The 72,089-nt window shown below is 44.7% G+C and overlaps 3 protein-coding genes across 12 annotated transcripts in view; 1 reads left to right on the top strand and 2 right to left on the bottom strand.

The window, feature by feature from the left end:
- The window catches only part of MTFP1 (mitochondrial fission process 1), a 15,244-nt gene extending 14,766 nt beyond the window's left edge, over positions 1-478 (bottom strand). The window contains exon 1 of one of the 2 annotated variants that reach the window (XM_085879329.1): positions 306-478. In XM_085879329.1, coding sequence (XP_085735455.1) covers positions 306-459 — 154 coding nt within the window. In that variant the 5' untranslated portion in view covers positions 460-478. The remainder of the gene's footprint in view (positions 1-305) is intronic. The other variant, XM_085879327.1, reaches the window with a different exon arrangement.
- Positions 479-27,958: 27,480 nt separating this feature from the next.
- QPRT (quinolinate phosphoribosyltransferase) lies at positions 27,959-43,324 on the top strand. 2 transcript variants are annotated; one of them, XM_085879303.1, is made up of 6 exons: positions 27,959-28,117; positions 28,483-28,554; positions 37,981-38,259; positions 41,904-42,213; positions 42,396-42,527; positions 42,681-43,324. In XM_085879303.1, the coding sequence occupies exons 3-6, from the start codon at positions 37,994-37,996 to the stop codon at positions 42,963-42,965; spliced, it is 993 nt and encodes a 330-aa protein (XP_085735429.1). In that variant the 5' UTR covers positions 27,959-28,117; positions 28,483-28,554; positions 37,981-37,993; the 3' UTR covers positions 42,966-43,324. The 2 variants fall into 2 exon arrangements, with proteins under 2 accessions (XP_085735429.1, XP_085735430.1); XM_085879304.1 differs by having other exon boundaries at positions 27,961-28,117; positions 28,483-28,605.
- Positions 43,325-60,281: 16,957 nt separating this feature from the next.
- Positions 60,282-72,089, bottom strand: part of LOC147028666 (calcium/calmodulin-dependent protein kinase kinase 2-like) — a 200,879-nt gene continuing 189,071 nt past the window's right edge. For 7 of the 8 annotated variants that reach the window (XM_085879310.1, XM_085879312.1, XM_085879309.1 and 4 more), the window contains 2 exons: positions 63,549-63,846; positions 60,282-62,050 (listed from right to left, as the gene is read on the bottom strand). In XM_085879310.1, the coding sequence (XP_085735436.1) occupies positions 61,452-62,050; positions 63,549-63,846 (897 nt within the window). In that variant the 3' untranslated portion in view covers positions 60,282-61,451. Of the gene's footprint in view, positions 62,051-62,078; positions 63,328-63,548; positions 63,847-72,089 lie in introns of those variants that run through there. The other variant, XM_085879321.1, reaches the window with a different exon arrangement.

Genomic DNA, 72,089 nt, shown 5'->3' with positions numbered 1-72,089 from the left:
GGAAGAAAAAACAACACACACACACACACACACACACACACACACACACACACACACACACACACACACACACACACACACACACACACACACACACACACACACACACACACACCCACACACACACACACACACACACACACACACACACACACACACTGGGTGAATAACCTGTAGGGAGCAGTTGTCCAATTCCCATTTCCCCCACAAGAACTACAAAGTTGTGAGAAGGATCAGCACCAAGTTTGACCTTCAGAGAATAACACACTTGTCGAGGCAAGACTCTTGGGTTCAAGGGGTCTTACCGAGGTATCGTACCCACGTATCGCGATAGGGGTCTTTTTCAGAGACGACAACACTCTCAGAGGACACACCTTCCACCATTCTCTCGGCTACGTGGGTTCGACCAGGTAGCGATTCGTGCCGCCATCCAATGACGGGTAATACAAATGACGTCATATCATCACAGGACACGCTCTTTACATTCATTGCATATTCTCACTTCTAAAGTTTAAAGACATTTCACAAATCGATCTGAATTCATTGGGATCACACGGTTCAACGTTAAATTTGAAATAAACTTTTTGTCCCACAAAACGAGCTTTGCACTTAAAAGGTGGAAACTAGCTTCGCTGGGAAAAATACAAATATACATCCTGTGAGGCGCGCGCTCAAACGTATGCAGCATTACCCAATATATATGTAGCTCTTTTCAACATTGACACTCATAAATGTGTAATACTTTCTTGGTGGGCTCTGAAGTTGAAATTTTGCATGCTGGTGTGGAGTAACTCGAAACCAAGATTACAGGGGTAAAAAATAAAAATAAAAAAATCACAAAAGTGTTCCTAAATATCAAAACTGGCTTCGTCAACCTTCCTTCTACCCTCCTTCCTACTACAGTACCCCTATTCGGCTACCACCCTCCTCCTATCCGCCTTTCCTTCGACCTCCCCCCCCCACTTCAAACCTCTCCTCTTTCTCTCCTTCGCTCACGCCCCCCCCCCCCCTCAAACACACACACACACACACACACACACACACACACACACACACACACACACACACACACACACACACCTCATCCCCCTGCTGAACCGCTTGAGGGAATGAGTTGAAAATTGCTGGTTATATACAGAATGCAGGGGGGAGGGGAGAGGGGGGAGAGATATTAGGCAATATTAATTTAAAAAAAAAATACTCTCAGAGCTCGAAGAAGGCCGGGAGAAAGGGGCAGTCTTAAGCATGGGCAACCTGGAAAATTACAGGGGCCCCACCCAAAGTGGGGGGGGGCGATGGCCAGCCCTGAAGATTGCCTTAACATATGTAATGGAATTACTGAAAAATGTCCAAACACACATAATGGAATTCATGCAATGACCAAAAAGGGTCAAAACACGAATAATGGAATTCATGAAATTACTGAAAAATGTCCAAACATACATAATGGGATTCATGAAATTACTGAAAAATGTCCAAACATACATAATGGGATTCATGAAATTACTGAAAAATGTCCAAACATACATAATGGGATTCATGAAATTACTGAAAAATGTCCGAACATGCATAATGGGATTCATGGAATGATTTTAAAATGTCCGAACATGCATAATGAAATTCATTAAACGACTGAAAAATGTCCAAACATGTGTAATGAAACTCATTAAATTACCTTAAAATGTCCAAACATGCATAATGGGATTCATGTAATTCCTGAAAAATGTCCAAACATACACAAGGGCATTCATTAAATTACTCAAAATATCCAAACATGCATAATGGGATTCAGGGATTGATTTAAAAATGTCAAAACATGCGTAATGAAATTCATGGAATGATTGAAAAATGTCTAAACACGCATTATGGTTTTCATTAAATTACTGAAAATGTCCAAACATGCTTAATGAAATTCATGAAATTACTCAAAAATGTCCAAAGATACATAATGGGATTCATGCAATGATTTAAAAATGTCAAAACATGCATAATTAAATTCATGGAATTACTGAAAAATGTCCAAACATGCATAATGGAATTCATGGAATCACTGAAATATGTCCAAGCATTTGTAATGGAACTGAAAAATGTCCAAACATGCATAATGAAATTCATTAAATTACGGAAAAATGTCCAAACATGTGTAATGGAATTCATTAAATTACTGAAAAATGTCCAAACATGCGTAATGGAATTCATTAACTTAATGAAAAATGTCCAAACATGCATAATGGGATTCATGGAATAATTTTAAAATGTCCAAACATGCATAATGGAATTCATGGAATTGCTGAAAAATGTCCAAACATGCATAATGGGATTCATGGAATCACTGAAAAGTGTCCAAACATACATAATGGAATTCATGGAATTGCTGAAAAATGTCCAAACATGCATCATGGGATTCATGGAATCACTGAAAAATGTCCAAACACGCATTATGGAATTCATGTAATGACTGATAAACATCCAAATGTGTATAAAATCTATCCAAATTTCCTCTGATCGTAAAATCGACAGAAAATTCACAACAATAAAGATCATGATGCACCTACCTACCTGACAATCATAATGAGCTATCCCACAAGCACTTCATTAGCTCACCTGGAATGTAGTTCCGGGGAGATTATGGGATGGCACATCGTCCGTCCGTCGGTCCGTCAGTCTGTAAACACTTGCAACTTCTTCTCCGAAAGTGCCGATGGGATAGTGACCACAATTGATTAAATTTTTCGTATGTTGCAACTCAAGTTTGTTCACTGCATTAAAAAAAAAACTGGGTCAAAGGGAGTCAAAGTGGGTCCAGGTTTGACCCCCTAAAATAGGTATTTGCTTTTTTCCTCTGAAAAACACAATCGGACCCTAAGAGATCTACGGGGAGTAGGGGGGGTGCCCAAAATAGGTATTTGCTTTCTTCTCAGAAACGTGATATACCAAAGTTTGTCAGTCAGTCAGTCCATCCAACCGTCCGTAAACACTTGCAACTTCTTTGAAACGACACACACGATTTCGATGAAACTTGACCACAACCTTCATCACCCAGTATATACCAATTTTTAATTTTTTTTGGCATACAATATCGAGGCTAGTGTGAGAGCTAACACACTGAACATACAAGGGGAGCAGGAGATAATTGAGGTGGGAGAGGGAAGGAAAAAACAGTGGGGAGCAGAGACATGAGGAGATCTGTGGAAGGGAGAGGGATGGGGCAGGGTACACAGGGTAAACAAGATGGACACTACAGGGACTTTCTGGAAGGAAAGCGAGGAAATTGGAGGAGGTAGGTTTGGGGTGGATTAACAGGGGGTAGAAAAGATCATGGTTTTGGATGGGGGAAGATAAGAGATGATTGTGAATAGCTATTTTGAAGACCTGGAGGGAAAAATGGGATTGAAGTGAGTGTGGAAGTTTGTTCCAAAGGTGGGGAAGAAAGAGGAATGAAAGAGTGAAGGTGAGCAGGGATTCTTGATTTTGATCGTTTTACCAGAAGGGGCTTGCTGGTGGACCTTGAGTGGCCTGCAGAAATAATGGGGGGGGGGGGTGAGGTGTCTATTGCAGACAGAGCAGGGGGGGTGAGGTGGGAGAGGAGTTTGTAGAAGACAGAAAGACCACCAACTTGCCTGCAGTGAGAGACCCAAACACTCAGACACATCGTGGGAGATACCAATTATCCTAAATGCCTTGGTTTCCACAGCGTGAAGCTGATAGTCTGTGGGCTTATGTAACATTTTCTGGATTTGTCATTTTTGGGGGTAGATTCATGTTACCCATGTATGCATGGTGTTGGCGCAGTGGTTAGGGCAGCGGCTTGGGATCCAAGAGGTCCTGCGTTCAAGCCCCGTTGGGCCACTGAATTAATACACCAGGGGGTTGACTCAGTCTGTCATCCTTCCGAGGTCGGCAAAATGAGTACCAGTATACTGGGCCGGTGTATACCCCGGTTAAAATAGGTGTACCATATCCCTGTGTCGTAAGAGACGACCAGGGTTGCGTCAGGAAGGGCATCCGGCGTAAAACATGTGCCAAATCACGATGCGGATCATACGGATGATCCACTGTGGTGACCCCTAACGGGAGCAGCCGAAAGAGGAAGAAGAGAAGATTCATGTTACCCATGTCTAAACACATCTAGAAACTTCACTGGTTTAGAAAAAAAAGGGTGCCAGTTTTTCCATTAACATTTAGGGCCTCCATTTTGAATTTCAAAATGGCCACCACCGAAAATAATATTGCAAATTAACCATAACTATTCATTCAAATGTCATACAATATTTATTTTATTTTATCTAAACTCATATAAAGGGGACAAAGATTCATGAGAAGCAAACTAAGAGCACTAGAAATACTCTAAATATTGGAAAAAAATTCAAGATGGCCACCTGATTTTGGGGGTTTTCTATGTAAAATGCCATTACTTTTGAACCAAAAGATATAAGAAGATGTTTTTGGTGTCTAATCATATATTTTGGCACAGGAGGATTCCAATAATAACAACATATTTATGATTGGAACACTCTTTGCCAATCCTCCAAAACATTTAACAGAAATAATATAGAGCATGTAATTCAATATAAATTTATTTGGGCGGTTATACAATTAGAAGATGGATAAGTTTTTTTTCAAAGGTATGAAAATGCTACATGTATGAATCAGGAGTGTCAATGTTACTGATTAAACATTTATAATTGTCATTGCTTCAATCATCTTCTCGATCTTCGCCAATCCTTGGTGGTGTTATGTTCGTACAGCTGTCGCCTTCCCCACCACATTTGCAAAGTTCGGAACAGACCACACTGTTTCCTCTGCATGAGCACCTTCTTGAACACTTTGATTTCTCACAGTTACACCTGACGAGCTGCAGCACTGAGACTGGAGCTGGTGCAACCTGAGAAAGAACAACCAGTAGCTTTTTGTCTTGGTTTTGCCACCCCAAGGTCAAAGGGTCAAGAAAAGTTGGGTTCAATACCATATCCTGGTGCCAGATATTACACTGGACATGGGCACGGCGTATATGTTCAATTCATGCTCCCTGAGTCGGTGGCAGTTTGTCAACTCCTTGTTCATCTGCGAGTTGCTTGAAAAAAAACCATCTCAGCATCTTTGCTTGCCCAAAGTGGACTCTAACTGGAGAGAAAAGAGAGCAAAGAAACTCTTCACAACCACGAAGAACTTCTTCAGATGGCTCATCCCCTTCACCAAGGTCAGCTCCTGCTTTCAGAATAGTGGGGCTTGCCTTCAGGAAAGTTGTAAAGCACCCCTTCTTTCCCTTCCCTTGGATATGCCCTGTCGTATCGCAGCCTGCACCAGAAATCAGGTGTATTTTATTTTGGTGTCAGAGACATTTGCCTCTTTGTTTTGCATGCTTGCACTATGGAATGTGAAAAAGTGCGACATGTGTTGCTGAGCTCTTTGGCACGTGTGTCTGTTGTTGCAGCTTGAGTTCCTTGTATTATCCACCTCATCATAGCAACTAGTTCTGCAGGTACACACTGTTCTTCACAATTTGTCAATGAGCCATTAAAGGTCCATGGGTTAGATTCACGGGCTTGCAAGATAAATTTCCTGATAAGTTTTGAGCAATGAAAGATGGTCTTCATGTCTCGTCTGATAGCTAAAACATCACTTTCCTCCACAACAGTATCTATTGCTGACCGAACAGTTTCCTTAGAATGAATGACTGCAGGTTTTCTTCCTTTTGCTTCAGTAATTGTGAAATTTGATATTTGTTGTTCTATTTTGGTGAGTAGCACTGCACGTGTAATCTGTGGGTTTGGAATGCCATGATTGTGCATAATTTGGTTGTATCCTGTTGCTACCTCACTCACCAACTTTGCTGTATGATAATACACTTAAGGATGCTTCCTTGATCTATAGATTCCTGAAATTCAGCACTGAACTCGATCTCTGCAGAAATAAATTCCACTGTATTTTCTGCCTGATGTTCTCTGTTGCTGACTCTTTCTTTGGCTTGTATGTACTTGCACCAGTTAATGGTATGGCAATTTTTGTGATATTTAATGTCCCTTGAAAGAAAGTCGCCATCAGTTATGATGTTTGCCAGGTTTACTTTAATGAACACCTTTAATGTCAGTGAACTAGTCTCCTTGACACAACAAGCATATTCGAAAGTCAATGGAAGGTTCAGTTGCACGCTTCTTACATGATGGTTCTCCACAGGACGCCATGGTTAATCTGGAATCATAACCATAAGTGAAATTAACAAGTTGGCATAAATTTCAATGCCTTAAGTATTTTATAGGATGGGATGTCCACTGTGCATTTTTGGTCTTCTGAACTAAAGCAGTAAGTTATTTGGTTCACAGTGGATATGCATCATAATGCAAGCAGAAAATATTCATCAGATACCAGTAATAAGTGTCACATTCATACCAATATTTCTTGACATTAACATCAAACCTGTTGATATCCATGCAAACTGCGTTCAGATGAACAGTTGTCTCAACTACAATGCATTTGGTACCCAAACTCTATTTGTACACACTTTGAATTATATGTTCAAAATAACGTTAAATACTGAAAAATCATACATATAGGGTAAAAACGGCAGCCATTTTGAAATTCAAAATGGAGGCCCTAAAAGCTAATTGAAAAACTGGCACCCTTTTTTCTGAATTAGTGAAGTTTATAGATGTGTTCAAAGACGGTTGCCAAGAATCTCCTCAAAATTTTGCTTTTTTTTTTTACATAAGCCCACAGACTATGAGAAAGGTGAGAGGTGGAGAACCAGCTTGAGGGGAGAGCAAAACTCTACCAGGCTGTGGACGAAAGTTTTATATGTGGTCAGGAGCTCAGGTGTGCCAAGGAAGGACTTTGCACAACGGAGGATGCCGAGTCGATGACTGGTTTTGGAAGCCAGCTTGGAAATGTGGTTTTCCTAGGAAAGATCATGGCAGATAGTGAGACCCAGAAGCTTGAATGAAAGGACTTCGTCAAGAGGATTGTTGAGAAAGTAGATGGGGGGGGGGGGGTTCCAGATGGTCCTTTCCGAGAGACATACTGAGAGCGTGAGTTTTGTCAGGATTGAAAGACATGTTCTACGTGTTTGACCAGCTTGTGATTTTATCCAGATCTGCAAAGAGTGAAGGTGATTTTATCCAGATCTGCAAAGAGTGAAGGAGCTGCTGCTTGCCGATCTGAGGGATGACAGATGGTACGACAGAGGGTGGAGTCAACAGCAAAGAGATAAAGAGGATTTCACAGAAAGTCAGAGAGAACATTGATGAATACCAGAAAAAGAACAGGGCCCAGAAAAGCTGCCTTGAGGAACCCCAGCCTGGATAGGAAGAGGGTATGAGAGAACTCCATTAAGGACCACACATTGGCTGCGACAGGAGAGTAAGTCTGCGAGCCATGAGTGGAGATTGTCTTGGATACCATAGGAATAGAGTTTGGTGAGCAGGGCAGGGTGCCAAACCGTATCGAAAGCATGTGGTATGTCTAGGGATAGGGCTCTGATTTCATGTCTTTCATTGAGGACCTCCATCCATTGTTGCGAAAGCAGAAGCAGCATGTCCAGGGTAGAGTGACCTGGTTTGAATCCAAATTGATGATCGGAAATCAAGCCATTGGAGAAGAGGAAGGCTTTAATGTCTGAAGCGATGATGGATTCCATAACCTTGCTGATGATTGGGAGCAGGCTGACTGGTCATTAGTTGCAGGGATCTGTTTTTTGCCCCTTTTTATGCAGGGTGGTAATGTTTGCTGATTTCCAAGCAGATGGCAGATGACCTTGAGCAAATGAGAGGGTCAATAGAACAGAGAGAGGGTGAGCAAGAGCAGAAGAGCAAGTTTTTAGGACACTTGGGCTGATGCCGTCTGGACCGGTTGTAGAATCTGAGTCGAGGTTTGACAGCAAGCTCTCCACCTTGTCAGACGAAAAGGACACAGAGTCCAGGGACAGCTGGGTGCGACTAGGTAAGGTGGGTACAGAAAGTGACGGGTTTGGGAAACAAGATTTAGAAGCAAACACGGAGTTTAGGCATTCAGCCTTTTTACGTGCGCTATCAGCTGTGCGGCCATTTGAGGCAAGGGAGGGGATGGAGGGGGGACATACTTGAGAAACAGGCTTAATTAAATTTGTTCACAGCATGAGAAAAAAAATATTGGGCCTGAAGGGGGTCTCCAGGGAGTTGCCCCAAAATAGGTATTTGCTCTCTTCTCCAAAACTACAGTGCATTCACAATTTCGATGAAACTTAACCACAGCCTTCATCACTCGTGATGTCCCAAAGTTTGTTCACCACATTAAAAAACAAATCAGGGTCTAGTGGGGTTTGCACTGAGTTTGAGTGACTTGCTCCTGATCCAGGTGAGCTTCAGGACTCGCAGTTCTTTTTTTTATTACGTACCAGTGATCAAATAGAACCAACTTATTATGTACGGTGTGCCCAAACCTTTGGCAGAATGAGCAGCCGAGAGAATGGATGGTACATGTCTGCTACAGGCAGGGTGATTAATCAACGTGTTGCAGAATCTGAGTCAGAATCTGAGCCATCCCTCGGGTGGATGATAAACTGGACATCCCATCGCACACTCGCCTCTAAGCTGCCTATCCTGGGTTCGAATCCTGAACCATCTATAAACTGTCATCCCGGTATTTCACAAGCAGGGTTATTGATCAATGTGTGTACCGTCCCTCGGTTGGACGTTAAAGTGGTATCCCGTCGCACACTCTCCTGTATCGTCGGTACCATGGTATCCATTAACATAAATACACTCGTTAATCCTTCCTCCATTAAAAAAAAATAAAAACTGTAATAAACCAATTTTCGACCTACAAACAAATCGACTTACCTAGCGCAGCTATAACCTGTCATCTCAGTGTTTCACAGGCTGGGTGATTCATCAATGCATCATCATACCATCAAGTGTGTGCCATTCCTCGTCTCTCGGACGGATGGGCGTTAACTAGTTGGCCCATCTGCCAGAATTAGTTGTGGACGTTAAAGATCCCACAGTGTCTTTCGCTAAGAGTAAGTGAGCTATCGCCGGCACCCTGAACAAATTTCAAATTCCCGCTCCAACCTCCATGGGAGGGTACATACGTACTGTGAATGCAGCCGCATCCTCAACCAGTGATGATACTCTGCAGCCTTCTGATGCACACCAAATTAGAATATGAAAAGAAGAAGCTTCGAGGCGAGTGTGCATCCCCTGTCAGCCCTCCAAAAAAGTCATCTTCATGGTCTCTTCGTTCCTGCGTGTCCACATTTTCCTGTTTTAACTGTTTTTGTACATTGCTTCGACCCAATTCTGTTTCCAGGCGATGCATGACGTTTTCTTGTTTGGTACTTGACAAAAAAAAACCCCCCAAAAAATTGACAATTATGTTGATCGCCTCCGTTTGTTTGTTTGTGTGTTTATCTGTCTGCTCGCCTCCAGCCCAAACATAGCCCCAAAAGTCAACATTAGACCATAAGGTCAACATCAGCCAAATTTCTAAAATCGTCAATTTTAATCCAATTAACTTGAAATTTGAAGAGTATTTGCATATCAGGTCACTGAATTCAACCACCTAATAACTTTGAGGTAAACATAGGCCAAAAGGTCTACATCGGCCAATATGTCAACAGGGACCAAATTTTATTAAATCCTCAGTTTTCATCCAATTGACTTGAAATTTGAAGAGAATTTTCATATCAGGTCACTGAATTCAACCACCTACTAATTTTAAGGTCAAAATGTCAACACAGGTGTAATTTCTAAAATTGATAGATCGGGCCAAAAACTAAATATATCACTATATCTCAACAAGTTGTGGACGAGTTATGACAAAACAAGGTGGATGAATTGAATATGTGACAAGAACAAGCGGATTGGATTTTTGTTTGGATCCAGCTCATCAGTGGGATACAAAATGTGAACTGTTCCATCTGGCAGAGGCAATTGCTCTCCCAACTGCCAATCTACCTTGTGCTGTTTTGCCAAGTTGTCACTCCATGAGTGATTTTTCATGTTTGTTTGTTTGTCGTCTGTCTGTCTGTCTGTCTGTCTGTCTGTCCGCTCACTTCCAGTTAAAACCACTCAACCGATCCTTCTGAAATTTTCGGAGAATAATGTGAACGACCCTGTGATGGTCATGCATTGAAGTTTCATCAAATTAGGTCGACCAAAAATGTCTACATAGGCCAATTTGAGCCAAATTTTCTAAAATCTTCAAATTTCGTCCGATTGACTTGAAATTTGAAAAGGATTTGCGTACCCGGTCACTGAATTAAACCACCTATTACTTTTGAGGTTAATAGGTCAAACGGTCAACATCAGCCATAAGGTCAAAAATTTTAAATTCCTTCCAAAATTGTCAATTTACATCCAATTAACTGGAAATTTGAAGAACATTTGCACATCAGGTTGGTGAATTTAACGACCTATTAATTTTGAGATCAGCATGGACCAAAAAGCCAATTTGGGCCAAATTTTCTGAAATCCTCGATTTTCATCCGATTGACTTGAAGATTTACATATCAGGTCATTGAATTTAACTACCTATTATTTTTGAGGTCAACATAGACCAACAGGCAAATTTTCTAAAATCCTCAATTTTAATCCAATTAACTTGAAATTTGAAGAGCATTTGCTTATCAGGTCCCTGAACTCAACCACCTATTAATTTCAACAAAGGCCAAAAGATGCCTGGTGTTGGCATAATGCTTAGGGTGGTGGGCTTGGGATCCTATGATCCTGAGTTCAATCCCCCTTGGCTGTTGAATTAATACTGGGTGGGGTTGACTTTGCCTGTCCTCCTTCCAAGGTTGGCACAATGAGTGCCAGCATGCTGGCTGGTATCCTGTGTCGGAGTGGCAACCCATCCAGGATTGTACACAATAGCCAAGGAGACTGCTTCGACAGCACCAATGCTCTGCACAGAGTATGGTCCCATTGGATGGATAGGCCAAAAGGCCAATTTGACCTAAATTCAGCCAAATTTGCTAAAATCCTAAATTTTCATCTAATTGACTTGAAATTTAATCAGGATTTTCAGAACAACTCGCTGAATACAACCACCAATTATTTTTGAGGTCAGCACATGCCAAAAGATCAACACATGTCAAATGGTCAACAACTTAGGGGCACTTTCTAAAATCATCAATTTTTATATGATTGACTTCAAATTTGAACAGCATTTGCATATCAGGTCAATGAATTCAACCACCAATTAATTTTCAGGACAAAAGGTCAACATATAGTCAGGTAAATCTACAACAAAAAATAGCCTTACCCCCAAAAAATTGATACAAAAGGTTTTTTTAACGGTTTTGGGTAGGGTTTGACCTCCAAAATAACATACTAAAAATCTACTCAAATCCACCTACCGGAAAGGGCCTATTTTCAAGATGGCGTCCAAAATGGCCGCCGTGGGCTTAAATTGCCATAGAATGGGCACTAGTTGGCCTATATTTGCGATTTTTGTGTCAATTTCTATGTTTCGGAGGTCAACAAATCTATTGAAATCATTTTCAAAGTTGATCAGTGATGGGAAAGCCTTAAATCCAAAGATGGCGTCCAAAATGGATGGCGTAATAAGTTCTGGGCGGGTCTAAGCCCTGATCTTGTCATCGAACAGACCTTGATGAAATCCCTGAAGAGCACTGGTGGCCTAACACGCGGAAGTGGGATGGGTGAAGAACAACAGTCTCTATGGATAATGTCAATGCCGGTCACGTCGGAATACAACAGTGTGATGCAGGAATTCACTGATCTTTTGTACACGACTAGTGAACAACACAAGGAATCTAGTGGCGCAAGGATGGAGAGAGATACTTCTGACCTAGCCAAAATCAGGCATCATCAGACCAAAATCAGGCATCATCCCAACTGACTGGAAGAGGGGCCTTGTTGTCCCTCTCTGGAAAGGGAAGGGTGATCGCCAAGACTGCAACAACTACCGAGGGGTGACGCTGCTCTCAGTGCTGGGCAAGGTCTTTGCTCGGATAATTCTTGATAGGGTTCGCCACCATCTGCTTGAGCACCAGCATCCAGAGCAGTCAGGCTTTACACCAAAGAGGTCAACGATTGACCGTATCCTTGCACTTCGTGTCCTCACTGAACGCAGACGAGAGTTTCGGCAGGGGCTGCTTGCAGCCTATGTTGATCTCTGTAAAGCGTTCGATTCAGTGAATCGGGATGTCCTCTGGAGGATTCTTGGTCTTCGTGGGGTGCCACCGAAACTGATCGATCTGATGTCTGAACTCTACTCTGGTACTGAGAGTGCTGTGAAGTGTGGTGGTACCATCTCTGACTTATTTCCAGTTGTTATTGGAGTTCGTCAGGGATGTGTACTTGCCCCCACACTTTTCAGCACTTGTATGGACTGGATTTTTGGGAGGATGTCGGAGAGATAAAGTTGCGGTGCATCGTTTGGCAATGTCAAGATCTCGGACCTTGATTTTGCAGATGATGCAGTCATCTTTGCGGAGATTTAGACATCCTCTTGGGGGCCCTCGAGGTGCTGAATGAGGAGTCGGAGCCGTTGGGATTACGGATTTCTTGGGTCAAAACTAAGATCCAGGCTTTCGGTGACATCTTGGATGCTGCTGTCCTGTCTGTGTCTGTTTGTGGTGAGGATGTTGAGGTCGTGGATAGATTCACTTACCTTGGCAGTGATATTCATGTCTCCGCAGGTTGTGAGCCGGAGGTCAATAGACGTCTGGGTCGGGCCTGGGGAGTCATGGATTCACTGGATCATGGGGTGTGGCGCTGCCGGTACCTGTGTGGGAGGACGAAAGTCCGAGTCTTCAGGTCCTTGGTACTTCCAGTCTTGCTCTATGGGTGCGAGACTTGGACTTTGACCAAGGATCTGAGACAGAGACTTAATTCCTTTGGTACCAGGTCTCTTCAGAGAATCCTTGGCTATCGCTGGTCGGATTTTGTGTCCAACGAGCGGTTGCTGAGAGAGACTCGGATGAGATTTGTTACCTGCATAGTCCGTGAGCGTCAGCTGCGGCTGTATGGACATGTGGCTCGTTTTCCTGATGCTGATCCTGCTCACCAGATTCTCTCAGCGAGGGAGTCTCATGAGTGGAGGAGGCCAGTGGGCCGACCACGTGCCTCATGGTTGCAGCAGGTTGACCATCATCTCAAGGAGATGGGGATGGGCCTGGCATCTGCCTGGGGGATGGCCAGGAGGCCCCTGGAGTACCGGCGGAAAGTGGACGCAGCGACGCGCTGTTCTGGCACATGCTCCCATACCTGACCTGACCTAGCCAAAATCAGTTCAAAACTCAGTGAATGCTCTCCGTTTTCTCCAGATCCCTCACTAAGAAATGTTGTGACTGGAGTGGTGGCCGCATCAGATGTGAATGTCCACGAGCATAAGTCTGTTGGAGAGAAGATTATGGAAAGTATGGTCAATAAACCCACTTTCACATCTTCCTTCAAACGAAAAGACAGAGCCAAAACACTTGGAGATGTATCTTCAGTCAAACTTGGTCCAGACAGAGCAATTGACCCTGCTCTACTCTTTAAAAGATTTCTTGCTGTGTCAAAAACAGGAGACATTTCGTTGGAAGATGTCATGGGCTATGAGCTGAGCCCATTTCCCCCTGCCCTGTTTGAGGGTACAGGTATTTTCAGAAAGGCTGACAAACCTCAATTAGTTCAAGCTATCAGAGATCATTCTGCCAAAGTGTCAAATGATACCGTGTCTGACTCTGTTCCCCAAACTAAGCACTATGTTATTGATGGTGGCTCCTTGCTGCATCGTTTGTCATGGACAGCCGGGGACAGTTTCAATGTGATAGCCAAGTCGTATGCTGACTTCACTATGGAAAAGCAACAGTCGTTTTTGATGGTTATGATGATGGACCATCTATTAAGGACAATACACACAAGCGCCGTGGCCATATTGTTCATCTCGAAGTCAGCTTCACACCTGGAACAGAATTCTCTGGCAAAAAGGATGAGTTCCTGCCCAGGAGCTCCAACAAGCAACAGCTCATCAACCTCATCAGTGAGGAAATGAAGAAAATTGGCTTGAACGTAATTCATGCACCAGGGGATGCCGATGTAGACATAGTAAAAGTGGCAGTGACATCGTCATACCAACAATCAACTACCCTGATTGGAGAAGATACAGATCTGTTGGTGCTATTATTGCATTACGCTAGCGTCGACAGCAAAGAACTGTATTTTCGTTCTGACAATTCATCCAGGAACTGGAAGGTGCACAATATCAACCAGCTGAAAGTATCATTGGGTGAAGAGCTATGCCCACATCTTCTCTTCCTTCATGCCTTCACTGGGTGTGACTCGACATCTCGAGTATTTGGAATTGGAAAAAAGTCAGCATTTCAGAAACCGGCAAAGGGGGATTCAGCAATCAAGACTTGTGCAAACACCTTCCTTGTCCCCAACCAAACAAGAGACATGGTCGTGGAAAATGGCAACAATGCCATGAAAGTATTATTTGGAGGACATCCCTGTGATTCCCTCGCCAAGTTGCGATATAATATCTTTGTGAAGAAACTGGCTTCAGCCAAGTCGTTTGTCACCCCAGAATGTCTGCCACCAACAGCGTCTTCAACAAGGTTTCACTCTCTGAGAGTATACTATCAGATTATGGTCTGGATGGGGAGGAACGGAAACTTGAAGGCAACAGACTGGGGTTGGAAACTGGAGGACAATAAACTAGTTCCAGTCATGTCAGACAAGGACGCTGCTCCAGAAAAGTTGTTGAAGATGATCCGATGCAACTGCACAACTGGCTGTAGAACAAGTCGCTGTAGCTGTAGGGGATACGGTCTGCCATGCCACAGGGTCTGCGGACCCTGTCAACTTGATACCTGCGAAAATCCTTTCAACAAGACAGTATCGGAGGACGAAGAGGAAGCATAGTTTATCTATGGTAAATACTACTTCAATGAACGAACTTTCGTTGATGTTTTCGATTTACCCTAACTTGAAGGCATTTTAATTGAAAGTACGTTCTAGAGGAAATGGTGATCATTGTGAGAGCCGATTAATTTATTACTTTCTAAATGACCAAAGCATATTTTTATTTATGTTATGCACAAGATGGTCAATTAATTCTGATCACTACATACGGGACAACTTTTCAGGTAGACACTATTTGAAGGATTGGGCATGACCTCCAAAACATAGGAATAAACACAAACACTACAAATGTAGTCCATTTATTGCCTGTTTTAAAACAAGTACACGCCCATGGTGGCCATTTGGGGGGGGGGGGGCATTTTGGACACCATCTTGGATTTAAGGCCTTACCATCACTAGTCAACTCTGAAAATGATATCAGGTGATTTGTTGACCTCCAAAATATAGAAATCGACACATACATCACAAGCATGCACGGTATTTATTGACAATTTAGTAGCAATTTTATGCCCATGGCGGCCATTTTGGGGGCCATTTTGGACGCCATCTTGGATTTAAGGTTTTTCCCATCACTGATCAGCTTTGAAAATGGTTTCATTGGATTTGTTGACCTCCAAAACATAGAGATTGACACAAAAATCACAAATGTAGGCCAGCTATTGCACATTCTATGGAAATTTAAGCCCACGGCGGCCATTTTGGACGCCATCTTGAAAATAGGCCCTTTCCGGAAGGTGGATTTGAGTAGATTTTTAGTATGTTATTTTGGAGGTCAAAATCAACCCAAAACCGTTGAAAAACCTTTTGTATCAATTTTTTTGGGGTCAAACCACAAATTTACTCTACTAATAGGCTTAATTTCTAAAATTTATAGATAAGGGCCAAAACACGCACATATATATATATAAAAGGTCAACCTCAGCCAAAAGGTCATCCTTGGCCAAAGGTCAACAACTTAGGTGAGGTTTCTAAAATCCTCAATTTTCATCCATTTGACTTGAAATTTGAAGAGGATTTATATTTCAGGTCAATTAATTCAACCAGCCAATTATTTTTAGGTCAACATGGACCAAAAGGTCAACATAGGCCAAAGGTCAATGACTTAGGTGAGAGTTCTAAAATCCTCAATGTTCATCCGGTTGACTTGAAATTTGAAGAGGATTTATATTTCAAGTCACTGAATTCAAACAGCCAATTATTTTGAGGTTAACATTAACCAAAATGTCAGCATAGGCCAAAGGTCAACAACTAAGCAAAGGTCAACAACTTAGGTGAGAAAATCACTATGGATGATTTTTCATTAATCTGTTGGTCTGTCTGTTTATCGCCTCCAGGTCACGATTCTAAACCGATCATCATGAAACTATACCAAGTTTTAGAGGTAGTCTCAACTGAGGAGCCGATTGATTTTGAGGTCAAAGGTTAAAGGTCATCTGTCGGTCAAATTTCTAAAAGTCATTTTTCATCTGATTGAATTGAAATTTGAACAAGATTTGCATATTGCTACATCACTGAATTTGGAAACCAACTATTTTTGAGATCAAAAGGTCAAAGGTCAACTCAAGGTCAAACTTTAAAATCATCAATTTCAACCTGAAAAAATATCAATTTTCATCCGATTGACCTGAACTTTGATCAAGATTGTCAATTTTAATCCAAACGAAATGGACAATTTGATGTATCCATGGCAACCTTTGTGGAAGGGGGGAGGGTGGATTTTGCAAGTATCGTGCTCTGAATGACGCCTTTTTCTTCTTTGTCTGTTTATCACCAAAAGGTCACAATTCTAAACCGATTTTCACGAAAATTCACCACATGGTAGAGCTTGTCATAAGCAAGAAGTCTCTTGTTTTTGAAGTCAAAAGGTCAACAACATAGGCTAAAGGTCAACAAATTTATCAAATTTTATAAATCCTCAATTTTCATCCCATTGACTTGAAATTTGAAGAGGATTTGCACATCAGATCACTGAATTCAACCACCAATTATTTTTGAAGTGAACATTGGCCAAAAGGTCAACAGAGGCTAAGTTTCTAAAATTCCAAAATTTCATCCAATTGACTTGAAATTTGAGGAGGAGTTGCAAATTTGGTCATTTAATTCAACCAAAAATTTTGTTTGAGGTCATATTTGTTTCATGGATTTTGCGAGTATCATTTTCTCCTCAACCACCATTCCTCCCATCAATTTATCGCTCTATTGCTCATTGATTGTATGTAATAAATTGATGAAAGTGTTGATTTGTGTCTTAACTTATCCTGTTCAGGTTTGACCTGGGATAGTGCTCCTAGGACGATTGATCCGAGTTACAATTGCAATGCTATCCCATTGAGAGCAGCATGGGGCATTGGTTTGCTCGGCCAATTAAGCGGCCGCACATAGTCACCGGCACAGTCCCTCATCCACTCCATTCATCTCACGGTAAACCAACCTTGGGTGTGAATATCCGAGCAGAGGAGAGTGTTATCCATGGCATCCGTGATTTTTTTTTTATGGACATGCTGGGTTCGGCGTTATCCTCCCACGTGGCCCATCAGATCACTGATGACATCTGATATCTCTCTCTCTCTCTCTCTCTCTCTCTCTCTCTCTCTCTCTCTCTCTCTCTCTCTCTCTCTCTCTCTCTCTCTCTCTCTCTCTCTCTCTCTCTCTCTCTCTCTCTCTCTCTCTCTCTCTCTCTCTCTCTCTCTCTCTCTCTCTCTCTCTCTCTCTCTCTCTCTCTCTCTCTCTCATGTGTCATACTCTTTACAGAGCATCAGTGCCACCAAAGCAGTTTCCTGAGTAATGATCATAGTAGGTGGTTTGTCATTGCCTTCCCAGCAGTAATTAGGGAAGGAATTTGGAATTTGGGCCTTTCTTGCCTACTCTTCATGAAGGACACCATGAGGTCTTCAGCATCCATCAAGTAATGCCAGCAGATGGGAATCCATTTAACACCCATCTGAGGGATGACACACATTGATGAATCACCCTGCCTATGAAACACTGGGATGACAGTTTATAGCTGGGTCAGGATTTGAATCCATCCTAGATAGGTTGAAAGCGAGTATGCATACCTCTAGGCCATCCTGCCAGCCCACTAATCACATCAGGAAATCTCAAAACAACCTTGAGACACTATTTGGAGTATTTCTTAATATCCATAAAGCCTATGGCAGTATGGAAAGAAGACAAGGTCTCCTTTATCAGATACATCAACTGGGAATCAATTGCAGAATGGTCTTGTGGATCCAGGACTTTTTGTCCAACAGATCCTTCCATGTGAGAGTATGTCAAGTCTTATCCCCCATTTTCCACATGGATAAAGGCATTCCTCAGGGTCACATGAGTCTAAGTCCTTCTCTTTTTAATATTATGATCAATAATGCAGTTTTTACTCAGGGTCTCATCATCAGTTATCTCTATTTGCGGATGACATTGCTACCTGGATCCAGAGCAGAAACATCTTTTGTGGCCAAAAAACTTCAGGCATATATGTGCAGGATTGAGCAGTGGGCCCCAAAATCGGTATTTATGATTTCTGGATCAAAGTCCAAGTTCATCATTTCCACTTGTAAAAAAAAGGCTAAGGACATATCAATATACTGTACATCAATGGCACTTTCCTCAAAAGCTTCCTCTGATGTCATTTTTAGGAATTATTTTCGATAAGGGCCTCTCACTTGGAACTCCAGTTTAAAAAATTATTTGCGGTCAAATGTGAAAAAAAGACCTTAATCTTATATGAAGTCTATCTGGTACAATTTCGGGAGCTCATCAGGAAAGTCTCATACTTCTATATGAAGCCCTTATCCACTCTCAATTTGACTATGGTAGCCAGGCCTTTTGGGACATGTCCATAACTCACCACAAATAAACCTGAAACCACTCCAAAGCACTTCGTATATGTCTGGGGGCCTTTAAAAGCACTTCTGTTCCTGCCCTTCTTATGAAAGCTGGTGAGATGCTTTTGCCTCTCTGCTGGAAAGTATCCAGTTTGAAATATTGGGTTAAGATAATCTCTTCTGGGGATAACCGTCCAGTCATTGCTTTTTTTTTTCAGACTGTTGGGAATATCAAACACTCAGCAGTAACTGATTCACCCTTTTGGACTTGCTTATCAGAGGGCAGTTAAAGAAATGGGTTTGGATTCTTTACCAGTAAATCCCTTGAATAAAGTGGCAATTTGGCCCCTTGGACTCAAGACCCCTTGTATCCACCTGGATCTATGGGGTAAAACTGATAGGGCAACCCAGTTGTGACATGTCACCAAGTGGTGGAAAATATCCACACAGTTTGGAGTCAATCCTTACACATCTACACAGAGAGTTCTAAAGAATCTTCACTTGAGAGAACACTTGCTGCAGGAGGGGGGAGAGAGGAGGGGGAGAGAGGAGAGGAGAGAGAGGAGGGGGGAAGAGAGAGGGCGGGAGAGTGAGGGGGAGAGAGAGGGGGAAGAGAAAGGGGGAAGAGAGAGGGGGAGAAGAGAGAGGGGGAGAAGAGAGAGGGGGGAAGAGAAAGGGGGGAAGAGAGAGGGGGAGAAGAGAGAGGGGGGAAGAGAGAGGGGGAAGAGAGAGGGGGAAGAGAGAGGGGGAAGAGAGAGGGGGGAAGAGAGAGGGGGGAAGAGAGAGGGGGGAAGAGAGAGGGGGGAAGAGAGAGGGGGAAGAGAGAGGGGGGAAGAGAGAGGGGGAAGAGAGAGGGGGAAGAGAGAGGGGGGAAGAGAGAGGGGGGAAGAGAGAGGGGGAAGAGAGAGGGGGAAGAGAGAGGGGGAAGAGAGAGGGGGGAAGAGAGAGGGGGAAGAGAGAGGGGGGAAGAGAGAGGGGGGAAGAGAGAGGGGGGAAGAGAGAGGGGGAAGAGAGAGGGGGAAAGAGAGAGGGGGGAAAGAGAGAGGGGGGAAGAGAGGGGGGAAGAGAGGGGGAAGAGAGAGGGGGAAGAGAGAGGGGGGGAGAGAGAGGGGGAGAGAGAGAGGGGGAGAGAGAGGGGGAGAGAGAGGGGGGAGAGAGGGGGAGAGAGAGGGGGGAGAGAGAGGGGGAGAGAGAGGGGGAGAGAGAGGGGGAGAGAGAGGGGGAGAGAGAGGGGAGAGAGAGGGGAGAGAGAGGGGAGAGAGAGGGGAGAGAGGGGGGAGAGAGGGGGAGAGAGGGGGAGAGAGAGAGGGGGAGAGAGAGGGGGGAGAGAGAGGGGGTGAGAGAGAGGGGGTGAGAGAGAGGGGGTGAAGAGAGGGGGGGAAGAGAGAGGGGGGAAGAGAGAGGGGGGAAGAGAGAGGGGGGAAGAGAGAGGGGGGAAGAGAGAGGGGGGAAGAGAGAGGGGGGAAGAGAGAGGGGGGAAGAGAGAGGGGGAAGAGAGAGGAGGGGAAGAGAGAGGGGGAGAGAGAGGGGGAGAGAGAGGGGGAGAGAGAGGGGGAGAGAGAGAGAGAGAGAGAGGGGGAGGAGAGAGGGGGAGGAGAGAGAGGGGGAGGGGAGAGAGAGGGGAGGGGAGAGAGGGGGGAGGGGAAGAGAGGGGGGAGAGAGAGGGGGTGTCACAATTCTTCTTCTTCTTCGTTTCATATGTCACAATTGACGCTGGGGACCTGAGTTTGTTTCCCAGGTGCTTCCCAAGTTATGGCCATTCATGATACGGTTGGTCCGATCTAATTGAAACAATGCCCCAATCCAGTCGTCGTTTACGAGAGCAAAGGAACGAAGCTGCACATAATGGCACGCACCTATGGGCCCGCACTAGTAAATATAATTAGGAGTCAGATTGACAAAAATTGCAGTTTCAGTGGGATACCTCAGCTGTACCGTTTGGTTGAATCCTCTGCTTTCCCGAAGAAAACAGTCCCCAGTTGCTCAAAAACGAAGAAAATTTAACCATTAGATAAGGGGTATCCTGTGGTAAAAATTATCTGATGGTGAACAAACAGACTATTGATCAAGTAAGGAAGCAGTTCCATTTTTAAAGTATTTCATATGGCTTTTTCACTTGTAAAGCTGTTTCCCAAGGGTTTGAAAGCTGTTTTTCCCAAGGTTTGATTTAATTGTTGTGCTTGGTAGACATTTGTGAATACATTTACAGAGAGAGGGGCGAGAGAGGAGGGGACGAGAGGAGGGGGACGAGAGGGGGGGACGAGAGGGGGAGACGAGAGGGGGAGACGAGAGGGGGGACGAGAGGGGGGACGAGAGGGGGGACGAGAGGGGGGACGGGAGGGGGGACGGGAGGGGGGACGGGAGGGGGGACGGGAGGGGGGACGGGAGGGGGACGGGAGGGGGACGGGAGGGGGACGGGAGGGGGACGGGAAGGGGGACGGGAAGGGGGACGGGAAGGGGGGACGGGAAGGGGGACGGGAGGGGGGACGAGAGGGGGGACGAGAGGGGGGACGAGAGGGGGGACGAGAGAGGGGGACGAGAGGGGGGACGAGAGGGGGGACGGGAAGGGGGACGGGAAGGGGGGACGGGAAGGGGGACGGGAAGGGGGGACGGGAAGGGGGGACGGGAAGGGGGGACGGGAAGGGGGGACGGGAGGGGGACGGGAGGGGGGACGGGAGGGGGACGGGAGGGGGACGGGAGGGGGGACAGGAGGGGGACGAGAGGGGGGACGAGAGGGGGACGAGAGGGGGACGAGAGGGGGGACGAGAGGGGGACGAGAGGGGGGACGAGAGGGGGACGAGAGGGGGGACGAGAGGGGGGACGAGAGGGGGGACGAGAGGGGGGACGAGAGGGGGGACGAGAGGGGGACGAGAGGGGGGACGAGAGGGGGACGAGAGGGGGTGTCACAATTCAAGAGAGGGGGAGAGAGGAGGGGGCGAGAGGGGACGGGAGAGGGGGTGAGAGTGGGGGCGAGAGAGAGGAGGGGTGAGAGAGGAGGGGGAGAGAGGAGGGGGAGAGAGAGGAGTGTGAGAATAGGGGGAGGGGCGCAAGAGAGGGGGGAGCGAGAGAGAGGAGAGCGAGAGAGAGGGGAGAAAGAGAGGGGTGAGAGAGAGAGAGGGGGAGAGAGGGGGGGCAAGAGAGGGGGGCGTCACAATTCTTCTTCTTCTTCGTTTCATATGACGTCACAATTGACGCTGGGGACCTGAGTATGTTTCCCAGGTGTTTCCCAAGTTATGGCCATTTATGATACGGTTGGTCCGATCTAATTGAAATAATTCCCTAATCCAGTCGTCGTTTACGAGAGTGAAGGAACGAAGCTGCACGTACGGGCACGCACTAGTATACAAAAACAATATAAAGCATATACAAAAACAATCTATAGCATATACAAAAACAATATAAGCATATACAAAAACAATATATAGCATATACAAAAACAATGTATATAGCATATACAAAAACAATATGTAGCATATACAAAAACAATATATAGCAAATACAAAAATAATATATAGCAAATACAAAAACAATATATAGCATGACATCTCAAAATGTTATGGCGCATGCCTGGGCAGGGTGTGTGGAGATCATGGGTTGCCCAAGCATCAGAATCCCCCTCTCGACCTTGCTGGCGGAATCCAAGGGAGTGCAGGACATGACGTTTGGCACCAGTTTGATTGCTGGAGTTGCCTGAGATGTGTAAAAAAACTACCACGTAACCACCTTTGGGGGTCCACTCCAGGTTTTCTGTCAGGGTTTTCTCCCTTAGTCTTGGTCTATCTCTATCCCAAGACCCCCACAAGGAAATGGGGATACTTACCTATAGCTCGAGATCTGGTTCATGGGCACCAGGGCACGTCCTCACGCCGGAGGGCTTCCATGCCACATGTCTCGGAGCCAGATCTCTTCCGTGTCCCTTGTAATTTAGCCTGAGCCCGCAAGGTGCTCAGTTTGCGTGTGTCACCTCGAGGAGGGACTACATGAGGCTTGCTGATGGAGAGGCTATGTACTGACAGGGAAAGGCTTACACACTCTGCTCTCCTTTTCACATTACTACTAGTCAGCGGTGGAAGCTACACTGAACTACCACACTAGACGCATCACACCAACCATTTTGACACCCTCAGTAATACTAGTACCACATGGTAAAATCCCTTATGTAGAGCTAGTTAAGGTATAGTACCACATGGTAAAATCCCTTATGTACAGCTAGTTAAGGTAGAGTACCACACAGTAAAATCCCTCATTTGGAGCTAGTTGAGGTGTTCAAGTCAGGATTGCCGGGTAATCCCGTTTGGTTGTTTGTTTTCTAGAGTAAAAGACGACGTCGTTGGAAACACGCGTTTCGGGATCCCACTCGCTGTGTTTCTTCTCACTCGAAAACATTCACATTCCAACCGTTTCTCATCCCGTCGAGCAGAAATGAGGTCACAATTCATTGGAGGATTTGTTGAGCGTTTCCACGACGGGAAATCTTGTAAAAACGTCATTGTTTAAATTCCCTTAAAACATCCTCAAGAGTTTGTAAAAGGAGGATTGTCGAACACAAATAATCATTTTAATATCTCGAACCTCCTCGAACTGCGTTCTCTCCCCGCAAATCAAATAACCACATGTTCCTAATTTAATTTTGGTCTAATTAGAAGACGGCACACGTCACGTTTTCAGGGTGTCGACATTTACATGAACGAGTCATCGTTTAACGGTTAATTAAATAACACACACAATGGGAGAGGAGGCGTGGCTTCACAATATCCCGGCATGCTTCGCGCCTCCAACGTTTGGTGGTTGTTATTTTTGAATCATCGTTTACCAGTTGTTTATTACAATTAATCCTTGATTCTGGTTGTGTTCTTGATAGCACTGCGTATGCCTGACCAGATCACCTCACCACACAGATCACGTCGACGTTTCCCTCCAAAATAACGACATGTTACCCAGTAGACTCTCACTTGCTCGTTAAAAACTTGGACACAAGTGTTCGTTTGGGGTTTTTATCTGGAGTTATTTCACTGTGGAGTCGTGATGAATCACGTGTTGCATTACCTCCAAAACCAACACGAAAATCTCAGGATTCCACCCCCAGGATGGCTGACAACACAGCCCGGAACAGGCTTCCAAATGTCCGTCACAATCCTGACTGATCTCCTTCCTCAGTTCCGCTCACAATTGTGTGTGGTCAACTCTCTTAAAGGGACACTGTTAAAATGATGCGCTGCTTTCCATTTTGTGGTCAAGCTGGCCTCCAAAGCCAGTCGGCGAGTGGTCATCCTCCGTCGTACAAAGAACTTCCTCGGCACATCCGATCTTCTCACCACGTACAAAGCTTTCATCCATAGCCTGATGGAGTACTGCTCTCCCCTCTGGGCTGGTGCTCCTGCCTCTCACCTTTCTTGGCTTCACGTTGTGGAAACCAAGGCATTTCGTATCATTGGTACCTCCCACGATGAAGCTGAGTCTTTGAACCTCTCACTCTCTCACCACAGACAGGTCGGTGGTCTTTCTGTCTTATACAGTCTCCTCTCTGGCATCACGCCCCCCCCCCCAATATTTCCGCAAAGCGCTCAAGGTCCACCAACAACCCCTTCCGGTAAAACTACCAAAATCATGAATCACTGCTCACCTTCACTTTTTCATTCCTCTTTTTTCCTGCCTCTGGAGCAAACTCCCTCACTCTCTTCAATCTCACTCATCCCTCCAGGTCTGCTCACCACCATCTCTTGTCTTCCCCCATCCAAAATCCATGATCTTTTCTGCCCCCGATAATCCACCCCAAACCCACCTCCTTAAAATTTCCTTCCTTCCTGAAAGTCCCTGTGGTGTCCATCTTGTATACCCCATGTTCCCCACCCCATCCCTCTCCCTTCCACAGATCTCTAAATGTCTCTATTCCCCACTGTTTTGTCCTTCCCTCTCCAGTCCCTCTTATCTCCTGCTCCCCTTGTTGTTAGCTATTATACGAGCCTCGACATTGTATACAAAAAATAAATAAATAAAGTGGTGACGTTATTTTTTGTCCAAAACAGTGACGTGAAAGACATCCTCGTTGTTTTCTTTAATAAATCAACAAAACCTCTGAATTTGGCTCAAGTCACTTGTCGAACCTGCAGTTTACCAGTAAAGACAGTCCATGCTCAACTTTCTCTGACGTGTATTTCATCAGATGAACAATTAATCAAACTTCAAAGAGCGACTTGGATACTTTGACTGTGACGTCATCAATTTGAAATAAACATTTGATGATTCACATTTGGTGTTCCAAATTGATTATTGAGGTTAAACATTCCAGTCTATGATGAGAGGAATCATAATAATAAATCAACATAATCGGAAAACTTTTTCAAATTAAGTCTTGAAACCTTTTCTGATTCGATTGTTCCCACGACTGTCAGAACTTATATTCACATCGGAGAAACTACAGACAGTTCTTGTTAACTTGTTCCCTTTCTGTGGGTATTCTATTTTGTCCTTTAAAGTACCTGAAACCGATCAAGGAGCTTGAGCTCATGGAGGAGACACCCACATGGAAACAGTGGAGTGACCGACTCGCTCACTCCGGTCGAGTCCTTTCTCAATGTACAGGATCTTATAATCGGTAAAAAAAAATTCACTTCCATTACATATATAGATGTGAAATGTCTTTGTTCATCCTCCCTATGCTTGTACTGTGTGTCGTGCAAACATCTTGAATCCTAACCTCATCATTTAATTCTGAATAATGACAATACATTTGTTAAAGCAGGTATCTTCTGTTTTTGATTTTAGTTACACACCTTCACAAGGTGTTGCTGTGACTGAATAGTGACGTCTTGCGGTGAGCGAGAGAGATCACAGCCTCGTATGAAGCACTTTCTTTCCGTTATTATCAAGCAAGGAGCAGCTTTGCACACACACACACACACACACACACACACACACACACACACACACACACACACACACACACACACACACACACACACACACACACACACGCTCATGATGATATTGTTACGAATTTCGGTCCGCCCGGCGTGCGATCGGCCGTAACTCTAATCACGACTGCGTCGCCCACCGGAACGCACAATTCAGTCGTGACCCTCCTTAGAACTATCGCCAGGAGCGAGTCACGGGTGGGTCTTTCGACCCCACCACAATCGTGCCAATCGGCCACCTGCGCAGGATAGGGTTGTTCGCCAAACTCGACCTACCTAAGTACCTGCGTGGGTCGTTAACCGGGCGATCATACCTCGCCGCTGGCCGGCCGAGGACACGAACCGCTTAAGCGGTCCGTTCCGTGCTTCAGTGATAACCGAGCAGTGTTATCGCCGGCCCCGACGGACGTGATTATTTACCGGGTGCTTACACCCTTCCACCAATTCTTTCCGTGATGCAAGATGGAACTTTCAAACAAAGGAACGACACAACGAAACAGGGAACAGTTCGACAAGTACATTTATTCCACACTCAGACAAGGCAAGCACGTATAACAGTCAAAGCAATGAAAGTAAGAATTACAACCGACTACAAGCAAAGGTTTATTTACATGCACTTAAACAGTTTCTACTTTACAAGACACGGTGCCACAACACGCATTCACACAAAAGCAAAGGAAAGACCCCCTCAAAGGCAAGGGAGTCAGACTGGGCCCGTGGGCCTAATGCGCGTGTAGCCTGGATGAGCGGCCAGGTCCATGAGACCGAAGGGTCCTACCCGCAATGTCAGCGTAGCTGCGCCTGGCTTCGTGCCCCTAGCGTGGTCGGCGAGCTCTCTCCGGCGCTCCCCATCTGCCTTTCCCGTCGGCTTCGAGCTCCGTCTCCCGACTCGACTGCCCTGCAGACTTGACTTCGTCTCCCGACACTCCGCCGCTGCCACTCCACTGCTCCCACTTGGTTTTCTGCCGACGTACTGCGCACCTTGACTTCCACATGACTTCCCCCCCCCCCCAAGCTGCGCTGTGCTCGCGCCTATATAGCCCGGGGGAGGGGCGTATATGTAAATTTCTGGATCACAGCGGGTTCGGAGGCGGGGCTATACCACCCGATGCTCAGTCATTGGATGGATGAAAAGGGGGCGTGAAGCATTCCTGATCCAATTTTCGGGGCGAAAGGAACGCATTCACAGTGGGTTCGGAGGCGGGGCTACACTACCCGGTGCTCGGTCATTGGATGGATGAAAAGGGGTGTGAAGCATTCCTGATCCGCTTTTCGGGGCGAAAGGAACGCATTCACAGCCCATGGCACGACGTGTGGTAGAAAGGCGGAGGTGGTGGGAGTTCGGTTGTTGGCGGGCGTCGTTTGCGGGATGGAGTTGTGGAGGCAAAGAGGCGAAGGTGGTGGTGTTTGAGTTGTAGTTGTTTGGGAATGATGTTGGTGGTGGCGATTTGGTTGTTGGGGTATGATTGGTCCAAAATAATGATAGAGAAAAGAAAAACGGCTATCTCAAAGGATCACAGCCCAGTGAACACGGAAAATCCCTCTAAACAATGGTGGGGAAATCTAACTACACAATTACTTACAGTCATAACTGATCTAAGCTCCTTTATGGTGTATTGTGAATTTCCACAGCGTAACAATATACACACGAGCTCATGATGACACACACACACACACACACACACACACACACACACACACACACACACACACACACACACACACACACACACACACACACACACACACACACACACACACACACACACACACACACATCCAATTTGTACATAATCACGAAGAGAGCAATCAGGAAAGGAGTGTCTCACCTGCCTTGCGACACAATACAAATACAGGTGTTAATAGGATGACGTCACACTTGTAACCAAAACGATAACAGATACAGATGTTGTTACAGATTCGGATGAAGCGGTGATGGTTTATGAATGATAAATGAATCATTTTACGATCACTACTAATTTCACCTACACAATTAATTCCTGAATCAATCAATTATTGCACATCGCCCACTCCAATTCCGTGTCCATAATAATGACGACGTCGTGACGAAGTATCATTTGTACACATTTACCTCAGAAGTTCACCGCTCCCTCCCAATTCCGCGTCCATAATAATGACGACGTCGTGACGAAGTATCATTTGTACACATTTACCTCAGAAGTTCACCGCTCCCTCCCAATTCCGAGTCCATAATAATGACCACGTCGTGACGAAGTATCATTTGTACACATTTACCTCAGAAGTTCACCGCTCCCTCCCAATTCCGCGTCCACATGCTTCCCTTCCCCTCGAGTGTTGCCCTCTTTTGGCCGCTGGTTGCATCATTGGTTCGGGGCGCAGACTATTACCAATCCACTGGTACTCATTTCGCCGACCTCGGAAGGATGGCAGGCTGAGTCAACCCCCCTGGTGTTAATTCAACGGTTAAAAAACAGGTCTCCTCAGAACCAGCGGTTCTCGAGCCACCACCCCGAACCGCGAGGATTTCTCCACGTGCCGCACGAGGGTATGACCGGGACGCCGATCGCGCGCGTCCGATTAATTTATTTATTTGCCATGAGCGCCGGTGTCCTTGGAATGCTCCGTTACTTGTGTCATTTAACTTTGAATTGTATAATATTGAAGATGTATGAAGAAAGTATCACTCGAGCAATAAGGAAAATGCAATTTGAAAGAGGATTTGTTTCGTACAACATGGTGAGTGGGAACTCCCCCCTCTCCTCTCATGACCCATTCTCGAACTCCCCGTGACCAATCAAACCCTCCCACTACTCCCCGCCCCCTCCCACTATTCCCCGCCCCTCCCACTATTCCCCGCCCCCTCCCACTACTCCCCGCCCCTCCCACTACTCCCGCCCCCATTCTTTGCAGGTCAAAATATCCTCGTCCCCATTTGCCTGTTCCACTTCCATCGTCGTCCCAAAGCCCGGAGGTCCTCCATCGGTACGTCTTTGCACCGAAGGCTTGAATCGCGAGTCCGTGCGAACCGAACTCGTACGTCAAAACCTCGGAGCATATTAACATCTGTTAACCCTTTAAGCTCCATCCTTTGCTGTGTGGTCTTCATTGTTTGTCCGCTCACGTTCTCTTTTGTACAAAGCGTCCACTTTGCCTTATAGAAGTTATAATTAGCAATCTTGGTGATTAACTAACTAACTTTCTGCCCTTACTAATCTGGAAAAGTATCAGCAGTGCAAGAGTAGATTGGTTTAAACTGGAATTAGATAAGTCTTGTTCATGGAAGTATTGGGGAGACTGGAATAAGAGGGGTACACAGACATTGACAAGATGGTTGATAGCATAAGGTATGGATAGGTGATTGATAAGGTATGGATAGGTGATTGATAAGGTATGGATAGGTGATTGATAAGGTATGGATAGGTGATTGATGAGGTATGGATAGGTGATTGATGAGGTATGGATAGGTGATTAATAAGGTATAGATATTGATAGGTGATTGAGGTATGGATAGGTGATTGATAAGGTATGCATAGGTGATTGATGAGGTATGGATAGGTGATTGATGAGGTATGGATAGGTGATTGATGAGGTATGGATAGGTGATTGATAAGGTATAGATATTGATAGGTGATTGATGAGGTATGGATAGGTGATTGATAAGGTATGGATAGGTGATTGATGAGGTATGGACCTGTGCTGTCTGTTAGAAGTTCTCATCAAAAAGTGAATGTACTGTGGTTCATTCCACATCCTCTACCATCCCTCCCCCCCAAAAAAACATGTCCTTGTTCTTCCCCCACTGCCCCCCCACCAAAACATGTCCTGTTCTTCTCCCACTGCCCCCCCCCCCCATGAAGTATGTACACCATTAATAGATTGAGTGTACATGGTGTTGATAAAGTGCAAGAGAGAGAGGGAGGTGACGCCGGCACCTCGCTTTGATGGAGTTGTGATTTTAAAAATACAACAGTACCTAATAACTACCCGAACATCGAACAACTAATTATAGCATATATGGGACACCTGGCTCAATGTCCATCTGAGGGACTATGTTCCGGTACTTTATGGTGCAGCACCTTGCCTGTGAGGCAATGAGTAACGCAGACAGCTCGCTCGATCCACTCCAAGGTAACTGCACTCGCTACCTCTGTGAGAGCGTGGAGATGCATTTGCTGCCTAATGGTGCATTTTTCCAAATTAATAAAAACATGGAAGATGAAACATCCATACCACTAGTTTTTTTGAGATTTGAGTTGTTTAACCTGAAGCTCATGCACAATTGTTCAATAAGTACAATTTATCTAAACTCATGGAGGAGCAAAAGGGCAGCAGGTCGCAAACTACCAGGGGATAGCGAGTACAATGGATATACACAAGGAGGAATAACACCAAAATGACTTGACAGTGGCTTGGAGAGCAACAGGGAAGGAAAGAATCAGCCTGTGCAAATGAGCTTGTGGATTGCACAGGTGAGAGCTCATCAGGTCGTGATGGGCAGCCACATTTGAAACGCTGAAGTAAAGAGGATGAGAGTGGGCACAGGGAGATGATTTCACAAGTGGGAGTAAGGGGGTGAATGAATGCAAGTGAACAACCAATTTGGACTTTGGGAGGGTCGAGGTAAGAGGGGGCAGGAGGAGCAAGGCCAGATGTAAGTTTGTATAAAATGGAGAGCCCATCCTTGCTGCCAGTGGGAGAGTGTCCTTGGGAATCCCCTTCATGTGTTGATATTCCAATGGTGTGGAAAGCCTTGTTTTTGGCTTCCCAAGAGGGCAAGGTTGGAAGCAGGAGCACCAGCCCAAGGTGGGGAGCCATACTCGATGGAGATTTGAACACTGATGAGCTTGTTGTGGCTTAGGAATACCTTAGCTCGACGGAAAATATGCAGACGGCAACCGGCCTTTGATGTGAGCTTGGATATATGATCCTCCCATGAGATAGTGAAGCCAAGGAGTTCCAAGAATTACACCTCTTCCTGTGGCTGTCCAAAGAAGTGGATTGGATAGTTTGATTGCCAATCCTTGTGGAGAGACAGTGTTATTTGTCGGCATTGAATGACACATTCCAAGTAGCTAACCAGTGGCTTATCTTGTCCAGATCTGACAAAAGGGATTCAGTAGTGGTCATCCTTTCACAAGTGTCATGTATTTTTAGCCCACCTGGAACGTAGTAGCGGGGGAGATCATGGGATGGTGTGTCGTCCGTCCGTCCTTCCACAAATACTTTCAACTTCTTCTCTGAAACTACAAATACCATTTCGATGAAACTTTACCACAACGTTCATCATCGTGTATGTACCAAAGATTGTTCACACCATTAAAATAAAATTGGGGTCGAAGGGTGTCTCCAGGGGGGTTGCCCCCCAAAAGATGTATTTGCTTTTTTTCTCTGAAACTACACACACAATTTCGATAAAACTTGACCACAAACTTCATCACCCGTGATGTACCAATATTTGTTCATGGCTTAAAAAAAAATAAAAAAATCGATAGGTATTTACTTTCTTCTCTGTTACATATTTTGTGGGTCATCCACACCAACCAGTGGTTCCCTGGTTTTGTTGGCCAGCTGCTACCAGGTGAGCGCCCAGAGGTATTGCCACTATGTTTTATACAAAGGGTGCAGTAATCGGCAGAATGGTAAAGTTGGTTTTCAACAAAATCAGATTGTTGACGTAGATCAAGAATAATGTCGGTCCTGCCTTGTAGAACCCCAGCCTGAAGGGAAAGATCATGGGAAAGGATATCATCAAGGGCCACCCACTGTTTCCACTCATAGAAGAAATCAGACAACCACCTGAGCAAAGGAGCCTGAATACCAAAGAAAGAGAACTTAAAAATCAAGCCAGACAGCTTCAAAGGCTCGAGAGATATCCAGAGAGATGGTGGTCTCCATATACCTGGGCATCTGGTTTACCGACCGCTATTCAAACCTCCATAGAACCGAGCGGTCCGATTTTTCTCCAGGGAGACCAGGGTGGGAGAGCCGAAAGTCCAAGGAGCTCAGGGTTCAAAAGGGATAAATTTTATTAACGAATAATCAATCAGAGTATTTATCGCTAATTTGAAAGCTACATGGTAGTTTTCCTGAGACTAGCTCAGTTATTAGAATCCAAATCCTTCATGGTCATGCAGGGTTCATATAGTCCTGACTGAATGAAATTCCAGGAGTTTTCTAGGACAAATTGTCATTTTCAAGGAAACTTAATGCTTGCGTTATACCTTGTGTTCAACAATTTACTGATCGGAGGAACGCACAAAATTCTATAATCAGTCTTTTTTTTATTAATTGTTTTCATGATTGAACTGCAATACATGTAAGTAAAGGCAATTACACCCAACACTGTTTTACTGTATAAAACATGAAAACGTACATATTAATTAAAAAACTACAAATCTTTGGAAAAAACAAAACACTTTTACATACTTATCTTAAAAGCTGCAATTAAGCTGCAATATTTAAAGGCAATTTCACACAAAACTGTTTTATCTTACAAGACAAGAAAATGTATCTATTAATAAATCTGTGAAGAAAATACTTTTTACATACTTTCTTAGAAGTTTTTGCATTTAATGTCACTTGTTATCAACAAGTCACCTTTGTTGAACTGACTGGCATGTCATCCGTAAGTGTCACAAGCATTTACAGGTTTCTCAGAAGCCTAACATTTTCTACCACAAGTTTCTCTAACTATCAATTATTTTTCTTTCTTTTTTGGAGGTCTCTCTCAAATTGTGAGCTCTACTTAAGGCCCTGTCACACCTTGACGTTTTAGCCAGCGTATGTCTGACGTATGCAAAATTTGCCGAACCAAGCTGGCACACGTCGAATACGTTATGGGTAAGTTTTGTATACGTTAAGAGCACGCTGGCATACGTCTTTGTACGCTGGCATACGTCGTAGTACGCCGAGGTGTTAGACAAATTTTCCATGCTTTAAATTTTTCGACGTATGACAGCGTATGACTCACACATTCCGCATAATGCTGGCCATAAGTTGTAGGCACGTTACGCGATCGTTGACACACATCACTTGTACGTGACTCATAAGTAGAAACACATCAAGGTAATTGATAGCGTCAGTGTTCCAGACTCCCTGGTTTTTTATTTTTATTTTTTTTTGTTTTTTTTCTTCGGTATGACGGTGAGGTTAACACTTCGATTTCGAGTGCGCTTACAATATAATATAATTAATAGGCTGCCGCTCAACGATTTAAATCTTAACCGCACTAGAAATCGAAGTGTGAACATCACCGTCATACCGAAGAAAAAAAAAAACCAAAAAAAAAACCAGGGAGTCTGGAACACTGACGCTAACCATTACCTCAACGTGTTTCGACTTATGAGTAACTTACAAGTAACGTGTGTCAACGATCGCGTAACGTGCCTACAACTTTTGCCAGCGTATGTGGAACGTGTGTCATACGCCGAGTACGTCGAGAAATTTTCAACATGCTGAAAATTTCTCGACGTACGACGATGTATGCCAACGTACTTCGACGTATGCCAGAAAACTACGACGTATGCCAGCGTGCTCTTAACGTATACAAAACTTACGCATAACGTATTCGACGTGTGCCAGCTTGGTTCGGCAAATTTTTCATACGTCGGCATACGCTGGCTAAAACGTCAAGGTGTGACAGCGGCTTCACACTTTGATGTCTAGTGCGGTTATGATTTGAATCGTCGAGCCGCAGCCTATGAATAGCCTACGCCACGTGATCGTCGGCGATACGCTGCCGCGCTATGCATAAGTTAGACTATCGTTGGGCATAGGTTGTGAACGCCGACAACACGCTCAGCATTCGTTGGTATAAGTTATCTATATGTGATTGAAACGTTCTGTGTACGTTACTAATACGTTATGCATACGTCCAACATGTTATTATATGCCCAAAACTTTTTAAAAAACATCAATAGTTCAGCGTACGCCAGCGTTTTACATACATTTTGAGACCTTGCCATACGCTGGATAAAACGTCAAGGTGTGACAGGGCCCTAACAAATGACAAATCTCTCTCTCTTTCTGCTCTCAATGAAAACTCGTCTGCTGTTTTTTGCATTGAGTCAATGTCTGTTTTGAGTCTTTTTTGGCACGATTTTAAGTCCGATAATTCACCTTCTATCTTTCGTTTTCTGTCCGAGACAGAGGCCAGCTGTTTGTTTGGCTTCTGCTCATCCAAGTAATCTTGGTACTTCCTTCGTGCAGCACTTGCAGACAATAACAGCTTCTTGTCGAGTTCAACTTTCTGCAACCCTCCGACATTGTGAAGATGATCACAGATTACTCTCTGGGCAATTAAGGACTCGTCTCTCAAATTTTCCACCTCAATTTCTTTGTTTATCGAGAAGCCCCTTTCAACTGTAGCCTGTCCATGGGACAGCAGCAAAAGTTGTCTCACAACCTCCCACAGATTATTGAACTCCGGCTTTTTTGCAATGTCTGCATGCCACAGATGGTTGAGGCGATCTTTCTTTCGATCGAAGTGTGCGTGTTTGACTGAAGCGTCAGTCAGATATCTTGTGTACTGGCGGACAGTCTCATTTCCATTTTCTGGTGTTATCCACTTGGCGTCACAAAGGGCACTCACTGCGCATGTCTGCGCATGTAGCGGATGGCTACTTCCTTTTCGTTGAAATGTCTTGGGTCAAAACATGCTAAGTGTCTGGCAAGGGCATATTTGATTGGTGCCTTTTCAATCAGCTTTGACACTAATTCCACAAGAAGCCATCTGCATTCATTGCGAAACTCAAAAACTGCTCTATCGGATGCTTTCTTGGAGCGAACAGCTTCTTTCAGAGCTTTGTCGGCAGCCAGACCAATGTCAATCTTGGACAGATCGGCGTAGTTATCATCTTTTCTTACATCAAACGACGCCAGCTTTACAGGTGTGAGAGGCTCTGTGACTGAGTGCTTTACAAATCTCTGAAGTAAGCTTAGTATCAACTCATGCAAATCAAGTGAAATAAAAGGCAACAAGGGCCGATCATCTTGATAGGTTGTCAGGAATGGCGGAATTTCCTGGGATACGGAAAATAAGAATTTCAATCTTGCCAGCATGCGGGGAGTTTGACAAATTTTTTTGCACAGTGGAAAAGGACTGGTTGTCGGGGTTAGGAACTGATTATTTTATCACTTCTCCAACATACTTGCAAACACTGTCCCATATTTCTATCGCTCTTTGTGCGCAGGGTGAGTTGTTTAACCATCTTGTTTTGCAGAATTTTAGCGGTAGCTTGGTGCCATCTGTGACACGAAGATAGTCCTCTCTACGTGCAAGTGAGTCACGAAACAAGGTGTATAGGGCCCTTAAAAGTGAAGAAATTCCTATCTCCGACTTCTCCACGCCGGTCTGAAACGCACCATGGAGGATGTGCAGTCCACATGAGCCTACATCCAACAAGGATTTCCCGTAATTTGTCTCCATTTGTGATTGCATGCTGCGATGGAACTTCCAATTCACGCTGGGCCCCTCCATGCTGATCTGTATCAGGTTGCGTGGATTTAAACCCTCCAACACGGTGTTAAATTCCTCTAGCATGTCATCAGCAGTACAATGGCTGACAAACTTTGAGTCCAAGTATCGTGATTTTACCTCATCATTATCCCAAATACGGATGTAAAAATCCATCTGCTTCTTCTGATTTTTTTTTATTCAAGGACTCAGAGTAGCACATAACTGCTGTTAACCTTTTGTTTCAGAAGCGCTTTGAAGTGCGGTGCAAGACCAAATACGTTTAAGTAGGAAGCCTTCTTTTCTGCACATTGAACTTATGATGCAATGCCGCTATCTGGGAACATCCTGTGAAGTTTTCCAATACCTTGACAGGACCTGTATGATTGGTGGGACTCTATAACATGTAAAGCCCAAAGAATCTCTGCCTTTAGCACCTCATCCTTTGTGACAAAGTCCTGTATTGTTGTTGGTCTCGGTGTAACAGTAGTTGCTGTGCTGGCTGGTGCCAGTCTTACATCAACCTCTATCTGCGGATCCACTGTAACATAGTTCATATCACAATTTATTAAATACATCAGCAGTCATCAGCAATATAACAAGCTCGAATGAGCTAAGATCCTCGTCCTCTTAATGATGACGTCATAAAAACGAATATGACGTCATTGTGACGCTAATGCTCGGCTTGATTCCCGCAAACAAATTTCAAACAGCTTGCCTAGTTTCGGAGATAATGGGATAGGCGATTTACATTAGCGGCGATATTATGACGTCAACTTTTTTCTTGGAAGAATTTCCAAAATCGGAGATGGTTACTGCCTGCGCGTGGGCTTTCTGCATATACATGGCAAGTTTCACGAAGATCCAATGAAAACTCTGGGTTGTGAAACAAAAAATGTCAAAAAATAGGAATGACGTCATTGTGATGTATCGTATGTGCGGTAATTCATCTCTGCTAATGCCCTGTTCGATTCCCACAAACAGGATTCATAAAGCTTGCCTCGTTTCGGAGATAATTTTTTCGGCGATTTCCATTAGCGGAGATATTTTGACGTCATAACTTTTTTTTCTAGGAGGAATTTTCAAAATCGGAAATGGTTACTGTCTACACAGGGTATTTTACATATATAGTATGCGCCAAGTTTCAGGAAGTTTCGATAAAAACAGTAGGCTTTCAAAAAAGCCTACTGTTTCAAGAGTTTCCAAAAAAAATGAAAAAAGTCCACAAGAACAACAACGTGAGTAAGACTTGAAGATCCTCCACAAGGATCTAAAAAAAAATATTCTCTAAATTTAAACCACAACTTTAAAATTGTTCCTTAATTGTTTTTTTTATTATTTTTTTTCATTAAATATCAGTACGATTTATTTTCTCAGTCGGTTTGATTCCAAAGCCATAAACTTTAGAACAATTTCTATGATAAAAAAAATTGATTATCATAACTTTATTAATAATTTACCCTTTTACAATTTTCAATTAAGTTTTTTTATATTATATTATATTATATTACAATCATAATTTCTTATCATTCAATGTTTATTTTATTTATTGGTTTTGTACCATTAAAATAAATTGAACGGTTTGTGGGTTCAAGAAATGAGGATATTATTTCACTAATCATTTAAGGGGAAATAACCCGTTATACTGTTATTTTAGCTGTGCTAAGTCTTATCTCCCTTGATTACAAAAAGTCAAATCTATAAACTGGAATTTTTCGTGATGTGTTCATTGAAATGTAATTCCGGCAGATGCGTTTTACGCTTAATAGTTTATTTCATAGACAAATATCCATGACGATACCTGCTGGTGCCACAATGTGCTCGCTGATCCAAAAAATTCTGTAATTCGCGAATGGGAATCGGCCGCCGTCTGCCGCATCAAGCGCACGTGTTTGGTTCCCTTGGCATGACTTTTGAGCGAGCTTTCACCCATGTTCGAAATATCTACGACTTTCTTGCACACATGACATCTTGCTTTGTGGATGGACACCCTTTCTAGCCAATCCCGATAGTCGGGATGACTGAGCCACGCGGTGTTGAAATAACAAACTTTGGACATTTTGCTTCTCTGTTCTGCAGCCGAAAAGTTTCTCCGCGCAGAGACGTTCTATTCATGTAATTAATTACTCAATATTGAAGTCAATATGCTACTGACAGGGAGATTATGGCAGCGTCATCGAACAACAGCTAATGAATTGTTGGAGCATATATTTCCAATGCTTTTCGTTGGTTGATATTTTACTACACTTTACAACCGCAGACAGAATCAATGAACATAACCCTAATCCAGGTCAATCAATCCTTTGGCGGCAAAATGACCGATGTCAGCTTATTTTTGAACAAAAAAAAGGATAGAAATATGTCAGGGACAGTGCACACAAAAAGGTTTATTTTCCAGGAGTTTCCAAGAGTTTCAAGGAGTTTTTTTTTTCTTTTTTCCAGGACTTTCAAGTACTGGAAAATGGAATCTCATTTTCCAGGAAATTCAACGAGTGTGCAAACAGTGTCATGTATTTCTTTATGAAATTGAGTATACATCAAATTCGATGTTATGCACAAGTAACGGAGTATTGATCAGCATTTTTACTCACTCTTGGAAACAACTTCCAGCATAATCATTACTCATCTTGTAAGTTGAAGTGTTGTAAATCTGGTTAAACTTGCCAGCTTTTGCAGCCACTTACATACATGTGCACTCTTGATACCAGGATATCTGGGAATTAGATTTGAAACGATAAAATGAGTCTCGGGAGATGAAATCACCAGTCTTCTGTCACCTCTACCTTAAGCTCTGGACCATGCTGATGGTCAAGTTTTCCTCCCATGCTTTGAGAATCTCTGAGATGCTCATCCAGTGTTCTCACGACGACTGTCCAGAGCAGATATAGTGATGCATAACATTACATTCATTTTGCTAATGACAACCCTATGTTGCACTTGGAAATTTCACTCAGGAGTCGTGACCACATGGCAGCTTCTGAGCGGAAGGTGCGAGGGAACTTGGCGCACATTCTACCACCACATGGTGTGTCCAAGTTGGCACGTGCTTGGCTCCATGAGGATGTCCCAGGTTTTGACGTGGCGGGAATGCTGGTTGGGGACAAAGAAGGACACGCTGCACTGCTATGCAAGACACCGGGTGTGCTCGCTGGCGCACCATTTGTGTCGGCCGTATTTTCTGAACTCTGCTGCAGTGTGGAATGGTTCTATAAGGACGGAGATGAACCTCTACGGTGAGATTACTGCACTTTTTGATTATAGATGCCTTCATGGAATAAAAATTGTAACTTGTTAGAATTTTGTTGAATAACAAATTCAGACCAGTCATGAGGTCTTACAGATGGTGGATTTAGATCTCCAGAATGCAATAGGCAGTAAAAGTATAACTGACAACTGTAAATGGTGTGATGGTCAAATTGCCAGCTTCTTTGTGAACCTGAACAAACAGATCTATTTTGACATTAACACAAGCAAATGCATATTTAACCGGAATTCAGTCACAAATTTGGTCTGCTGATTGCATCATCACTGATGGCTGTAGATTTAGTCAGGAAATTATAAACTTGTCAGGATACTAACACACATGCTCTACCTTTTTCAAAAGGCACTGTGGGATCTTGAACGTATGCCAGCTAATGGTAGCAGATAAATAATAATAATAAAAATAATGCCATTCATTTTGTGCCAGAAAGGCACAGAGGGTGGCTGAAGCAGTTTCCTTGGCTGGGAGTACAGTCCTGGATGGGTCACCACTCCGACGCAAATTACCCTGAATGGTTATTACCCCAGTACACTGGTACTCATTTCATCAACCGTGGAAGGATGACAGGCTGAATCAAACCCCACCTGGTATTAATTAAACGGCCGAGCGGAATTTGAACGCAGGACCCTAGGATCCCAAGCCTGCCACCCTAACCATTGAGCCAACATCAGGCATAATAGTAGCAGAAAGGACAGAGTTTACTCTGAAAGAGGACACATTAATTGATGCAAATGCTTGCTAAGTATCAGGATGACAGTTTACAGTTGGACTGGGAATCAAACCCAGACTAGGTAGTAAAAAGGCAAGTACACTACCTCTGAGATATCCTGCCAGTCCAACAGATCCAGATTTCTCGGTGTACTTGTAAAGAGCAAGAGAAATGCTTGCTTCCAAAGCTGGTGTGATCGAGTGTTCAGTGCTCAAAATTTGTTTCACCTGACAGAAATGCTATATTGTGATCACCAATGGTAAGTCCATGTCCAGGTCAGAAGCAGTTGGTCAGAGGCTGCCAGCAGGCAAGCCTGTGCCACAGATAGTTGATACTCAGTGAGTGGATTAAAATAAAATGTTGATTATCACAGGCAAGCCAAATTATCCATTGTAGGTGGTAGCATGCTCCAGGGCTCATTTGTCACCTCTGGCTTTTCATCTTCAGCAGTGTATTATTTGTACTTTGCACCACTGCTGAAGGTGCATAAGCCGGAAATGCCAAACGAGCCCTGCAGCAGGTTAAGAAATTACTTCCATTGGCAATACACAAAAAAGTTCAGAAGTGAACTACATTTACCTCCGCCACTGAAGGTAGACGGAGATTATGTTTTCTTGATTAGACTTTGGTGAAGATCTGAATCTGGATATTAGAGAGATGGGGCCAAAAACAATAAACTGTCAGACCCCAACATTCACAGTCTCACGATTCACGGACCCCACACAGTCGCAGATCATAAAGTGTGACCTGCTTCTCCATTCATGCTTCACGTATTCATGTGGTTTTTTTTTTTTTTGGTTTTTGAAAATCAGGACTGGTCTCCTATATCCACTGCTGCTGATATGAATTCAGCTTGGGGATTCTTCCACAGAAAACTGCTCTCTCTTATGCACAGATTCATCCCATCTCATCTTCAGTTATCTTACCTATCCTCCTGCTCTTGGTACACTGAATCCTGTGGAGAGGCTGTTGTTTTAAAACGACTTGCATTCTCCTCCTGGAAGGCAAATCCAACCGAAGGTAACCTCAGATAATTCCACAAAGTCCGCAACGAGTGTGTGTCTACCCATCAGGAGAGACAGAAAAAAATATCTGTCCGATCTCAAGAATGAACTTTCAAACTTGTCTCCCTTCTCTAAAACCTGATGGTGCCTTCTCCAGTGTGTCTGGAGTATGCTCCCCTTCCATTCCTTCCCTCTCTTCAAATTGTACCACAGCAAATTCTGCTCATGAGAAGGCCGAATGCCTCAATTCTGTGTTTGCTTCAAAATCTTGTGTCCCTAAACCCTCAGTCTCTGTACCCATCCTTCGCAGTAGTACATAATTGCTCCTGAATTCTAGGTGTTTTGCACCTCAAAAGGGGGAAGTTTCTGGCAACCATCAACTCTGAGTCTGCAACTGGACCGGACATTATCGGCTCACGTGTTCAAAAAATCCTGTCCTGCTGCTTTTGCACTTCCTCTCACTGCCATTTTCACCCTGTCATTTACCATAGGTCATCTTCCGTCTGCTGGGAAATCGGGCAACATCGCAGCATTCCATTAAAAAGGTGAAAAAACGGATCCTCTTAACTACAGACCAATTAGCTTACTTCCAATCATCATCAAGGTCATGGAATCCATCATCACAGTTGACATAAAATCATTCCTTTTCTCCAACAGCCTCATCTCAGATCATCAATTCAGATTCAGACCAGTTCACTTGACATTGGTCATGCTGCTTCTACTCTCCCAACAATGGTGGAGGCCCTCGATACATCTCGAGCTTTTGATACAGTCTGGCATCCTGCCTTGCTCTCCAAACTTGCCTATGGAATCCAAGACTAACTTCACTCTTAAATTATTGACTTCGTCCCCTCTTGTAGTCAATGTGTGGCTCTCAACAGAACCCTTTCACCTGTCCATCTCAAGGCTGGAATACCCCAAGGCAGTGTTCTAGGCCCCATTGTATTCCTAATCTTCATCATCTACTTGCATTCTTGAGATTTGGAAAATACTGTCTATTTGCTGTTGGTGGTGGTCGTATGGCAGCTTAGCTGCCAGGGTAGCTATCATTTCTTGAAGCACGACTGTGTCGCTGATGCAGTGCCCCTCTACTAGTACACACACTGGAACTGGTACTCATTTCACCGACCTCGGAAGGATGACAGGCTGAGTCAACCCCCTGGTGTATTGATTCAGCGGCCGACGGGGCTTGAACTCAGGACCCTAGGATCCCAAGCCGCCACCTTAACCACTGAGCCAACACCAGGCTTGTCTATTCGCTGATGACTCTACTCTCTGCAGTGACATCTCTCATCCTTCTGATAGACAGGCAGCAGCCTCCTCCCTCTCCTCAGACCTTGACGAAATCACAAACTCGTCAAACACAATTTTGCTTACATATTTATATTGTCCACCCTTTGTGTTCTCTTTTACTACCTACATCACGACCTGCATCCATTGATTGTCCGTCTCCCTCCGCCATGCTGATGGTTTTTCCCTTTCTCCTGCTGTTCCCTTTGTTAAGTTGTGTTCTGAATTGTTGAGTCATTGCTCTTCCATGAACATAGACCATGTAAAAAAAAATAATAAAAATAAAACAATGCCTCGACATTCACAGACCCTGACATTCGCGACATTTTTCAGAACGTATCCCCTTAAATGTAGGGATCTGACAGCATAGAATGATATTTCAAAAAGTTGTACATGAGTTATGACAAAACTTGGTGAATGAGTTGGGTAGGTGACAAGAACAAGCCAATTAGTTTTTGCTTAAGGTCCGGATGCAGATCTGGCTTTTCAATGGGATACAAAACGTAAACTGTTCAGCCTGGTGGAGGTTTGCGCTCTATCGAGTGCCATTCTAATTACGCATATAACTTATGGATTACACCCTTGACACTAACCTCTGCTCCATTCATTTAGACACCTCGGTGCAGACCCATGCCATGTAGCAGTGGTCTCTGGTCCTGTGCGGAATATTCTGCTTGGGGAGCGTGCAGCCCTCAACTGCATTGCACGAGCCAGTGGAATTGCTACTGAAGCACGGCGGGCATGTCAAGCAGCACAAGGGTGGCACGGTCGTGTGTTGGGCACAAGAAAAACCACGCCAGGATTCCGACTTGTGGAGAAATATGCGTTAGCAGTGGGTGGTGCTGGCACACACCGTCACAACCTAAGCGACACCGTCATGCTCAAAGACAATCACATTTGGGCAATCGGAAGCATCTCAGAGGTGAGTCAAGTTTTTATATCCCAGTTAGTTGATACCATTGTACCTTTGCCCTTTTGGATGCTAACAAGTTAACGAAGTTCATTTATTTCAAATGATTATGTTTTTTCACCAGCACTGATGATTGATGGGGGGGAAGAGTAACTGCAAGTTGATGCAGGTGCAACTCGAATGTGCATATGCAGGCAGTGAAAGAGGCAAGAGACACAGCAGGGTATCACACCAAGATAGAGGTGGAGTGCCGTACTCACGAGGAGGCCAAAGAGGCAAGAAATGCTGGAGCAGATATAATTATGTTGGACAACATACCACCACCAGTAAGGCAATTTCATTGTCCTCAAACTGAACACACATTCATCACCACTCAAAAACTTTTCATCTTCCATTCAACTATTGCATAAACCTTGATACAGCACAAAAATCTCATTTTGCTCATATTCTTTTCACTTTTCCCCAAATCTCTTCCACAGGCTTTGCACAACCTAGCACAAAAGCTGAAGGCCGAATTCCCCAACCTAATTATTGAGGCAAGTGGTGGTATCACGCAGGATAACCTATCATCATATCAAGGCCCAAATATAGATGCCATATCTTTGGGATGTTTGACACAAGGATATCCCATTGTGGATTTCTCCATGAAAATTCTTAGAGAATGGCAACCGATGGAAAAAGAGTCGAAGGACAAAGCAATTCCTGCTTGCATCATCGACTCGCCGAAGGTTGCACCTCATGTTCGCAGAGATTATGCCTTTTAACCAATCCAGAGTAGCCTTATGGTTTGGAAGTCAAAGTGCCAGAAACATCTGAATTGGTCTCATGGAAATGCAGGTGAATCGTACAAGGCAACATCAAATAACATGGTTGAAGGTAAGAACAGAGGACAATGGAAATATTTTCTTTATGGAAAGATGCTGCCGAGGGGACCTCAGGAAAAAGATGAAGGAACACTAAAGGTGAACAAAATACAAAAGCGGGAAGCAAACTGTCAGACTGGAGCAACTGAGTGAGTGATAAATCTTGGATGCATTAGGAGGATCAACTGTGTTTTTTATATCCTGGATGAAATCCTTTTTCTATGGGTACCTTTCTTCTTTAAATAAAAGTCTTATTCAGACACATTTGTGATATGGCATTCAATTACGGTCACTTTAGCACAGAAAGGATACATTCAGTGTAAGGCAATTCGAGAATGGTTCCAGGCCTGGCAAGTCTTAGTGATTAGGAAGTGTTTTTTTTTGTTGTTGTTTGAAGTGGAGGTTGGGTGAAGAACTAGGGGCACAGCTTTACAGCAGCTATACTAATAAGTGTGTGCGTGTTTGTGTCAGTGTGTCAGTGTGTCAGTGTCTCCTCCGTAACTCCAAAACCATAAAACCGAGCAGCCTGAAACTTTGCATGCACACGAAGAAAACTCCCAGGAAGTGGAAGAGTGAAAATTGGGTGTTTGGGTAAATTAAAACACCCCTTTTGAGGATAATTAACGGCCTTATTTAATTATATCCTTCATCAGGTGCATCCTCAGTCACTGTTGTCGATGGGATCTAAAGGCGTATCTCAGGTAACCTCGCCGGGGCCTGAAGCCAACATGTTTTTTGGCCTACTCAACCTTGCCTTGACTTGGAACAGGCCACGATTTCTTAACGATAAAGTTTTTTTTCTCTTTCCTCACTCATATTATCGAATGTCTGTTCATCGTAGCTATGAATCGCTGGGTACATTGCAGTGCTTACTGCCCTGTCACACCTTGACGATTTAGCCAGCGTATGCCGACGTATGAAAAATTTGTCTAAAACGCTGGCACATGTCGAATACGTTATGGGTAAGTTTTGTATACGTTAAGAGCACGCTGGCATACGTCGTAGTACGCTGGCATACGTCGAAGTACGCCGAGCTGTTTGACAAATTTTCCATGCTTGAAATTTTTCGACGTATGCCGGCGTATGACTCACCCGTTCCGCATAACGCTGGCCATAAGTTGTAGGCACGTCACGCGATCGTTGACACACGTTACTTGTAAGTTACTCATAAGTCGAAACATGTCGAGGTAATGTTTAGCGTCAGTGTTCCAGACTCCCTGTTTTTTTTTTGTTTTTTTTTTTTCCTTCGGTATGACGGTGATGTTGACACTTCGATTTCTAGTGCGGTTATAATATAATATAATTAATAGGCTGCCGCTCAACGATTTAAATCATAACCGCATTAGAAATCGAAGTGTCAACATCACCGTCATACCGAAGGAAAAAACAAGCAGTCATAGACTGGTACTTACAAAATGGTCAACTTGACCTCTGACCTTGTCTAATAAAAGCTGTCTCCAGAGAAGGTAGCGACGCAAACCAGAAGTTTCTACGATGATTCTGTACCAAACCATCAAGAATCGAATGTTTGACCTCACTGTGACCTTGACCTTTGACAGATTTTGACCAAAATATAATCAGTGCGAGCCATCACCCTCCTGAATCACGTGGTGTAATTTGACATTGGTAGTTTCTTCCGTTCTCGAGTTATCTGTACCAAACCATCAAAAATCGAATGTTTGACCTCACTGTGACCTTGACCTTTGAACTATTTTGACCAAAATCTAATCAGCGCAAGCCATCACCCTCCTGAATCACGTGGTGTAATTTGACATTGGAAGCTTCTTCCGTTGTCGAGTTATTGTGCCTACAAGCAAACAAACACACACAAACAAACACACAAACAGAGGACGGAAGTCATTAATATACTTACGAAATCTAAAGATTTCGTAAGTAAAAAAACCAAAAAAAAAACAGGGAGTCTGGAACACTGACGCTAACCATTACCTCGACGTGTTTCGACTTATGAGTAACTTACAAGTAACGTGTGTCGACGTGTGTCAACAATCGCGAAACGTGCCTACAACTTATGGCCAGCGTATGCGGAACGTGTGAGTCATACGCCGAGTACGTCGAAAAATTTTCAACCTGCTGAAAATTTGTCGACGTACTACGACATATGCCAGCGTGCTTCAGCGTGCTCTTAACGTATACAAAACTTACCCATAACGTATTCGACGTGTGCCAGCGTATTCGGCAAACTTTTCATACGTCGGCATACGCTGGCTAAAACGTCAAGGTGTGACAGCGGCTTGACACTTCGATGTCTAGTGCGGTTATGATTTGAATCGTCGAGCCGCAGCCTATTAATAGCCTACGCCACGTGATCGTCGGCGATACGCTGCCGCGCTATGCATAAGTTAGACTATCGTTGGGCATAGGTTGTGAACGCCGACAACACGCTCAGCATTCGTTGGTATAAGTTATCTATATGTGATTGAAACGTTCTGTGTACGTTACTAATACGTTATGCATACGTCCAACTCGTTATGAATACGTCCAAAACTGGAAAAAAACATGAATAGTTCAGCGTACGCCAGCGTTTTACATACATTTTGAGACCTTTCCATACGCTGGCTAAAACGTCAAGGTGTGACAGGGCCCTTATATTCGACAAGAGACGTCAGCATTTGTTGCTTTATTTCATTTCCACACATGCGATCACCAAGAGTATCTCTTAAACTAAGAAGAAATACAAAATTTAAGCTCCAGAATCGAAAGTACAAGCAGTTCCGACCCCTAGAAAAGTGTTAATTTGTCCAATTCGGACATTTTTCACATTTGGGGTGTCTCTGGGAGGTGTATGCTTAATATGATGGTTTGGTGATTGCTCGTCGCGTGCCAAGCGAGCCTTTTCTTTGGAGTGCTTGCTTGAGTGCTTAAGCCACTGATAATGTACAATTTTATGTTTTACAGGACATAGCTTTGTTTTACCTTTTCGTGCGATCTCCTTTTAATATAATCCACTCCTCACTTCGACATCGATACAAGTATAAAAACAATAAGGTCCACCCGACCACGTGTTTGCCATGATCTAGCTGTGAAGGCACAGAGCAGAGATCGACATTTTGTGTTCTGTGTGTTGATATATTTTTTAAATTGAATTTTGCTAATTTCCCACTTGAATTCCTCTTTCAAAGAACTCTGTTTAAAGATAAATCTTTGTGTTTATCGTTTTTATGTACTTTATGTGTGTGTATGTATATAAACTGTTATTACCAGAATGGAACTTTGTGTGTGTGTGTGTGTGTGTGTGTGTGTGTGTGTGTGTGTGTGTGTGTGTGTGTGTGTGTGTGTGTGTGTGTGTGTGTGTGTGTGTGTGTGTGTGTGTGTGTGTGTGTTCAACAACACATAGCAATGTTTGGTGAGAAGTCGCTTTCCCCGTCCCCCTCCCCATTTTTTGCTCTCCCTCCCATTTCCTTTCTCCTCCTTCTTCATCTTCTCTGCCTCCCCTCCCCCTCTCTCCCAACACCTGCCTTCTCTCTCCCTCTTTCATCCCCCCCCCCCCCCCCATTGCCTTTTTACAGTTGTTTCAGATACCTACTCCCTACTCTCCATTCCCCCCTCCTCCCAAATGACTGTGTCAAATGAAATCCCAGTGATTAACATATTTTCGGAGTTAATTTCCTCTTTCCACATTGCATCAATGTACATTCATCATCCCACCCTACTTGTGTTTTGTCATTTACGACATGGGCAGAATTGCTCTGACATACAACTTATTTCCCATCTATTTGGTCATCTCACCATTCTGTTGATATGTCATCATCTTGCAGTAAATTGAGAATTGAGCGACATAACAATGGGAGTATTCTTTCTTTGAGGACTGCGGGTTTCTTTGAGAAGTGTCAAAAAATCCTGCCAACCCGGCACTCTCACCAGGCCTCTTCACTGATGTGGAAACAGCCCACACAGCCATTAAGTCTTCAGGACAGCCTCAGGAGCTTCTCACATCAACACTGAAAGCTAAAATGGCTGACGACATTTGCCTGCAAACGATTTCATTCCTTCTGTTATAATATAAAGGCTTATCACAATAATAACAAGATTTTTACATTTCAAATATTAAGTATGCTTTTTAATTGTTTTTCAACTGAAAAAGCATAAATTGCATATTTTAACATTAGTGTACTCATGTGCTTCACCACACGTGCTGTATTGAAGGATTTCACTTGTTTAAAGAAGAAAGGCACCCATTACATACCAAAAAAGGCCAACATCCTTTTGCATTTTTGAAAATGTTTTTTTTTTTTTTTAAATAACTTTTGTACTTTAAAAAAAAAAAAGAATTTACATTTTTACTCACCAACTTTATTTCATGGCTGTCGGACTTCAATAATGATGATATGTCGACGACAAGCTGTGCGTTACTGCCGTGTGTAATGTATGTGTATCCAGGTATTCCCTGCTTTACAAACGGTCGAATAGCGAAGGTTCACTGTAATTAATGGTTTCATTTATGCATATCCCCCTACTTGACGAAGGTATTCATTCGCTGCAAACCTATTCACCGAGGCGATTCACTTTTTAGAATGAAGGTGTTAAAAATAACCATCTCCTCCACCACCTCCCATCCCCTTCTGTCCCTCTCTCTGTGAAACATGGACTCAAGATTGTTTTGCTAAGTGTTACAACTAAATTAACTTTATTATTTTGTTGCTGTCTTTATTATTAGGTAAATAATCCTATCACAATGTCACTTGCAACTAAAACCATCATTAGAACAAGCATATGGCTTCGCTCGTAGACCAAAAAAATTACGGTGAGGAAACGAGGTGCAATTTTTCCACAAGAAATAACGGAAAATGAGCTCCAGCACAACGAAGGGGTATAAAGATATGTAACACCTTTGTTAAGTGGGGGGGGGGATACCTGTATCTCATTCAGCGGTCAGACAGTTCCGGTTGCCCAGTTTGAATCCAGCCAGTCATGTCAAAACGAGCGCAGAGGTCAGGTGAGTCAACAGCTCCAAGTCGGATCGCAGCCTTTTAACTCTGCTTCTCTACCTGCTGGAACGGCAGAACCACCTAAGCCCTGCGCTGATAGGTGAGCACGTCACCGGTTGAGTCGGGCTGAGGAAACATTATGGTCACATGAAACGATCTTATTCACCATCAATCTGCCTTTTACAGGATTTATAAGCCACCAGATGAGGCCACAAGAACAAGCAGAATTGACCAAGAGACCAAGTTATGTTTAATACAACTGCAATGGTCACGGGGAGGAACCAACAGGAAACAAAGCACAAAATGCATATGTAATACGTGAACCCCTTACCCTCTAACCGATACGTGCCCATGGTAACAACAAACAATCAGGAATCTTAATTGTCTGACCTTATAGGCCTTCATTCATACGACAGAATAGAGAGACGTGGGAAATTCACGAGACAAGAAATACCCCGGTTGTGCCTGGCGGGACACAGCAGGAACCGATGCAGGGTGGCAGCCCCGTCAGCAGCTGTCTGATTTGGGAGGAGGAAGATCCAGGCGTGGCTTTCACGCAGCAGCTTTGAAGCTTTTTACACCTTCTTTGCACAATCACTCCCGGTATCTGCTCACCTCATTCTGATGCCGCACCCTTTATCACTTCGGGCTCACACATCATCGGTAACGCGACCCTTCAATCTCGTTCACCATTGGTCGGTGTCCGGGGCAGGGCAACCCTTCCATGACCTCTCACCCCAACATTCTGGTGCTTGGTTGGGATAGTGGAGACAGCTTTTCCCACCTAAACTAAGGGCTGACAGCCTACCCAGGTACTAAAGAACATTGAAGACAGAAAATGGATTAATAGAACTTTAAAAACATAGGCTCGTGGGAATGAGGATTTTTAGACACACACACAATGGGGTAAGTTTTGGCATCTCCGACTATATCTGAAATCACATTTAATTACCTCAAGCTTATTCCAAACACTCATTAAGGAAATATCTGCTCTATTTTATGCATTCATTAACCCCAATAAGCCATTTCCACAACACTACCCCCTCCTTCATCCGTCAGGCTCTCTTGAGACTGCGCTCAGAAGGGGGAGCAATGCCAGGCATGACCCCATTCATCATGCAGGACTACTCCCCACCCTTGTCTGAAAATCCTCCATGTACAACAAAATTCAAAAATAGTGTTCCACAGATGGAATATAATGTCACTTACAACATAATGAGCCTGCCACAGATAGAACAAGATGGCAGCTGGTGGTGTCGTAGCGGCAGGAGCATGCAGTGACAGAAGGAAGGACAGGCGGTTTCACACTATCCTATTATCTAACCAGGGCTGCTCTGCTAATCTCTTCATGTAATCCCCAACTCCTGCCCCTCCAAACCCTTCTAAACTAAGCTATCCCTCCTGGGGCCCTCTAACCACATTTAAACGATCATAGCTCCAGGGAGGAAGATCAAAGTATGTACCATGATGGTAAAAACGGTAAGGAGGGGGGGGGAGGTCTTGCAGCCCTTGGAATTGTTCAAGGGTCAAACCTGCAGCCCTCTTAGCGTAGACCTCCGATTGGATTCGCTGATCTGTAGCCCTCTGATTAGCCTCAGAGCTCTAAACCAAAACAAATAAAGGAAATGTTATGTTGCAGAAAGAAATACTTTAATCTGAGAGTGCACATGCCAACGGCCAAAAATAGTAAGCTGGCTGTCCTATTTACATTTGTTTATGAATGTTTTTGTAATCGCACATGTGGCAAAAGGAAACCTTTTGATAGGTACTCCAACCAAAAAACCTTCAGTTTTACTGCCGAGTCCAGATTGTTAGGTGCTTGATGCCATGATGGCACGAGTATGGCAGGAAGGGGTTGCAGCTTTGTTTTGAGTTACCTTGTACATTATGATTGCATAATCATGAATTCTGTAGAAATTTAACTTTTAATAATGTTAAAAATACCAAGGGGAGAAACCAGAAATTGTGCAAAAGTTCAAACTATCTGTCAGTGCCCAGCTGGACAACAGTTATAAAAAGGATTAGGAGGCACAGAATAAACAGAGTTGAGATAATGTTGGACAAATATTGATGTGGTTGGACCAAAGAAAATGAACTTCTTTTTTTTTTGTTAAAGCTCAGCAGAAAACCTAAAATCCAGCAAACAGGACTGCCGTTTTCAACCAAGCCATAGTTTACGCCCAATAGACTACAGGGTGGCCAGTGTCTTGTCACCCCTTGTAAAAATTGTGACATTGCCTTTTATCGGATGAGCTGAGAACACTGAAGGATTCCACAAGTTATACCACATCCATTTTCAGTACTCTTTTATTTTATTACACAAGCCTTCAGTGGCCAGTCAGTCCATTTGTGCTCAATCATCGTCATTACAGAGAATAATTTGGCGCCACGTTCTGTGGGCTTTTTCCGAAGCATTTGTGGGGTGACACGATTAAAAGCAAGTCTTACTGCTTGTTGAATGTCATCAGTGGTTGTGTAGCGCTGCTGTGCAACAATCTCTTTTATGAAGCCCTAAAGGGAATTATCACATGAAGAGAGGTCTGGGCTTTGAGGTGGCCATTCAAGTGGAGCAGGCAGCACTGGTGACCCCTGTTTGTGGATGGTCGTGAACCCAGACACTGACAACAATCCGTTACTACCTCCGCCACCGAAGGTGAAGGAGGTTAGGTTTTCACCCCTTTCTGTCTGTCTGTATACAGGATATCTTAAAAAAGTTGCGGACGGATCCGGATGAAACTTCGTAGCAGGTTGGGTGTGTGACAAGGAATAACCGATTCGATTTTGGTAAAGATCCGGATCCGGATATGAAAATTATTTCATTTTTGAAGTGCTTCTTCACCATTGAGAGATAGGGCCAAAAACGATATAATACTGTATAGCATGATACTTCAAAAATGTAATGGGTCTGATATGTTCTCGTGGATCAGGCATTACATGGTGGAGGTATGCGCTCTACCGAGTGCCCTTCTAGTTCAATGGTGTAATTGTCTGTAGCACCTCAATCTGACAAAAACAGAAACGACTTAACATTGCAAACAAAGGCAATGTCACAATTTTTTACAAGGGGTGACAAGAAAGCCACCCTGTATAATATTACATGACTACAACAACTTTTTCATCTGATTGCCTACTTGAACCATTACCTAGTGAACACATCATCAATGTACCATACTCTTAACAAAGCATCGGTGCGGCCGAAGTGGTCGAAGCAGTCAGGGTTATGTTGGGTGGTTCGTCATTTTGCCATCGTCGCAGTCAGTTATGGCAGGAATTTGAAATTTGCTCAGGATGCTGGTGATAACTCACGCACTCTTCACAAAAGACATCGAGAGATCTCTCATGTCCATTGCCGACCGGTGCTGGAAGAGGGGTCCTCAGTCTTAACATGCCTTGCCCTGCATACAGAACACCAGGGTGGCAGTTTATCTAGACAAATCGTGTGACAAATAGACACATGGAAAAGTCTCTCATAGAGAAACATTCGGCAAAGTAGAACGGCACTCGGTGGAGCACGAGAGTGAATACCTCCGCCAGGCCGAACAGTTTACGCTTTGTATCCTACTGATGGGTTGGATCTGAACCACAATCAAATCACCTTATCACCTAACCAACTCGTCCACAACTTTTTGAGATAACGAGACACTTTTTCAGTTCCATGAAGCCAGCACTCCCCCAGGCAATGGCACCTAACATGTAGCGTCCTGAGTGTTATTTCATTAGTATTCGTTCAGTTAGCCCTTCCATTATGTCCAGTCGGTATATGGGACAAGATGCGGTGCGTAGGGCTTTTAGTTAGGTCTTCAATCCCCTTTGCTATTCTTTCACCCATTTTATTTTACTTTAACTTCACACACGACCTCCACGCATGCATGCACGCCACACACCAAACAGATGACGTCAAGAGAGAGCCTCATTAGCATATGCGTGCCATTTTGCCATTCAATCTGTGCACCATTCACCAACGGTCATTTCACCTCAAACCCTCACCATATTCACGACACTACAACCCTCACCATAATCACCACAACACCTCCCAAAAATCCCCAAAGTAGCCTATGCTCGACCTCCTCACCACAATCACGACAAACGCTTCAACCGCTCCCAAGGCTTCAACGTCCTTACCACGAATACCCCACTACAACCTCTACGAGGCACCGCAACCAGTTAGTTCCCCAGAAGCTCACCACAGTCCTTTAAGGATGTCAGGGATCAGTGGACGTGCCCAACATGACGGAGCCTACGAGTCGGAACATATTGGCAAGTAACTCGAAGCGCAAAAATGCGCTGGAGCTCGTTCAATGACACCTGAGTAGCCCTGGTACGCCGATAAATAATAACGTTCTCTTGGAGCCCAGTGTATGTTGATGGTCGGAGAACGGTCCCAAAAGCCCACACCAAATGTGAATCCCGAGCTCTGTTGCGTGGTCAAGCCTGGGAGCAAATGAAGTCATTTTCGGCTCCCGAGTCTGGCGGGGCAGGGCTACTTCTCAGGGTGGCAACTACACACCAATAAGAACAATTGGATACGCCTACATGGCCTTTTGATCCATTTTTTGGTCTTCCTTTGCCCGGACTCTATAAAACAGCTGCAGTCACCAAGCTGTTGCCGAGTCAGTCACCGAGCCCAAGCCGAGCGTGGAGTCACCGAATCATTGCCGAGGAGATGCCGAGTCATCGGTGCTCGGCTTCCACTGCGTTCCGCAGTCAATCCTCATTACCATTAACACTTGCAGAATGTCTCACACGCCATGTGAAGCCATCCTCTCACACATTCTGTCTCTCCCATCTACAGTCTCATCTGCTGTAGATTCAAGTTACGAAAAGGGAAATTCGACATGCACTCCTTCACTCTTCTCCACCTCATCTGCACCTCCCACTCGCGCACCATAGACACCCCCAATTTTCTTCCCTCCTCCCCCCTCCTAAGCGACTGGGAAATGTAGGTCCGCCGCCCCAGGAAAACGCTTCAATTGCCTCTCAGCTTTTTTGCTCTCTAATGGCGACTGTAATGTTCGTAGTAAATAAGAATGTGAAAGTTCTTTTATCGGTTTAGCACTGCCCTGTGTCTTCTCTATTATACATAATTGCATTTCTTTTTCCACACCCCATGGAATCCTTGCTTTCCCTGCTGTACATTTTATTTAATAAAACCCTTTTTATTGCAACACATACTTTTCTTACCCTTATAAATAAATTGCTTATGTTATAAATGTACTCAACTCGTTTTGTCTTTTCCTTCATTAGTCCAGCATGGTCCGCACGTTGGCTTAGCCGGGAAGTTCTACCCCATTAATCTGCTCTTGTTAGCCAGCGCACACTCACTGTATCACTCGGCAGTAATCCGGGTGTGCGCTGAGGGCACGAGACCCACCTTGGTTCGGCCGTCCACAGGTAAGGTATCACGCAAAGTCGTGTAACCCTGCCAGGATTGGCATTGCCAATTGGCGTTCGTGGCTGCCCAGCAACCTGCCAATGCACGGAGTTATCTGTGCCCGGCGGCCTCACGACCCGGCGTTCGAGAGAGACCCGAATGCTTCCGCTCGTGGCAAGCCTCAAACTGAGTCCATAACAATTTGTATATAGTTTTTGGCCCTATCTCTCAGTTTTAAAAATCAGGCCCAGATTGACCTTTTGACCTCAAAAATAATTGGTGGTTGAATTCAGTGAGCCGATATGAAAATCCTGTTCAAATTTCAAGTCGATCAGATGAAAATTGACAATTTTAGAAATTTGGTCCATGTTGGCCTTTTGGCCTCCAGGTTCTTACCCAATCTAGATCCTGACCAAAATGGATGTTGCCGTTCTTGGACGGTCACCAACATACACAGAAAATTTCAGAACGATCAATTCAAATCTGTGGACAAAAAAAGTGTGACAAACAGAGACAGACAAACACTACAGACCAACATACTTGGCAAAATTTGATTTTGCCAAGAAGCAGACAAACAGACACTGCAGAACAACATACTTGGGGAAGTAATAACACACACGGTCCAACCAATATACTTGAAAAATCTTCGATTTCACAAGTAACAAACTGACCCAAATGCAACACCCTCTTCTCTGGTAAAGGTAATAATGCAGTTCCAAACACGACTCTTGGGATAAACCAGGCATTGAATATGTAATGACATGTTTTTTGCAATATCTTTTATCATTTGAGCATTTCCCTGGTATGAGTACATGTAATAAAGTTTTAACATGGAATTCAAAATGAAATGATCATTCACATTGAGAAAAAGGAAAGGGAGAGAAATCTAAATAATAACCCACAAAACGTTTTGAACTAAAATAGAGTGCAATCGAGAGTTCTAAGAACATGATACTCTGCACGGCTACACAAGGATACGCAAGGAAATTCGACGCAGGAGGAGGCCATTCAGCACATCATGCCTGCACCACATCAGCACCAGACCAGTTTTATCCGTCAAACCGACGCAATTCCATTGGAGAAATGAGGAGAGCAATGAGAATGTGGCACGTGCAGAGATATCCCAAGGGTGCCAAAATAAAAATGGGAAAATATATTCATTTTAATTATTTAAAGAAAAAAGAAAAAAAAAATTGCATGTTCTTGGATGAGAAACACACATCAACACACACCACCTCTTGACAAGACCCACACAGCCACAACACTCTGCACAGATGCATACAATCACCTACCCATACTCAAACTACCTAAAAGTCCTGCAACATCCCTGCACCCCTCCATCTCCATAACTTCCAGGTACCTATCTAATTCCGATATAAACTTATCTCCTGCTTCTGCTGCCACTACCTTTCCAGAGAGACAATTCCATGCATTAACTACTCTCTGAGTGAAAGTCTCCTGCCTTACTACAGTCTTAACTCTTCTCTTCTTTACTCTCAGGCTATGGCCTCTGGTCCTATCGCTGTCTATTTTGCTGAATAATTATTGTACATTTACTTTATCTATACCTTTTACTATGTTAAACATCTCTATCTCCCAGTAACCACCTCCTTTCTAGTGTATAAAGCCCTGTCTCCTTCAGCCGCTCCTCATAGCTGAGTCTAGCTAGGCCAGGAATCAATCTAGTAGCCCTGCGGTGAACCCTTTCTATGGCAGCTATGTCCTTTCATAACTGTGGTGACCAAAACTGAACACAATACTCTCGATGGGGCCTCACAAAGTGTTCAAGCATATATACTTCAATTTTAATAAAGTAATGATACGAAACTGTTAAAAAAAAATCTGGAAGTCAGCACGACGGAAGCAGTCTTATACACACATCACCCTTATACACCGTAGTAAGATGACATTGAATCACAGGTTAGTTTCATACTTACATAGCAATGTTGGCAGAGTCTTCTTCACCCTGATACTGTCCCTGCCATGCTATATCTCTATTATAATACCAAGCTTGCACACTAAAAACTCGGCTCGCCGTCACACGATCCCTATGAAATTGCTGTGGCACTTAGCGGACATGCCGACAATGTTTGGGAAGTCTTGGCGTTCCATAGTACCACTTGCATTTTGCACAATGCATATTTTTGTCATTCCCCATGTACGGTCTGTCGTCTGCTACCAGCTATGTTGTACTGCTATCCCGTGCATCGCTCGTATGTATAATATATATATATATATATATATATATATATATATATATATATATATATATATATATATATATATATTGTTACGAATTTCCGCCCGCCCGGCGTGCGATCGGCCACGTAACTCGAATCGCGACGCGTCGCCCACCGGAATGGACAATTCAGTCGTGACCCTCCTGGAATTACCGCCAGGAGCCAGTCACGGGTGGGGGTTTAACCTCACCACAACCCAGTCCGCATTCTACCCGCGCGAAATAGGGTGAATCGCCGAATGTCGATATACCTAAGTACCCGCACGGGTAGAGTACCGAGGAGTTGTACCACGCCGCAGGTCCACTTCGGACACGAACTGCTTAAGCGGCACGTTCCGTGCTGCAGGGATAACCGAGCAGAGTTATCGTCGACCTCGACAGTTCAGTTTTACTTATCGGGTGTCTAAACCCACTACCAATCCCTTACGTGATGCAAGATGGAACTTTCAATGGAGGGAAGGACGCAACGAAACGGGAAACAGTTTGATAAGCACTTTCAACACACACACACACACACACACACACACACACACACACACACACACACACACACACACACACACACGGCAAACACGTACTCACAGCCATACAAAAATGCACATATAACAGTCAAAGCAAGAACAATATGCAGAGTTAAAACCGAATAGAGCAATGTACAAGCATTATACGGGTTTACTTAATAGACTGGCGCCACACACACACACATTTACACCAAAAGCAAAGAAAACACAAGCCACCCTCACAGGCAAGGAGGCAGACAGGTCCGTTGACCAAATGAACGTGGGATCTGGGTGATCGGCCAGGTCCACGAGACCGAATGGTTCTTACCTGCGCCATCGTGGCGCGATGGCGGGCTAGCCGCAATGTCCGCGTAACGCGCCTGACTCCGTGCCCCTGGTATGGTCGGTGAGCTCCTCCAGGTGTGCGTTGCGCAGGCACGTGTTGCTCGGTCGACACCACGGTTGGGGTGGGGAGCAGACGGGGTTACCGGCGCTATCTCAGCACGGATGGGGGAAATTGTTGATGCTCGGGGTGGGAAGAGGGGAATGGCGGACGCTCCGTCCCGCTAGCAGGGTCTCAGGACCGCACCGACTCCGGCAAACTCTCGCCCCGAGTCCTCTTCTGCGTCCCTGCTCCACTCCGCGACTCGTCCCTCGACCTCCACTCCGAGCTCCGTCCCCTTCGCCGTCCGATCCCCGCAAACACAACCTCTCAGACTCCACGACTTCCGACTAGCGCCACTTTCTGCACCCCTTTCTGCACACGCGAGCTGCGTTGTGCTCGCGTCTTTATAGACCGGGGGAGGAGCTTGTATGCAGATTCACGGATCAAAACGCGCTTGGAGGCGGGGCCACGCCACCAGACGTTCGCCCATTGGACGGAGAAAAAGGGGCGTGAGCCTCCCCTGATCCGATTTCCCCTCCTAAAAGGAACGCATTCACAGTGGGTTCGGAGGCGGGGCCATGCCACCCGATGCTCAGTCATTGGATGAAAGAAAAGGGGCGTGAAGCCTTCCCGATCTGCTTCTCCTCTCCCGAAAGGATCTATGTGCACTCGTGGCTTGACGCGTTCGGCAAGAATACCGAACGGGCTCTGGGCAGCACGACGTTCGGTGTTGACAGGTGGTGTGGTTGTTGGTTGTGGAAGGAGAAAGGCGAAGGTGGTGGGGGGTTTGCTGTGGTGGTTTGGTTGTTGGCGGGCGTCGTTTGGGAATGGCGGTGAAGCAATGTTTGCGGGATGGAGTTGTGAAGGTAAAGAGGCGAAGGTGGTGGTGTTTGAGTTGTTGGCGGCTTCATGGTCCAAAATAACGATAGAGAAAGAAAAATGGCTAACTCAAAGCATCGCAGCCCGGATGAATCACACATATTCCCTCTAAACAACAGGTGTGGACTAACTACACATGAACTTAGCGTCATAACTGATCTAAGGACCCTTTATGGTGTATTGCGAATTTCCACATCCGTAACAATATATTGATATATAGCATGGTTCTTAGAAGTATTATGTCGGTGATTTGTGTTATGCAGTGTTCAAATATATAATACAATTTAAATAAAGGTTTAAAGAGATTAAAAGGTGTGCAAGTAAATTAATTCCATGTTTTACTGTCGTTTTACCAAGGGCCTATTAAATCACCTTATTTAACAGTGACATTGGTTCTTCATACCTGTTGTTTGTGTCCATTATGACATCCTTAAAAACAGTAAGTTTCCTGTTTGGAATGATTTTCAATTTTGTTTGATTGCCAAGCAGGCAGACCGAGTAAAAATATTATCTCACTCCTCTCTGTGCATGCTCAATCGGGACGAATTCATATCGAGCCAAAGTACGGTAAAATGGCTGACTAGTCTTTCTATTCATGTTCAAAAAAATATAACATTCAATTTAAATAAGATGTTCTTCGATCATAAAATGATCAGACCGACAGACAGGCAGAGATGAATGAATTGGTTAACCCCACTTTTCGCTTAGTGTACGTGGGGTAAAAATACATTACTTGGTTCAATAGAATTATGTACAACAAATGCAGTTCCAAAATCTGTGTTTACATTCCTCCCCAATGTAACAAAGTACCCAAATGTTTGCGGCATGCCAGTCCAAACCAAACTAGGAGTAAGATCTGGACCTGAACCGACACCACACAGGGATACAAAATTGAACCATGTGACAGAATTCAGGTATGGTATAGCTCAATGAACAAAGCGTTTCACACCTTAAGAGACCCTTTCACTGTTTACAGGACCAGAAACCATGTGCCGCAAAGGCTACCGCGACATGGATTTTTACAAACAAGTAGTGTCTGCCACACCCCACTCTCTGTGCTCCACACAAGCAGATTTGGAGCAGCAGCTGGGTTATGTGTTACACACTTATGTGGGTTAAAAAGGTTTTGTTTTTGAAGACTCGTACACTCTTCCGGCTTTAAGCAGGCTGACAAAGCAGATTCTGTTGCTCACTGCAACCCCCTAAGGAACAGACCGTTCCACAGTGTTACAGATGTAGTGACTCATTTTTTTTTCTTTACACTTCCAAATATTGGAAATTGGGTCGTCAGAAGAAAGCAAGTGTGCGAAGATTATCAGCCAATCAGTGGAGTCCTTTCAAAGAGCCAATCGACACGGCCGATATGGGGGAGTTCACACAGAGAGCTAGTCTCACGACATGATTAGGAGTTCGACGTGTGCTTTTCCTCGCAAGACTTTCTCATTTTATTCAGTCACTCAATATTTAATGGTGACTTTTATTCCACACCACCAAGACCATCGAGTGAAATAGATTTGCTCGTTTGGCTGAACGACCACGACGACAACAAACGAGTCCTATCTGCCTTTTGCGTTCCACGCCATTATCGAGGCCATGACGCAAAGTTTTTTTTTTTTATTATTATTATTTTTTTTTTTCATCAACCGGACTTCATTTACAACACGTCGTTGCGTTTCAAATACGAGTGAGATTTCTTTTGTCCTTCTTGAAACACCATCATCACCTGGTTTGAACAGTCATCAATCAGCACATTGAAAGGAATCATCACCACACAGCTATGGACCACTGCATTCTCAACCTTTATGGGCCACCTCATCAGGAGGAAAGCACCATCAGAGTATAATAAATAATGTCTTCTAACAGACTGGGACCAAACGCAAAAACTCATTTTTTTATTAAGCATACTTGTAAGTACTGTACTCGAATTACTTCTCACAGCAGATGAGAATGCAAATTCATTTTGGTGCTCTGCTGGAAAGGTTTTCCATGACAGCATGTTAGCCTTAGAAGGGGATGCAAAGACTGCTTCCCTGTCTGCTAGCTTTCACTTGCAGACATTAAAAGATCCCACACTATCAATTAAAGAGAGCAAGTCATTGTGTGCTGATACCATGACCAAATTCCAAATCCATTTCCTTGTGATCTGCAGCATCACCCATCCTGATCGTTACAATTTCTATGCGCCATCATGGCGTCGGCACACAAAGGCTTACGGTGAGTTATGCCGAGAGTGGTCCTGTGGCCGCAGCCATGGTGTCATGCAAATTCCTTCACGTTGTTGAGATCAAACGTCCGCCATCTGGAGACGTGCCGAGTTGTCACCAATTGGTGGACATACTTTTCACAGCAAGTGTGTCGTTTTTGGAAATCAATACATCCAAGTTTAACAAAAGTTTGCACTTACTCATTATGCCAAGGATCTTACGCTTAATTCATTTCACTACTTTGCACACAATCGTTTCGGTTTTGTCAAATCCATCTTATTTTTACAGAAGGTTGTGTCCACTTGCATAGACCTGTCTAAGGCCCTTTTAAAAAACACTTATCTTGCAATCAGTTGTACAATGCTAGATGATCATTCTGCACCTGCAAGATATAATTATTTTGTTCAGGAATTGTTTGGGAGGGGGGGGGCAGTGATATCTCGCCTACTCATTGTGAGTGGTTTTATACCTATTTGTAGATCGAGGGATCTTCAATATATATCAACTAATGTCAGCACAAGATACACCCGGCTTAACGTCCATCTGAGGGACAGCGCACTGCAATGCAACACCCAGCCTGCAAAGCACCAATTTTTTTTTATAATCAGGCCAAGAAGGCAAGTGCGCTACCGCTACACCATCCCGTCAGACTGCAATCCCATTCGAATGGGAATAAATCACAAGCATGGTAGCTCTTGCTGACTGTTTATAAGAAGTTACAAATGCATCAGCAGTCACGATTACAATTACAAGGACCCTGGTTGATTGGGGAACACCCCGCAAAAGTGACATACCGAGCACTGGCGAGCAATCATGCAGCTGTTAAATGTGACAAAGACAAACCACAATGCATTATGTAACAGTCATGAAAACATCAAAAAACGTGCTTTGTTGTCGATGTAATAATCCACACCACTTCTCAACTTTAAGACCAAATGAACAGGTGATGAGGAGCTTCATATATCATCGTCTGGACGATCAAAACTATTAAATACAAAAAAAAAAATTCTCTTCCACCAAAGATGGAATAAAACTTTCTCGGCTTGTCGAAACCAGCCTTCCTATCATCATAATCATGACAACAGGAAGTGTGAAAAGTTTAACTGCCGTCACTTCAAGCCTCGTGGATCAAATTAAACTTCGATGAAGAAAGGTGTACAACATGCAGGTACATTCCACACGTGGGTTTCAACACGAACCATAACCACGTACACCCTGTAGTTAAGCGAGTCACAAATTTTTTTTTTTTTTCCTCTGTAACGGCATCATGCACAATCATTAATATCGATGCAAAGAGCACGACAACACTTTTATGAACCATTCAATAAATTAGCGCCGGGCGGTAAAGCCAACAAAATAACTTGACAGACGGATATAACAGGGCGACTGTAGCAGCGATTTAGATGCAAAAAGAAGAGAAGAAAAAAAAAGCAGACAATATATTAAAATAATATTAAAATTTCATTTCTTCACGTTTTCCTGACATGGTCCTTTCTGCTTTGATGCAGAAGACGAGAAAGAAAAAAAAAATACTAATAATAACGAGATTGTCATGAAAATGTACATTGGTAAAGAAAAAAAACGAATGCAAGTTAACTTTGTTGTACATTATTGGACATTTCCAGAGAGCAAAAGGGTGAATAGTCACACAAGTCGATGCAAAACGGGAAGAGTAAACAAAAACGATTTTAAAATTAATTGTGTGAAACAAAGAGCTTGTGGTAAAGACCTAAAGACAAAGAGCCTGGGGATAGAGGTCACACACTCCAAATACCAGCTGTGGAAACAAAGCAGGATAACCAGACGTGTGTCAGTATGTGAAGTGGCGCACAACCAGCAGAGGGGTCTAAGGGGGCAACTGGGTTAGAGGTAAGTTTCCTCGACCGGCCCGAGCTCCGCTTCGAGGTTGGAGCTCGAAAGCGCATGACCATCGACAGCACCACTCTGTGAAGTGTCAACAAAGTCCTCAAGAGAACCCACCGTGTGGATGGATGGAGTGAGTGAGTGCTCCTTTTCCTGGTTTGCATTCCCAGGTGCTCCGAGCGGCCGAAATGCTGACGACGCAACCTTGGATGGATCCTGCGATGGAGATATGGCTTTGTTGGCAGCTCTGGACGAGTCAAAACGGTTGTTCTCAAAATTATCCCACAATGCATTGCATGGTTTCTTGAGAAGTGATACTTGAGTATCACCTTGGAGCATATCCAACCCAGATTTACTTTGATGCAGCTCTGGCCCATTGGGAACGTGTGGATTTACATTTGCCGGCACTTTCAAAGCCGTCACGTTCATCTTGCTGTCACCGACTTCGGGGTCTCGTTTGACCTGGGTCTTCACGGGTTTTGTTATCTCCTGGGCCTTTGTTAATTTGAGATCCTTCCGTAACCGCTTCCTTTCCTTTTGAACATCTTTCTCACGCTGACGAAACAGCCGATTCAATTCACGTTCTCGATGTCCGATCCCTGTCAGGAAGTACCATTACAAATTTGACAACTGATAAAGGCAGAAGCATCAAGTAGTGTTTATTCTTTACACTTTGGATTTTATGTTAAAGTTCATGTTGCAACTTCCGGTGAGATTACAAGATAAACAGAAGTGCTGTCTTGCAACTACTGACTTCACAATGAACAAGGTATATTGTCATTTAAAGTTAATGAATATTTTAATCATTAGCATAATAAAGAGTATACCTCTCATTCTTTTATGTGCAGCACGTGGCTGCTGGTTTGTTTCATTGCTGGGAGTACGGATGTGCTGCTGAGACAGTGCCCAATGTGGGTTAGGGCAGAAGTTTGGAATTTGTTCAGGATGCCAGTAATAACTCGCTTACTCTGCGTGGAAAACTGTGGGATCTTTAACGTCCATCAACTAATGCGATCCCAGATGGACGGTGCACTTTGTGATGCAGAGTGACTATAAACTGTCGGATTGGTCCCCGTGAGGTACCAATCTGACAGTTGATAGTAATGTCAGAAAACAAACGGAGACTCGACAGCTTGAAGATAAGAGTGCTACTTCTGCACCATCCTGTCACACCAACAGCATCTGTGAGTCATATCGTCTGTTATATTGCTTCGGGTCTAATGCTCAGGTCATAAAGACGATGTTGAATGAGACGAAAATGGACACTAAAGGGGTCATACTCGTATATAGGAGATTATTGCAGAATTCAAGCTGGATCATCCATCCATTATACCATTTCAAGAGCCAGCCTCAGATAACGGAGGGGGGGATAAGGTTGGAAAGCTGGAAATGTCAGATTAAGAAAGAGAGAGCAGAGAAAGTGGACTCGGCGAATACAAATTGGCTGTGGAGGGCAAGATTGCACCAATGGATGGGGATGATGGCCTCGCAAAAGCAGAGACCAAATACAAATAGGTATAAAACAGCTGACGTGGATTTTTGTTGGGGCACAATGAAAAAACAATGGGAGAAAAAGGAGTTCATGAGGGAGAGGGGTGAAGTCAGGCTCTGGAAAGTGTCAGCTGACACCATCAGTTTGTCAGAGGGAAATGTGCCATCCTCCATTTGTTCAACACATGAATCATTTTGCTCACTAACTGCTTTTTAAGGGTGTGTGTACAGTTTTAATGTGACGTTCAGTTTAAATATGAGAGAGGTCAGGCTCCCTTCGATAATTATTATTGGCCGTTGCAGATTAAAATATTTGGTGTATCAAATATAATTTGTTTCTCGAAAAGTGACAGAGTGAATAAAGGTGGGAAGTAATAAGGATAACCTGGCATGGGAAGAGGTGAGGTGGGTGGAGGAAGATGTGGAGCAGGTGGTGGTGGGTGGTGGGGGTGGGGGGAGGGGAAGAAACAGTTCTACATCAACAAAGGACTCTTCAACCAATTCAAGATTTCCCAACTTCAATTAAGCACCATATATTTATTCCCGAGGTCGAGGTACTCCCTTAAAAGCATTCTCCAAGAATAACTATGGTCATGTGGACCTCACCTCCTTTCCGTTGGCTCATGGTGCTCATGGTGCTGAGCGTGCTGAGCGTGCTTGTAACACTCGTCACACTTGGCGTGGGTGAGGGTGGTGGTGAGTGGCCCGTCGTCTCCTTATGTCGGGCGCGCCTGGCGAGACGTAATGCCTCACGCTGCATCTCCAGCTCAAGCCGTACAGCCTGTGCACCATGTAGACGCCGATCTGAAGCATGTTGTGGCTCCCCATGCAGCTCCACCCAGCGGTGCAGTTGCCGTGTGTGCTCCTTCTCAATGTCATTCTCTGACACGTCCAACTCCAGGATCTGGGAGGCAGGAAAGAGGTGTGGCTGCCAATTTTGTGACAACAGCAGAAACAACAAAAAAACAAGAAAAGATACATAAATAGGAAGGAGAGAAATAAATTTTAAAAAATAAAAATTTAAAAGAGGAAAGAAGCTTCCCACACAAGGCAGTTGGGATCTGTTACCCTGGGCAAGGGACCCCTACCAGGTACTGTCAGCCGGAGCCAGCTGAGCCCGCAACAACTTTGAGCAATGTCTAAAATCAACTTGTGTCAAACAATTGACATTAAAATGTGATTGTTGTATTAAACAACTTTGTCGAACGGTGCCTAAAGTCACACAGGCATGCTAGACCTTGCAGTGCAAGTGCAGCTCAGCTGCAGGCTCGACTAGCTAGCTCGAAATGCGAGTAAGGCCATCCGGGTGCACTCGCCGAGTCCTTGGTCTGAGGTGTGCTGCAAATCCTGAGAGAAATGCTGTGAACGGCATCTTGAAACGGAATTTGCTGAGGTTGCAGATGCTGCATAGAACCTATGCATTATTCACTTGCGATAGTTAAATTTGACAACTTTGTTCCCATTTCATTATTTAAATTTTTTTTCAAAAAGAAACATTAAAAGCGTTTAACTGCAGAGTGGTTAGATAACATTATGTTGGATCTCAAGATCTGAGAATGAGCGATCTACATTAAAGTAGATAGATCTCCAAGTACACTTGTCCACTGACTGATTACTACAAACCTCTCCTGCTTCTTCAGGAATGGGCAAGTCGAATCAGCATCAATCAAGAACAGTTTTTGGAATTTATTTGTTGCTATAAAGTGATTTTAAAGCTTGCAAGTTCATTCAATGCATCTGCCATTTTCTTCAAGAACTCTTCTCATGCTTCATGGAAAGTGAGCTGAACTCTGCTCAACGACCATCTCTGAATGTGTAACCAGATGCAGTTGCACTAACCCAATTAGCTTCGGCAATCTCACCCAGTGCACTTCCATGCTCACCAAATATTTTACGACATTATTAGGAAGCAATGCGATTAAAAACGTTCCAGAATCCTCACCAATGGAAACATAATTTATGTACGTACGAACATTACAAGTCGTCCATTATTTTCAACATGGTTTTCGACATGGTTTCGTGGGCGCAGGGGCTCGATGTGTCACTTTGCGGGGTCTTCCCAAATCAACCAGGGTCATTGTGACTGTTCGTGACTGCTGCTGCATTTGTATTTTTTGCCAAACTCGACATTACTCTAATATATTGTTATGGATTTCAGAATCGGATCCGACTAATGCATACAATATTCAGGTCCTCAGACAGTCATTTCCATAAATGCATGTCCAGGATAGACCCATCCCCTTATCTGGTGGGATTCTAACACTTTGATGTGTTGAAGAAGAGTATAGAACAGATTCCCTTTCTTATGGGATGGCCTTTTTCTCTTTACGACACGTTCATGCACGCGAGAGATAGCGGTAAGCCCAACCGAGGCTCGTTCTACCCCCTCTCCATCGGGACACATTGGCTTGGAGGTGGACGATTTATTTACACTTTGGACTTACAGGACATTTGATTAAGCACACTGCGGGATTTTCCTGAACAGATATTCTGATGGTCAAATACGGCTGTGGATCATTTACCTCACCCACCTATCTTTCATCGACGTTTGACGCCCCGTTCAGCAGCTCTATGGACGCTGGCTGGCTCTTGTTCGTGTCGGGCTGAACGGAGAGGTGATGGTTGTTGTTGATGTTTTGTAAGCGCTTCACGGTTTCACTCGGTAATTCTGGCAAATAGCTGCTTTCTGCCGTTCGTCCAGCACCACAAACATGGCATCGTTAGCCAGGCCTGTGTTGATTTGGGGGTGCATCTTGCTCTGGTAAGGAAGGAATGATCACGAGATTGACGGTTGGTCACGTGCAACAAAGCGCCAAAAGGCAAGGTGGATTTGGCTGAAGTCTGCTTGAGGCTCCACCCACACTGGTCACCCATAAAAAGGACAGGAGGACCGCTTTCCTGTCAGTTGGTGACTTCCTGACAGTTTTGTGACAGTTGGTGACAACTCCTCACAGTGCCTCACAGCTTCTTTCAGCTGTCCGTTGGTTATGGCTCCTGATAGCTCCTGATGGTGAGTGATGGCTGGACCATTCCTGCTGGTTCTGCTCATACCTGATTCTTGATGTCCCTGGTTCCTGGGGGCGACGACGTGATGTCGATCGGTGTTCGAGCCTGTTTGTGAGTGGGTGCAAGGCGAGGCAGGGCGCTGGCAGCAGACCAACGCACTCTCATACATTTTGGGACATTTTATTTGACCCACGACTTCTGCCTTGGTGAGCGAGATCAGATTTCTCTCCTCCCTGAACAATCTGCTGGGTACCCTTGTCTCGTGTTTAATCGTTAAGTAAGGCATAGTGAAAAGTATCTGATCTTTATCTGTTTTTCTATCAATGCCTGTTTAATTCTTTATTTGCTTGAGATTATTTTGATTGATTTGAATTTCTCTATTTTCACCACAAGGAAATAAAAAGTTCTTCAATGTTTTTTTTTTTTTTAATAATAAATTCCTTGTTGACGTTTCAACCTGTCCGTGCTTGTCCTTTCCTTCCATTGATCCAGCATTATCCGAACCTAGATAGACTGGGAGGTAATTCGCAAACAAATTAACCTGTCATAGTCAGCACACACCAGTGGTAAACGCTTGGCCACCCGGATTAAGATCGAATCAAGATAAGATTGGTGCATTGCCAAGGGCGCATGCCCCGGTCAGGAAGCCATATGACCTCCAGTTAAATGGCAAATTAGATGGTGGACACTGGAACTCGTGGTTAACCGATTGGCGTTCGTGGTTTGAAAGCAACCCACCGTACCATGAAGTTAATTGTGAGCGGTGGCCCCAGGTCTGGATCTTCTAAGGAGAAACGAGGATTAACCCCCTCATAATACACTCGGTACCCATGGCCGTAACAATATTGTGTTTAACTGTCCCCCGATATAATAGTGCTGCGGGAATGTGATGGTGATGAGAGTCGTTGCTTTCGCCAATCTCTTCCCCCACTTAGGTGGCGTGCTCACTAAGCATTGAGCATTGGCTATATCGGCCAGTGGAGGAACCACAGTGTTGACTGCAAACATCGCAGGTATAGACTGGTCCTTGCGGAGATCTGGCTTGCTGCTCCAGTAAAACTTATAACCGGAGCCTCGTTGCTGAAGATGGGATGTACAGGGTACACAAGTCTCACTGAGTACCGCAATGTCTATCCCCACACCACACCAATTTGAGGCCAATAATGGCTGTTCGACGTTCGAGGCAACTGTCACCTTGCAGTGTGCGCACATTTCAGACACCAAAATTTAGTGTCTTCCTCTTCTTGTTTTTTAGTTTATTTTGATTTGCTCTTTCTCCACCATGGACATGGATGACCAACCTGCCGCAGTAGGCAGGTAAGCCGAAGTGGAGCAAGCTTTGTTTGGGAAACCTTTTCTTTCCCTTTCTCCATGTGGAAAGACCTCTGAGGAGGGCTGCTCTGATGCCCAAGCAGGATACGAATATCACTGTTGCTCCTGGTCAGTAACAAAAATGACCATCACACTTGGACCGCCATACATGTGGACTTGTGACTAAGGACTCCCAGCAGCATTCTCTGCCTATCCTCCCTCACCATAGGACTTTGATAGTGAGAAGGTGCCAATGGAGGGAAAAACCTGCACAGAGAAGCGATTTAAGTGATAGAAGTGTGTGCTATCCCTCTAACACACTATTCCTGTGAGCATCATTGGCTGCAGGTGCAATAAATATGTGAAGCCTGATGCACATAAGCACAGCAGACTGGCCAGGTTGTTGGTCTTATGATGGCTGCCCTTGATGTCCACAGTGAACACAGCTGTCTGCAGATGCTGCGCAGTGATGCCTAGGTTGATGTCACCACTGACTTTCATGAGAACGTTCATCTACAATGCAGCGCTGCCCAGGCTGACCTACAGGTGCAGTTTGATGTCTGAATGTCCTTCTCATAGCCTTAGCCTAAAGAAGCTTCCCCCACAAGGCAGTTGGGATCCGTTAGCCTGGACAAGGGGCCCATACCAGGTACCGTCAGCCAGAGCGAGCTGAGTCCGGGACTTACATCTGGCAGGAGCATGACTCCCTGAGGGAGCTGGAATAGAGCTTCCCATAACTACCCCTGTGGGAATGTGACGGAGGTTAAAGGGAGTAACTTAGCACAGTTATTAAATTATTAAATGTTCAGCATAAAACATATGGTATTTTGTGTACAAGGCACAAAACATGTCAGGGTATGTCTCGACAGGATAATAGGTGACCCCTATATTCTGTAATGTATCTAAATCTCCCATAATTCCTCCTGCACTAATTCTTCAAATCGATCCCTTCATAATTGGTAATAATAATAATAATTGGTGGCAGGATTTGCACTCCGGCCACCGTAAAACGCTTCATTCCGCAAAACGCAAAAACGCAAAAAAATCTGAAAACCCACTCCGTGGGAGTACCTCCTGTGCAGCTTCCCTTCGCAGGGCAGCTCACCGGATGACAGGATTGGGGCAAAGCCTTCGGGACCCCCAATCTTTGATAGGAGGGAAACCACGGGGTAACATCCCTGGGTCAGATTGCCGGAGAGTGTGTCGGAGTGGTGCTGAGGTGTCGTCCACCAGACGGCGGTCTCCTTGGGTTAACCTGAGGCGGTCCCTTCGGGTGGGTGCCTGGAATGTCCTATCCCTAAGAGAGGATGATCACCTGTCTCTGTTATCATCTGAGCTCAAGCGTTTGGACATCGGGATTGCAGCTCTCTCTGAGGTTCGGAGACCGGATTGCGGCGAGATAATGGTGGGTGGTTACACCTACTATTGGTCTGGTCGCTCTGATGGTTACCATACCCAAGGAGTTGCTGTGGCTGTGTCCAATAAGCTGACCCCAATGATAATTGAGGTAACACCGGTCAACGAGCGTATTATGAGATTGAGGATTCGCCACTCCTTAGGTGTCATTTCCCTGGTCTCTATTTATGCTCCGACTGAGGCGAGTGATCTCACCGTGAAGGACACATTCTACGCCACACTCGAGTCTGTGGTTGATCAGTGCCCCAGACGAGATACACTTCTAGTCTTGGGGGATTTCAATGCATCGACTGGAACTGATAGGGATGGTTAAGAGGTGTGTGTTGGTCCCCATGGGTCAGGGACTATGAACCAGAATAGCACTAAGTTCCTTGACTTTGCAAGAAGTCATGGACTTAGGGTGGCTGGTTCATGGTTTCAGCGCCCGCAAGCTCATCGCTGGACTTGGTATTCCAACGCTGGCGGTGTGGCAAAGGAGATTGACAATGTCCTCATTGACGGTCGTTGGAGGATGATCCAGAACTGCAGGGTCTACCGGAGTGCTCAGTTCCTCAATACTGACCACAGGCTTGTTGTAGCAACTCTAAAGCTGCACCTTAAATCCTGGAGAATGGTACCATCCCAGCCGAGGCTGGATGTTGCCAAGCTCAGGGCTGAGAGAGTAGCTGAGGAGTTTGCGAACAGGCTGAGTGGACACTTGGGGGGTCTGGGTGCTTTGGGGGGTCCTGAAGAGTTGTGGAGCACCTTCAAGACCACCGTCCTTGATGTTGCCGGTGGATGCCTTGGAGTTCACCGCAGGGCAAAGAAGAATTTTGTCTCTCAAGGGACACTGGATACCATTGACCAGAGTCGCAGGGCCAGGCTGAATGGCAGAGCTGAGCTGTTCAGGGAGCTGAGGCGTAAAACTGGACGTGCACTGAGGGTGGACAAGGAGGCCTATGTGCGAGGAATCTGTGAGGGGGTAGAGCATCACCTGTGGACAGGTGATTCTCGTCCCGCTTACAGGGGAATTCGCGCATTACGTTCATCCAAGCCCATCCCTCGGAGCACTGCAGTTCGAGCAGAGAGTGGTAGGCTCTTGACAGAGGAGTCTGAAGTGAAGGCCCGCTGGGCCGGTTACTTTGAGCGGTTGTACCAGGCTGATCCCCCAGCTGTCGAGTTGGACGTCAAGGGTGTTACAATCCCTGTTGCTGACCCTCGAATCAACTGTGGTCCACCATCGCTTGTGGAAACACGGGCTGCGGTGAACCAGTTGAAACGAGGCAAAGCTCCAGGGATCTGTGGCATCCATGCTGAACTTCTCAAGGCTGGTGGAAATGCTGCACTCGTGTCGTTGCATGCAGTTTTGTGCTCTGCCTGGAACACAGGCATCATCCCAACTGACTGCAAGAGGGGCCTTGTTGTCCCTCTCTGGAAAGGGAAGGGTGATCGCCAAGACTGCAACAACCACCGAGGGGTGACGCTGCTCTCAGTGCCAGGCAAGGTCTTTGCTCGGATAATTCTTGATAGGGTTCGCCACCATCTGCTTGAGCACCAGCGTCCAGAGCAGTCAGGCTTTACACCAAAGAGGTCAACGATTGACCGTATCCTTGCACTTCGTGTCCTCACCGAACGCAGACGAGAGTTTCGGCAGGGGCTGCTTGCAGCCTATGTTGATCTCTGTAAAGCGTTTGATTCAGTGAATCGGGATGTCCTCTGGAGGATTCTTGGTCTTCGTGGGGTGCCACCGAAACTGATCGATCTGATGTCTGAACTCTACTCTGGTACTGAGAGTGCTGTGAAGTGTGGTGGTACCATCTCTGACTTATTTCCAGTTGTTACTGGAGTTCGTCAGGGATGTGTGCTTGCCCCCACACTTTTCAGCACTTGTATGGACTGGATTTTTGGGAGGATGTCGGAGAGATCAAGTTGCGGTGCATCGTTTGGCAATGTCAAGATCTCGGACCTTGATTTTGCAGATGATGCAGTCATCTTTGCGGAGACTTTAGACATCCTCTTGGGGGCCCTCGAGGTGCTGAATGAGGAGTCGGAGCCGTTGGGATTACGGATTTCTTGGGTCAAAACTAAGATCCAGGCTTTCGGTGACATCTTGGATGCTGCTGTCCTGTCTGTGTCTGTTTGTGGTGAGGATGTTGAGGTCGTGGATAGATTCACTTACCTTGGCAGTGATATTCATGTCTCCGCAGGTTGTGAGCCGGAGGTCAATAGACGTCTGGGTCGGGCCTGGGGAGTCATGGATTCACTGGATCATGGGGTGTGGCGCTGCCGGTACCTGTGCGGGAGGACGAAAGTCCGAGTCTTCAGGTCCTTGGTACTTCCAGTCTTGCTCTATGGGTGCGAGACTTGGACTTTGACCAAGGATCTGAGACGGAGACTTAATTCCTTTGGTACCAGGTCTCTTCGGAGAATCCTTGGCTATCGCTGGTCGGATTTTGTGTCCAATGAGCGGTTGCTGAGAGAGACTCGGATGAGATTTGTTACCTGCATAGTCCGTGAGCGTCAGCTGCGGCTGTATGGACATGTGGCTCGTTTTCCTGACGCTGATCCTGCTCACCAGATTCTCTCAGCGAGGGAGTCTCATGAGTGGAGGAGGCCAGTGGGCCGACCACGTGCCTCATGGTTGCAGCAGGTTGACCATCATCTCAATGAGATGGGGATGGGCCTGGCATCTGCCTGGGGGATGGCCAGACGGAGGCCCCTGGAGTACCGGCGGAAAGTGGACGCAGCGACGCGCTGTTCTGGCACATGCTCCCATACCTGACCTGACCTTCATAATCTGTTTAAATGTGCTTTAATCTCTTCCTGGTTGGTGCGCAAACGCTTCATCTGATGTCCCCTCTGCAGTAACTCTCGCCTGCAGGAGACCAGAAGTTGTGAGAGGAAACCAGAAGCTGCGAGAAGCAGCAGGCAACAGCTAGACACAATGAGAAGCATCAGGAAGGTTGTGTAACGAGCCAACGATCATGCGAGGAGGGGCAAGCAGAGCCCAATATACTTCATATATGACCCAGTCATCGCTGAACGACCTTTTTCTGGAGAGGGTGGGGGGCAAGACCAGACGGGTGGAGTGCCTGCCAAGACAGGAAAAACCGTTTCCACGCAAGCATCGCACGGGAGAAAGTTCCATATTTCTGTCGTGTCTACTCTCTCTGTAATAATTAATACCTGTGGTGTAAGCAGTTAAGTCAGAGGTTAAGCCAATGTGGTTTTGTAGGCGCAGGGGCAATTATTATTTTTGTAGATATCGGATTGTGAATAAGACATGGTTTTGTTGGCATTATTGTTATATAGTGCCTATAGAAAGTCGACACCCCCTTTTAAAATTTTCACCTTTTGTTGCCTTATAGCTTTGAATTAAATTGCATCAAGTCAGACTTTTTCCACATCACAACCCACAACTTCTAAGGCCTAAGT

The sequence above is a fragment of the Eptatretus burgeri genome, chromosome 4, assembly GCF_056783735.1.
Source record: "Eptatretus burgeri isolate ZD-2024b chromosome 4, Ebu_testis_v1, whole genome shotgun sequence".
NCBI lineage: Eukaryota > Metazoa > Chordata > Myxini > Myxiniformes > Myxinidae > Eptatretus > Eptatretus burgeri.
This window is presented reverse-complemented; position numbering and strand designations above follow the sequence as displayed.

Coding starts and splice junctions, on each gene's coding strand:
- QPRT (XM_085879303.1), top strand. CDS start 37,994: ATGGCAGCTTCTGAGCGGAAGGTGCGAGGGAACTTGGCGCACATTCTA. Junction 38,260..41,903: donor GACGGAGATGAACCTCTACG/GTGAGATTACTG, acceptor CCATTCATTTAG/ACACCTCGGTGCAGACCCAT. Junction 42,528..42,680: donor TGGACAACATACCACCACCA/GTAAGGCAATTT, acceptor TCTCTTCCACAG/GCTTTGCACAACCTAGCACA.